This window comes from Rana temporaria, chromosome 13, assembly GCF_905171775.1.
Source record: "Rana temporaria chromosome 13, aRanTem1.1, whole genome shotgun sequence".
NCBI lineage: Eukaryota > Metazoa > Chordata > Amphibia > Anura > Ranidae > Rana > Rana temporaria.
Genome location: NC_053501.1, coordinates 117,495,599 through 117,567,687, shown reverse-complemented (window position 1 = coordinate 117,567,687; position 72,089 = coordinate 117,495,599). Strand labels below are relative to the sequence as shown.

Here is a 72,089-nt window from a genome sequence, read left to right as displayed (position 1 = left end):
CACAATAACAAAAAAGACTAGTGTATTTTTTTTGTTTTTCGTTTTTTTTTAAACATAACAGCGAGGTACGTAACAACGTTATTTAACGAGGCGATCAATGGTCACAGAAGGTTTAAGGCAATGCTGCTTTTTGCAATTGTTCAATAATACTTATTAGACTCACGGGCCTCTTTATATATAAAAAAAAAGTTTATTTTTTTATTATTTATTTATTAAAATTGGAAAAATCGGCTCTTTCACTTTATTTATTTTTTGACAATTTTTTTGGGGGGGTCAACAGGAAGGTGATTTTGTTTACAAATGAAAATGTATAGGATTGTATTTAAAGGAAGGCCAGGTAGGTTTTATTTTTGTTACCATTTTTGTAATTACCATAAAAATATTTTATGGCGTTTAGAATATAAATAAAAATGTATATATCACCATAAAACAAAAATTCATTTTTTTCTCATGGAGATTATAATATAATACAAATCGACCAAAAAAAAAAAAATTTGAGAATGAAGAAAAAGAAAAGAACATAAAAAAAAAGGGTGTATTTTCTTCTTATGGGGATTATATTGTAATATAAACACCATAAAAATGTATTTTAATAAATAAATGTAAATATAACTTTATTTCATTTATAGTTATTAATTCATTTTTTTTTTTTTTATTCCTGGTTTAATAATACTTTGCAGAGTTCCTGTAGCTGCACCCCTCGTTTTGATTGCGATGGGGTTTCCAGCACCCCTGCTTGATTTTTTTACATTTATGTTGTATTACTGAGAATGTAACGTGAGGATCTGGAACACACAAAAGGTGGTGGGGGGTTATAATAGGAATATTATTTTTGAATGGACTCCAATATTTTTATTTATTTTTTCCCACTTTTGGACACAGTAGGTGGAGAGTTGGCACCCCTTTATTGAATGAAACTCATAAGAACTGGAAAACTATATATATATATATATATATATATATATATATATATATATATATATATATATATATATATATATATATATATATATATATATATATATATATATATATATATATATATATATATATATATATAATTTTTTTTGCAGTGTGTGTTTATATATATATATATATATATATATATATATATATAAACACACACACTGCAAAAAAAAAAAAAATTATATAATAAATATATATATATATATATATATATATATATATATATATATATATATATATATATATATATATATATATATATATATATATATATATATAATATTAAAGCGGATGTGCCATGGGAACAAAATATTAAAAGCCAGCAGATACAAATACTGCAGCTGACTTTTAATATTAGGACACTTACCTGTCCTGGAGTCCAGCGCCGATCGCAGCAGAGCACGAGCGATCGCTCGTCACTCTGCTGCTCCCCCGCCATCCACGCTGAGGGAACCAGGAAGTGAAGCGCTGCGGCTTCACTGCCCGGTTCCCTACGGCGCATGCGCGAGTCGCGCTGCGCCCGCCGATTGGCTCACGCTGTGTGCTGGGAGCCGAGTGTTCCCAGCACACAACGGGCGACAGACGGGATGTGACGGAATGCCCGTCTTTTGCCCGTAGCGTGTGGCCGGAAGTGGGTGCAAATACCTGTCTTTAGACAGGTATCTGCACCCCCCTCCCCCTGAAAGGTGTCAAATGTGACACCGGAGGGGGGGAGGGTTCCGATCAGCGGGACTCCACTTTAGGGTGGAGAACCGCTTTAAACATTTTGCAGTTCTTACGCGTTTCATTCAATAAAGACGCGCCAACTCCTCCCCTACTGTGCCCAAAAAAATATTTTTTTTCTGGTCCCTCCCCAATCTGAGGATTGGGATATTTTTTTTGTTAATTCAGTATTTGTTATATGGACAAATTTTTTTTTCAATAATAATTTTTTTTCTTATTATATAAAACAGGCCCCTTTGAATGACATCACAGCCACACGCAACTGCAGCACTCGCAACATTTTGGAAACTTTTTTTTATTTATTTATTTAATTTTATTATTTTAATTATTTATTTAAAAAAAAAAAATGTGAAGCTAGGCCCCATTTTTTTATTTCTTAAAAAAAAAAAAAAAAAAAAAAAAAATGTAATACGGAGGGAGGAAGTTTGATAAGGATTCAATGCTGTTGTGGGTCACATGACCAGTATGGAGAGGAGCAACCTTATAAAAAGGAGAGAAAAAAAATAAAAAAATAAATTGGCGCAGTGATATAAGTGCCGCTGTCCCTACAGGCGTCGTCTTTTTTTTTTTTGTTTGTTTTAATTGGACCGATCGGGCCCGTATACATATATATCTTTACAAGTACATAAATATAGTTATAATATAGGCGCATACTGACAGCATGTCGGGTCGGTCTACTCCTCAAGCAACACAGTGCTTACCTCAAATAGATTTATATATTTCTTTTTTTTTCTCTCCATACTTTTTAGTTGATATATATAAAAAAAAACAAAAAAAAAAAAGTACTGAAAAAAAAACAAAAAAAAAAAAAATTGGTTGTGATGGATCCGTTCACTTTAAGAGCCGCCATATGCCGAGCAGCGCTGTCATTGTAACTCCACCCCTCCCGCAGCCCCACCCCCAAAAAGGGTTCTCTGTTGGCGTCACAGCGTGCTCTGCATCATCAAGTTCCGAAGCAGTTTCTGGCGGCCGATTTCGTAGTCTTCCTCGTCCACGTTGACCAGTAATTTGATGGCCTCGTGGCCCACGGCCTGCTTGAGGGAGTCCGTGATGAAGACGCCCTTCAGCGCCTCCAGCAAAGAGCCGTTGATGTAGTCGCGCCAGAAGGCGTCCAGGTAGGTGAGCTCGGAGAATTTGATGTCGCAGATGATGGAGCCGAGGTCCCGGGACTTTAGGATGGTGTTGGCCTGGTTGAAGCGTTCGAACTGGCGCTCCAGGGGGTCCTGCTTGTTGGAAAAGACGTTGCCTTGTAGTGCCGTTTCGTGCTGGCAGTACTCGGCCCGTACCCGCAGGCGGATATCTGCGACGGGGGCAGGAGAAGAAAGGAAGGAAGAGAGAGAAAAAAAAAAAAAAAGTTAACCACCTGACCAACGGTAAGTCAATTTGTAAAAGTTCTACAGCCACCATAGTTTTACCCAAACATGGTATATCTAAAGCCCTTGGAGAGATTTCCTTTCACTTTCTGGCCTGAAGAAACTGGAGGCAAGAGTCGAAACTCTCCACAATTGTGACATCATAGTGGCACTATAATGGGGGCTCCTCACTGACCACCAAATCTAAGAAGAGATGTTACTGGAGCTCACCATAACTTTGCCTAAACATGGTATATCTAAAGCCCTTGGAGACATTTCCCTTCACTTCCTGGCCTGAAGAAACTGGAGGCAAGAGGGAAACTCTCCAAACAGGAGAACATTTGTGACATCATGGGGGCTCCTCAGTGACCACCAAATCTAAGAGGAGATGTTACTGGAGCTCCTCACTGACCACCAATGTAACAAGAGGTTACTGGAGCTCACCATAGCTTTGCCTAAACATGGTATATCTAAAGCCCTTGGAGAGATTTCCCTTCACTACCTGGCCTGAAGAAACTGGAGGCACAAGGGAAACTCTCCAAAAGGGGAGAACAATTGTGACATCATAGTGGCACTATAATGGGGGCTCCTCACTGACCACCAAATCTAAGAGGAGATGTTACTGGGGCTCCTCACTGACCATCAATGTAAGAGGAGATGTTACTGGGGTTCCTCACTGACCACACATGTAAGAGGAGATGTTATTGGGGCTCCTCACTGACCAATGTAAGAGGAGATGTTATTGGGGTTCCTCACTGACTACCAATGTAAGAGGAGATGTTATTGGGGCTCCTCACTGACCACCAATGTAAGAGGAGATGTTATTGGGGTTCCTCACTGACCACCAATGTAAGAGGAGATGTTACTGGGGCTCCTCACTGACCACCAATGTAAGATGAGATGTTACTGGGGTTCCTCACTGACCACCAATGTAAGAGGAGATGTTACTGGGGCTCCTCACTGACCACCAATGTAAGAGGAGATGTTACTGGAGCTCACCATAGCTTTGCCTAAACATGGTATATCTAAAGCCCTTGGAGAGATTTCCCTTCACTACCTGGCCTGAAGAAACTGGAAGCAAGAGGGAAACTCTCCAAAAGGGGAGACCAATTGTGACATCATAGTGGCACTATAATGGGGCTCCTCACTGACCACCAAATCTAAGAGGAGATGTTACTGGAGCTTCTCACTGACCACCAATGTAACAAGCAAGGTTACTGGAGCTCACCATAGCTTTGCCTAAACATGGTATATCTAAAGCCCTTGGAGAGATTTCCCTTCACTTCCTGGCCTGAAGAAACTGGAGGCAAGAAGGAAACTCTCCAAAAGGGGAGAACAATTGTGACATCATAGTGGCACTATAATGGAGGCTCCTCACTGACCACCAAATCTAAGAGGAGATGTTACTGGGGCTCTTCACTGACCAATGTAAGAGGAGATGTTATTGGGGTTCCTCACTGACCACCAATGTAAGAGGAGATGTTATTGGGGTTCCTCACTGACCACCAATGTAAGAGGAGATGTTATTGGGGTTCCTCACTGACCACCAATGTAAGAGGAGATGTTATTGGGGTTCCTCACTGACCACCAATGTAAGAGGAGAGGTTATTGAGGTTCCTCACTGACCACCAATGTAAGAGGAGATGTTACTGGGGCTCCTCACTGACCCCCAACGTAAGAGGAGATGTTACTGGGGCTCCTCACTGACCCCCAACGTAAGAGGAGATGTTACTGGAGCTCACCATAGCTTTGCCTAAACATGGTATATCTAAAGCCCTTGGAGAGATTTCCCTTCACTTCCTGGCCTGAAGGAACTGGAAGCAAGAGGGAAACTCTCCAAAAGGGGAGACCAATTGTGACATCATAGTGGCACTATAATGGGGGCTCCTCACTGACCACTAAATCTAAGTGGACATGTTACCGTGGCTCCTCACTGACCACCAATGTAAGAGGACATGTTACGGTGGCTCCTCACTGACCACCAATGTAAGAGGCGATGTTACTGGAGCTCACCATTTTACTTGGACTATAGCCATTCTCAACCTCATGTGGTGGTAACAGGTCCTCTTTATTAGCGTCCACCTACCGCACGTTTGCTTCTCCTTGGGGTCCGGTGTGATGGATTTCCTTCTCTTCTTCTGGCTGTTGAGGGGCGGTCTACCCCTTCCTGGCCTCTTAGTGCAGATTTGGGGTCCGGAGGGCGGGGAACACACCATGGGGTTATGGGGTGGGGCTGCCGGTTAGAGAACACAAACAGGAAAATGTTACACTCACATTATCGGGAGCGGAACCCCCATCCCCCCGAAGGATCCCGCCTATGACCATACACGTGGCTCTTACCAGGCGAGCGCATGTGCTCCGTGCTAGACTCTCCGCTGCTGTGCGTTCGCGGCGTCATGTAGTGAATGGAAGTCTCTTCGAGGTATTTGTCTACAAGGTCCGGGCACACTGCGGGCAAAAGGAGAACACGGTGACAACCTGCCCGGTCCACCTGAAGGCGATATTTTATAGGTGGAGTCTGCTGGGCCAAGTCACCTCCAGGCTTCCTTGCATCTGCCAGCTCTGGCCCCGCCCCAGAAGAGCGGGGCACTCTCCTAATAGAAAGACCCACCACAGAAGCACGGAGACATCGCTCCCTTGGTCCACCAATCACCGTTTCCCAGGGATAGACCCCCTCACAACTAGGACTGTATGCAGGAAAGGTGTTCCTGGGAGGCACCTCCAACCCGCCATACTGCTCAAGTGGTACATAAAAAAAAAACTAGGAGTGCAACTAGGAGCACCCTGCGCGCAATTCATGGAACCGCGTGGGCTACACCAGCAAAGCCGTTTTGGTGTGAAGAGTTGTAGCGTGCGCACCGCAGACTTTACACTAACCAACTCCCAAGGATGAGGATGACGGGTTCCCAGTGGATGGCCAAGACAAGCCGCAAAATCTGTAAATTCTGAACCGATCCGTATACTCTGTGTTGCTCCTGACACCCCCCCTCTACGTTTCACGCTTCTGACCCCTGAACTCTGCGCGCTTTATGTTTCTGACCCATGAACCTTTCTCCCTCCTGACCCCAGGGATGATGCTGATGACAAGCCGTAAAATTTGTAACTACTGACCCGATCCGTATACTGTGTTGCTTCTGACCCCTGAACTCTCTGCGCTCTTTGCTCTTGACCCTCCCTCTAAGTTTTGCGCTCCTGAACCCCCGAACCCTGCTAAGTTTCGCTCTCCCAAACCCCTGACCCGCTCCAAGTTTTGCGCTCCTGACCCCCTCTACACTTTGCGCTCCCGACCCCTGTGCGATCCATGTTTCGCTCTCCTGACCCGCTCTACGCTTTGCGCTCCCGACCCTGAGCGCTCCTGACCTGCTCTACGCTTCATGCTCACGATCTCTGTGCGCTTCATGTTTCATGCTCCTGAACCTCTCTAGGTTTCTCCACCCCTGACCTCGGAACTCTCTACCTTTCTCTTTCGACCCCCTGAACTATCTACGTTTCTCGCTCCCCGACCCCTGTGCACTCACGACCCGCTCTACTCTTCGCGCTCCCCGACCCCTGTGCGCTCCATGTTTCGTGCTCCTGAACCCCTCTAGGTTTCTCCACTTCTGACCCGCTCTTCGTTTCGCGCTCCCGACCCCTGAGCGCTCCTGACCCTCTCTATGCTTCGTGCTCTTGAACCCCTCTAGGTTTCCCCCACTTCTGACCCTCTCTACACTTTGCGCTCCCGACCCCTGTGCTCTCCGTACCCGCTCTATGCTTCACGCTCTTAACATCCATCTAGGTTTCCCCACTCCTGACCCTCTACGTTTCGCGCTCCTGACCCCTGCCCTGAACTCTCTACCTTTCTCTCTTGACCCCCTGAACCATCTATGTTTCTCGCTCCCCGACCCCTGTGCGCTCCTGACCCTCTCTACACTTTGCGCTCTCGACCCCTGTGCGCTCCTGATCCGCTCTATGCTTCACGCTCTTAACCCCCATCTAGGTTTCCCCACTCCTGACCCTCCCTACGTTTCGCGCTCCTGACCCCTGCATGGAAACGCTCTACCTTTCTCTCTTGACCCCTTGAACTATGTTTCTCGCTCCCCGACCCCTGTGCGCTCCTGACCCGCTCTACACTTCGCGCTCCCAACCCCTGTGCGCTCAATGTTTCGTGCTTCTGAATCCCTCTAGGTTTCCCCACTTCTGACCCTCTCTACGCTTCGCACTCCTGACCCCTGAACCCCTCTACGTTTCCCGCTCCCCTGGCTTGAACTATGTATGTTTCTCACTCCCCCCCCCTCCCGTCTACTTAATTCTGTGCATTACTTACTCCTGACCCACCAGGTGGCCTTTTGGCTTTCTTACTGAACCACAACACAGGTCTTGATGGGGCCCACCTTCCCCAGCGCACACAAAAAGCTGCACCTCTCTTTTTGTTTTTAATTTCGCAATTTTATTGCCACCTGAATGAACAGCAAACTATCAGATCCCACTTCACTGACGCGTTTCACCCAGCGATCGACCACTATGACCGAGCCCCAGTTAGGGTGAAAGGGATTGGCAGCAGGATTTGTCAGAGTGATGTGCCGGAGTTTGCCGTGGATTTATTTACACGCGGCATTTTCATGAAGCTCTTCTATACCGTCAACCTCAAGATTCCATTAAATCTATAACCACCATTCCAATTCAAGAAGTGACGACACCAGGATATAGAACCTCAGTCAGGCTTTTAGTTATGGTCGGTGTCCACCCTGGGGAGATTTTCCTTTACTTCCTGTCAGAACTGAAACGTCAGGGGAAATCTCTCCAGTGGTGGTGATAAAGAATGCAACAGAGCAATCTTCTCAAATGCAAAGAAGTTCGAGCCGCTGTCCAGTTTAAAAATCGCTGTCTTCTTCCTGCCCCGGTGACAACCATCCCTTTCCCATTCTCGTCATGGTGTCACCAGGACAGGAAGTGAGGTATAATCCCCCCCCCCCCCCCCCCCCACCAACAGGGTCAGCAATAAAAAAACTGGACAGAAGTCTCTACAAATGTACCCAAAATAGTTGAATCTTAAATGCCTCACAAAAGTTTTGTATACTCCGTGTGCGTATCGTCCATTTTACCCGTGTCATCAGGCCACGCCTCTTTTTTTTGATGAACACCAATGACACAGTCGCTCCACACAAGCATGAGAACTCACCGGCCCGCCTCCTCTTCAGGGTCACGTACGGCAGCAGGTCGTGCCGCGTTATAATCCGTAACAGCTGGAGAACCTGGCGAAAGTTTGTCTCGTCGCAGCGGCCCTGCCTCTCCAGGGCCAGCAGAAAGTCCCGCCCCGTGCGGATCATGCCGCGTTCGTAATCGTCTATAACGTCCACAAAAAGGAAGGAGAGGACCCGCACGTCCCGGTGGGTCAGGTGCGTCCCTACGATGTCGAACATCCGGTGCAAGCTGTACAGTCCGTGCTCCTTGTCGCCTGCCTCCTCCGGCCAGGCCTGGTCCCGGCTCCGCTTCTGGTGCGCCATGGCTGGGCGTCGAGGGCCGGACGCTTTCTTCCTTCGCTCCGCCACCGCCGTCCCGCCGTGTTAACACCGCAATGTGGCGACTTGTCTCTGCAGAGGAAGAAAAAAAAGAGCTGCGTTAGAGAAGATCGTAGGGCGATTAACCTGCCGCAGTTCCCACACCCCAATTCCCTTCACCGCTCAGGTCACCCCAATACACAGATCTTCACCCTGATCACCCCAATTCCCGCACCTTCACCCCTCACATCACCCCAATGCCAGCAACTTCACCCTTCAGATCACCCCAATTTCAGAAAATTAATCCCTCAGATCACCCAAATTCCCAGATCTTCACCCCACCGATCACCACAATTCCTGCACCTTCACGACACCCCAAGCCCCGCACCTTCACCCTTTAGCTCACCCCAATTCTGGCAACTTCACCCCTCACCTCAATTCCCGCACCTTCAGATCACCCCTTTCGGCAACTTCACCCCTCACCCCAATTCCCACACCTTCACTCCTCACCCCAATTCTGCCACCTTCATCCGTCTCCCCAATTCTGGCACCTTCACTCCTCACCCCAATTCTGGCGCCTTCATCCATCTCCCCAATTCCCACACCTTCACCCCTCACCCCAATTCCCACACCTTCACCCCTCACCCCAATTCCCACACCTTCCCCCCTCACCCCAATTCCCACACCTTCCCCCCTCACCCCAATTCCCACACCTTCCCCCCTCACCCCAATTCCCACACCTTCACCCCTCACCCCAATTCCCACACCTTCACCCCTCACCCCAATTCCCACACCTTCACCCCTCACCCCAATTCCCACACCTTCACCCCTCACCCCAATTCCAGGCTTCATTCATCACCCCAATTCGCGCACCTTCACCCCTAAACCCAATTCCGGCACCTTCACCCCAATTTCCGGCAACTTCCCGCCTCATGTCATCCCAATTCCCACACCTTCACACGTCACCCCAATTCCTCCATCCCTCACATCACCCCAATTCGCGCACCTTCACCCCTCACAACCCAATTCCGGCAACTTCACCCCTCACGTCACCCCAATTCCGGCACCTTCACCCCTCACCCCAATTCCACCCCTTACATTACCCCAATTCCGTCAACTTCCCGCCTCACGTCATCCCAATTCCCGCACCTTCACACGTCACCCCAATTCCTTCACCCAAATTCCCACACCTTCACCCCCTTTATGCATGTTTTGCCCCGCCAACCTGGGCTAAGCCATAGAGGTCAATCTGAAGACTGAAATATAGAAATCGCTCTGGGAACCACCCCCACCTATAAGTAACAGCCCTGAAGAAGAAACCACCCCCCCCCGATAGGAGTTGGTTCGATGTACGTTGACATTTTCAATAAACGTTTTGTGATCCCTACATCAAGAGTTGCACCTTTTTTGGACACTCCTCCTCACTTAAGTCTTTTTTGCTGCAACAATCACACGGTCATACCAGAGAGGTGGCAGACCAAGCCCTGCAAAGGGTCCATTATAGTTGGGCTCAACCCACTGGAAGGGATTCCTTCCTCACTATCCACAGAGCCACCTACCTACGACTAGTGACCCTTCCAGTCAATCCAGCGCGGTCCCGAAACCAGACCCTCCCCCCATGTGACATTGTTCCTTTCCCCTACCAGACATTGTTCAACCCTAGCAATTGATTGTGTTGTGGGAAGTAGGTCACAGGATCCCCATACTTGGAAGTTCTAGGTATTTTTGAGAGCTCCAGCAGTGGGGAAGCTCTTCAAAAGGTTCATGTGAACCCAACCAAACCAATTAACTGTGTAGTGTTGGTGAGGTAGGGGGTTTCTGAAGCAATGGTAGCAATGTCTTATTGAGGGTCCCTATGACATCAATAGGAGCCGATGGTGACCCAGCCCACCAAGCTTCACCTACACCTTTGGTTGGATTGATCCTTTGCCCCTTGGACTTCCATATTATGGGGCAGTATTCAGCCCTAGAAATTGGATGTGTCAAGGGAAGGTGGTCACATGATCCCTATACTTGGAAGTTCTAGAAATTTTTGAATGCTCCAACTGCGGGGAAGCTCTTCAAAAGGTTCACGTGAACCCAATCAAGTGTGTTGACAGGGTGAGGGAGGGGGTATCTGAAGCAAACCCAGCGACATCTCATTGAGGGTCTCCAAGCCATTAATGTTGACCCAGCCTACCAAGCTTCACCTATAGCTTTGGTTGGACTGACCCTTTGCCCCCTTGGGGTTAAATATTTCGGGGCATGTTCAGCACATCACAATAAGGCTTACACAAGGTTAAAGATCTTCCAGCCTCACCAGCCCTAGCAATTGATTGAGTCGTGGGAAGGTGGCCACGTGATCCCTATACTTGGAAGTTTAGACATTTTGTGTGTTCCAACTGTGGGAAAGCTCTTCAAAGGTTCAAGTGAACCCAACCAAACCCATCAAGTGTAGCGTTGGCAGGGTGACGGAGGGGGCATCTGAAGCAAAGCCAGCAATGTCTCATTGAGGGTCTCCAAGCCGTCAATAAGAGCCAATGGTGACCCAGCCTACCAAGGCTCACCTTTTAGCTTTGGTTGGACTGGCCGTTTTCCCCCTTGCGGTTCCATATTTTGGGGCAGTGTTCAGGCCTATTAATTGGTTGGGTCATGAGAGAAAGGTCATACGTACCCCCATACTTTGAAGTTCTAGATATTTTTGAGAGCTCCAACTGCGGGGAAACTCTTCAAAAGGTGCACGTGAACCCAACCAAACCAATTAAGTATAGTGTTGGTGGGATGAGGGAGGGGGTGTCTGAAGCAAAGTCAACGACATCTCATTGAGGGTCTCCAAGCCATCAACAAGGACCAATGTTGACCCAGCCTACCAAGCTTCACCTATAGCTTTGGTTGGACGAACCCTTTGCCCGTTGGGGTTAAACGTTCAGCACATCCCAATAAGGCTTACACAAGGTTAAAGATCTTCCATCCTCTCCAACCTGACAGTGTCCAGCCTTAACAATTGGTTGAGTCGTGGGAAGGCGTCACATGATCCCTATACTTGGAAGTTTAGACATTTTTGCGTGTAAGTTTAGACATTTTTGCGTGTTCCAACTGTGAGGAAGCTCTTCAAAAGGGTTAACGTGAACCGAACCAAACAACTGTAATGTTGTCAGGGTGAGGGACGGGGTGTCTGACGCAATGCCAGCAACATCTCATTGCTGTCTTAGGGGCCCTCAATAAGAGCCGATGGTGACCCAGCCCACCAAGCTTCACCTTTAGCTGACCGTTTGCCCCCTTGGGGTTCCATAATTTGGGGCAGTGACAATTCCCTGCAGTTGGAGCACTCAGAAATATCTAGAACTTCAAAGTATGGGGTTCATGTGACCTTCCTATGACTCAACCAATTGCTAGGGCTGAACACTGCCCCAACATATGGAACCCCAAGGGGGCAAATGGTCAGTCCAACCAAAGCTAAAAGGTGTTGCTTGGTGGGCTGGGTCACCATCAGCTCTTATTGATGGCTTGGAGACCATCAATGAGACATTGCTGGCTTTGCTTCAGACGCCCCCTCCCTTCTCTGCTAACACTACACTTGATTGGTTTGGTTGGGTTCACTTGAACTATTGAAGAGCGTCCCTGCAATTGGAGCTCTCAAAAATATCTAGAACTTCAAAAGGTTCAAGTGAACCCAATCAAACCAATCAAGTGTAGTGTTGGCAGAGGGCGTCTGAAACAAAGCCAGCAATGTCTCATTGAAGGACTCCAAGCCATCAATAAGAGCTGATGGTGTCCCAGTCACCAAGCTTCACCTACAGCTTTGGTTGGACTGACCGTTTGCCCCCTTGCGGTTCCATATTTCGGGGCAGTGTTCAGCCCTAGCAATTGGTTGGGTCATGGGAAGAAGGTCACATGAACCCCGTACTTGGAAGTTCTAGATATTTTTGAGAGCTCCAACTGCAGGAAAGCTCTTCAAAAGGTTCAAGTGAACCCAACCAAACCAATCAAGTGTAGTGTTGGCAGGGTGGGGGAGGAGGCATCTGAAGCAAAGCCAGCAATGTCTCATTGAGGGTCTCCAAGCCATCAATAAGAGCCAATGGTGACCCAGCCACCAAGCTTCACCTATAGCTTTGGTTGGCAGGATGGGGGAGGAGGCATCTGAAGCAAAGCCAGCAATGTCTCATTGAGGGTCTCCAAGCCATCAATAAGAGCCAATGGTGACCCAGCCCACCAAGCTTCACTTATAGCTTTGGTTGGACGAACCCTTTGGGCTCCATTTTTTGGGGCAGTGTTCAACAATCATAAGGCTTACACAGGGTTAAAGATCTTCCACCCCCCACCCGACAGTGTTCAGCCCTAGCAATTGGTTGTGTCACACGATTCCCATACGCGGAAGTTCTAGATATTTCTAGATATTTTTTTGAGAGCTCCAACAGTAGGGGGGCTCTTTAAAGAATGGAGGGATGGAGGAGCTATCAAGAGAACTTGTCATTGACCCTACTTTTAAAAATGGAGAACCCCATCCAACCGCTTCTGACTCGTGAACTGAACCAATCAGCGGTAGTGTTGACGGGGTGCTCCTGTTCTGGCATTCATCGGAATGTGGTGTTAATGGCCGTGTCTACAAGCATGACACACGATGCATGTGATCGGTCTTCCCCTCCGCAGACAGACAACCCCCCCTCCTCCCCAAGCGTCCATCCGCCATGCAGGCCTCGGCCAGAAGTCGTTTTATTCCCACGCCTGGTTTGCAGCACTTCCCAGAGGACACGACGAGCCTTTCCGAATGTCAGGAAACTGTCATTGAGAGAGAAGAACATCGACTACAACCCAACAGATCTCTCCGTCTTTATATTCCACTTCACTGCAGAACGTTTGAGACTCCCGAGAACAACAACTATTGGGTCCCATATGTGTCCAGCACAGCTTCTGGGGGGTCACCCCGTTCTGGAGACCCTAAAAAGACACTTCTAGAAGCCGAACTCCAGGAGAACTTTTGTTTTTAAAGCTTTCGATGGGGGATGGTGGTTAGACCCGGAGTCACCAATTGTGTCCCCAAAAAACGCCAGTTTACAAACGTTGGCCATCAGCTCGCCATAGACCTGCATTTCCTTCACCCCTCCGATCTCCCCAATTCCTGCACCATCACTCCTTCGATCTCCCCAATTCCTGCACCCCCCATCACTCCGATCTCCCCAATTCCTGCACCCCCCATCACTCCGATCTCCCCAATTCCTGCACCCCCCATCACTCCGATCTCCCCAATTCCTGCACCCCCCATCACTCCGATCTCCCCAATTTCTGCACCCCCCATCACTCCGATCTCCCCAATTCCTGCACCCCCCCCACCATCACTCCGATCTCCCCAATTCCTGCACCACCCCCCCCCATCACTCCGATCTCCCCAATTCCTGCACCCCCATCACTCCGATCTGAGGATTATAGGTGCAGGAATTGGGGAGATCACCCCATTTCCTGAAACTTTAATCCAATTCCCGCACCCCCCGATCTCCCCAATTCCTGCACCTATAACCCTTAAGTCACCCCCAATTCCAGCACCTCCAACCCTTCAATCACCCAAATTCCTACACCTTCACCCCAATTCCTGCGCCGCCAACCCTCAGATCACCCCAATTCCTTCACCCCTTTTGATCACCCCAATTCCTGCACCATCACCCCTTCGATCACTCCAATTCCTGCACCCCCCCATCCCTCCGATCTCCCCAATTCCTGCACCTATAACCCTTCAGTCACCCCCAATTCCCACACCTCCAACCCTTTGATCACCCCAATTCCTATACCTTCACCACAATTCCCGTGCCGCCAACCCTCAGATCACCCCATTTCCTGAACCTTTACCCCAATTCCCGCACCCCGGATCTCCCCAATTCCTGCACCTCCAACCCTTCGATCACCCCAATTCCTGCACCCCCCATCACTCCGATCTCCCCAATTCCCGCACCCCGGATCTCCCCAATTCCTGCACCTATAACCCTTCAGACAACCCAATTCCAGCACCTCCAGCCCTTCAATCACCCAAATTCCTACACCTTCACCCCAATTCCTGCGCCGCCAACCCTCAGGTCACCCCAATTCCTTCACCCCCTCTGATCACCCCAATTCCTGCACCATCACCCCTTCGATTATCCCATTTTCCTGCACCCCCCATCGCTCAGATTTCCCCAATTCCTGCACCTATAACTCTTCAGTCACCCTCAATTCCAGCACCTCCAACCCTTCGATCACCCCAATTCCTGTGCCGCCAACCCTCAGATCACCCCAATTCCTTCACCCCTTTTGATCACCCCAATTCCTGCACCATCACCCCTTTCGATCACTCCAATTCCTGCACCTATAACCCTTCAGTCACCCCCAATTCCCACACCTCCAACCCTTTGATCACCCCAATTCCTACACCTTCACCACAATTCCCGCGCCGCCAACCCTCAGATCACCCCAATTCCTTCACCTATAACCCTCAGATCACCCCAATTCCTTCACCACTTTTGATCACCCCAATTCCTGCACCATCACCCCTTTCGATCACTCCAATTCCTGCACCCCCCCATCCCTCCGATCTCCCCAATTCCTTCACCTATAACCCTCAGATCCCCCCCATTTCTTAAACCTTTACCCCAATTCCCGCACCTTCAACCCTCCGGTCACCCTAATTCCCGCACCTCAAAATCACCGCAATTCCTGCACCCCCATCCCTCCGATCTCCCCAATTCCTGCACCTATAACCCTTCAGTCACCCCCAATTCCCGCACCGCCAACCCTCAGATCACCCCAATTCCTGCACTTCCAGAAATGTTGGGGTGTTACATTCACGCCCACTGCAGCTGGCAGTACCACTAGCGCAGCGGTGGTCAAACTGAAAATTATACAGGACCTCAGGTGTGCCCCCCCCCCCCCCCGTTCCAGAGGGGCGCACAACAGCAGCGAACCTCATCGCTGAAATGTTTCGATCCTGACGCATTTTTGCGGGGTACTGCAACGCACACTAAAGAAGTTGGAGTACAATAACCCCCAGCATTGGCATCAAGGGAAACAACAACAAACATCGGTGTCAGCGAAAGCGACAACCACCCCAAAACATGCAAGTACAATTACAACCCCCCCCAGACAACAATAACCCCCCCCCAGCACTGGTGTCAGAGGATGCAATAACAATCACCCCCAGCACTGCTGTGACAACAATCACCCCCGGCACTGGTGCCAGAGGATGCAATAACAATCACCCCCGGCACTGCTGTGACAACAATCACCCCCGGCACTGGTGCCAGAGGATGCAATAACAATCACCCCCGGCACTGGTGCCAGAGGATGCAATAACAATCACCCCCGGCACTGGTGCCAGAGGATGCAATAACAATCACCCCCGGCACTGGTGCGACAACAATCACCCCCGGCACTGGTGCGACAACAATCACCCCCGGCACTGGTGCGACAACAATCACCCCCAGCACTGGTGTGACAACAATCACCCCCGGCACTGGTGCCAGAGGATGCAATAACAATCACCCCCGGCACTGGTGCGACAACAATCACCCCCGGCACTGGTGCGACAACAATCACCCCCGGCACTGGTGCGACAACAATCACCCCCGGCACTGGTGTAAGTGGATACAATAACAATCACCCCCGGCACTGGTGTCAGTAAATTAACCCCCCCGGCCCCCATTCTTGAGCGCCTCTCTGTATACACGCTCCACAATGCCCCTCCCCCAGCCCCGGGCTGTACTGGGAGGGGAGTGGCTTCAAGCAGCCAGTGAAGTTAGAAGTCCTGACGGCCACACCCCCTCCAGGTCAGCGATTGGCTCATTCCTGAGCCGCCATTTCCAGCACCCGAAATACAGCAAGAGGGAGAGGGGGCAACAGAGGGCTGGTAAGAGAAGGGCAAGGTGGGGGTAACTACAGAAGGGTGTATCTGGGGGGGGGGGGGGGGTATGCATGGAAGGGCAGTTATGGGGGAGGGAATGCATGGAAGGGCAGTTATGCGCAGAGGGGAAGGGGATACTGGGTATCAATGGAGGGGCAGTTAGGAGAGAGGGGTATGTATAGGGGGCAATTATGGGGGAGGAGGGTATATATTGGTGAGAAGTTATGGGGAGGATGGGGGGGCATGTATGGAGGGGTGGTAATGAGGGAAGGGGTATGAATAGGGGTGCAGTTATGTAAGAGGGGCATGTATGGGGTTAGGGGGGTATCCATGGAGGAGCAGTTATATGGGAGGGTGGGGCATGTTTAGGGGGAGGCAGTTCTGCAGGAGGGGCATGTATGGGGTTAGGGGGGTATCCATGGAGGAGCAGTTATATGGGAGGGTGGGGCATGTTTAGGGGGAGGCAGTTCTGCAGGAGGGGATATGTATGGGGTTAGGGGGGTATCCATGGAGGAGCAGTTATAGGGGAGGGTGGGGTATGTTTAGGGGGGGCAGTTCTGTGGGGGGGTATGTATGAGGGAAGGGGGTATCCATGGAGGGGCAGTTATATGGGAGGGTGGGGTATGTTTAGGGGGGGCAGTTCTGCAGGAGGGGGTATGTATGGGGTTAGGGGGTATCCATGGAGGAGCAGTTATATGGGAGGGTGGGGTATGTTTAGGGGGGCAGTTCTGCAGGAGGGAGGTATGTATGGGGTTAGGGGGTATCCATGGAGGGGCAGTTATGAAGGGGGGGGTATATGTTTAGGGGGCAGTAATACAGGAGGGAGGACAGTTGTGGGGGGAGAAGGATGTATATATAGGGGGTAGTTATGGGGGAGGATATTTATAGGGGGGCAGTTATTGGGGGGGGTATAGGGGCAGTGCTGCCAGAGGGGGTATGTTTGGGGGGTAAAGGTGTGTATAGGGGGCAGTTATATAAAAAGGGGGTAACCATGAAGGGGCAGTTATGGGGGGAGGGGGTATGTGTAGGGGGGCAGCAATACAGAAGGGGGACAGTTGTGGGGGAGAAGAATATATATATATATATATATAGGGGGCATTTATGGGGGAGGGTATTTATAGGGGGCAGTAATACAGAAGGAGGGATGGTATATATAGGGGGGCAGCTCTGCAGGAGGGGGTATCCATGGGTGGGGGGGGGTATCCATAGAGGGGCGGTTATGGGGGAGGGGTATATATAGGGGGGGCAGAAATACAGAAGGGGGTATGTATGGGGGAGGGTTAATATAGGGGGGTATCTATGGGGGAGGGGTATTTATAGGGGGGCAGTAATACAGAAGGGGGAGGGTATATATAGGGGGGCAGTAATACAGAAGGGGGCATGTATGGGGGAGGGTTAATATAGGGGGGTATGTATGGGGGAGGGGGTATATATAGGGGGGAAGTTCTGCAGGAGGGGGTATGCATGGGTGGGGGGGGGGTATCCATGGAGGGGCGGTTATGGGGGAGGGGGTAGATATAGGGGGGGGCAGTAATACAGAAGGGGGTATGTATGGGGGAGGGTTAATATAGGGGGTATCTATGGGGGAGGGGTATTTATAGGGGGCAGTAATACAGAAGGGGGGGGGGGACAGTTGTTCTCGGTGACACCAGTAACGTCCGGTTCTCAGGGAGGGGGGGAGGAGACGGGTGGGGGGATGGGGTGTGCCTCTCTTACCCCCGGGGAGGGGGATCTCTCTCTCTCTCACTCGGTCGGTTTGCCTCCACACCCCGTTCAGTTCTCAGGCCGGAGCCGCCATCATGGATCCGTCAGCTTCTCTATAGACGGGAACATCCGGGCACCGGGCCGGGGTGGAGCCGCTGGAAGAGGCGGAGCGATCCCCGGGATTGGCCCTCCCCGCTCGCCGTATCTCCCCCTCCAATTCCCCTATTGGAAACAATGAAGGCCCGGGCGCCATCTTTACTGCGGGCGGCGTCATGTTGTGATGGGAAAGGGCGTGTTCTGCTTCACCGCCAGCTGCTAACATGGCGCCGCCGCCATCTTGGAAGTGGGCAGCCTGGCAAATACAATCAGAAAACAGCTAAAAACACCCACCAATCCACCCCAAAACTATTAATGTTTGAAAACTTTATGAAGAGAAGTCATGTTATTAATACTATGTAAAAATAAAATACAGTCTGTGCCAGGGGAAGGTCACCACACAGCACACTGATCGCCTCTGAGGTGAATGGAGTCGTTTCTCCACCTGGAATATTGTCAGGCCTTGTGTTCTTTTAGTTTCAGATGGAATGTGAAAGAGAAAACATTTCTATCCAGTTTATATTTCTGTCAGTGACAGCACTGAGGAGATTTCCACTCACTTCCTGTCCCTGTGACCCCCATAAAGGAAATGGGTGGAGCGAATTCAAACGTAAAAAGGAAAAGCAATTTTTACTGTCTCTGTCTGAAAGTAAAAATGGTCGGGGTCGCTTTGTGATATCAACATGTGTCATGTGAGGTAAACAGGGCTCCCTGGCCTGTTCACATCATTCTACGACTAATAAAGCTGCACAAGGGACTCCAGCCTAATAAACACGAGGAACAACAAGTCCCAGAAGATGGACTGGTCTCCGACCATCTCCTGTAGTATGTCTGCAGTCTCTGACCATCTCCTGTAGTATGTCTGCAGTCTCTGACCATCTCCTGTAGTATGTCTGCAGTCTCTGACCATCTCCTGTATTATGTCTGCAGTCTCTGACCGTCTCCTGTACTATGTCTGCAGTTTCTGATCATCTCCTGTACTATGTCTGCAGTCTCTGACCATCTCCTGTACTATATCTGCAGTCTCTGACCCTCTCCTGTCCTATGTCTGCAGTCTCTGACCCTCTCCTCTCCTATGTCTGCAGTCTCTGACCATCTCCTGTAGTATGTCTGCAGTCTCTGACCATCTCCTGTATTATGTCTGCAGTCTCTGACCGTCTCCTGTACTATGTCTGCAGTTTCTGATCATCTCCTGTACTATGTCTGCAGTCTCTGACCATCTCCTGTACTATATCTGCAGTCTCTGACCATCTCCTGTACCATGTCTGCAGTCTGTGGCCATCTGCTGTAGTATGTCTGCAGTCTCTGACCATCTCCTGTACTATGTCTGCAGTCTCTGATCATCTTCTGTACTATGTCTGCAGTCTCTGACCATCTCCTGTACTATGTCTGCAGTCTCTGACCATCTCCTGTACTATGTCTGCAGTCTCTGACCATCTCCTGTACTATGTCTGCAGTCTCTGACCATCTCCTGTACCATGTCTGCAGTCTGTGGCCATCTCCTGTACTATGTCTGCAGTCTCTGACCATCTCCTGTACTATGTCTGCAGTCTCTGACCATCTCCTGTACTATGTCTGCAGTCTCTGACCATGAAATGGTATTTTGACCAACCATTATAGAGCTTCCCAAAATCTGAGAAACAAAAAAATAAATAAAAAGAAGGAAATAGAAGAGGAAGAGAGTGAGATGGAAAGGGGTGTGGTGTAAATCTGTATAATGACCACTAGGGGGCACTGGCGCTACATAAAAAATGTTCAGCATTAGATTAAACAGAGCGATGTTCTGCAGATCTCTAGGGAGGTCAGTGATGGGATAATCTGCAGAATATATCAGGAGGGGGAGGGGGAGGGAGCGATGTTCTGCAGATCTTCTAGCAAGAATCGTGTGATTTATAATGAAGCCAATTGACCTGAGATCGCGGCGCAGTTTTTTTTTGGCTGGGGGGGGTGGAGTTGTTTGGCGGGGGGGGGGGGTGAGCTCACTTGCTGGTTGCTGCCTGGCTTACCAGTGCCCATCAATGCTGACCACTAGGGTTGTCCCGATACCTGTATCGGTATCGGGACCGATACTGAGCATTTGCGGGAGTACTTGTACTCCCGCAAATGCCCCCGATGCCAGATCCGATACTAAACTAAGACCCCCCCCCGCCGATGTCGCCGCCGACGCATACTGCAACGCCCCCCTGCGTTCACCTGTCCAATCCCGAGCAAGGGGGAGTGTCTATACGCGGCGCAGCGGGGAACAGACAGCTATTCAAATTAAAGTTGTAATGTTCCCCGCACGCTGATTAACTAGGCATCTAGGTATGGGGAGACATGGCTGCATATGTGGGGGACATGGCTGCATATGTGGGGGACATGGCTGCATATGTGGGGGACATGGCTGCATATGTGGGGGACATGGCTGCATATGGGGGGACATGGCTGCATGTGGGGGGACATAGCTGCATATATGGGGGACATGGCTGCATCTGTGGGGGACATGGCTGCATATGTGGGGGACATGGCTGCATATGTGGGGGGACATGGCTGAATATGTGGGGGACATGGCTGTATATGTGGGGGACATGGCTGCATATGGGGGGGAGATGGCTGCATATGTGGGGGGACATGGCTGCATATGTGGGGGGACATGGCTGCAATATGTGGGGGACATGGCTGCATATGTGGGGGACATGGCTGCATATGTGGGGAGACATGGCTGCATATGTGGGGGACATGGCTGCATATGTGGGGAGACATGGCTGCAAACTGTGGGGGACATGGCTGCATATGTGGGGGGGACTTGGCTGCATATATGGGGGGACATGGCTGCATATGTGGGGGAAATGGCTGCATATGTGGGGGAAATGGCTGCATATGTGGGGGGACATGGCTGCATATGTGGGGGGACATGGCTGCATATGTGGGGGAAATGGCTGCATTTGTGGGGGACATGGCTGCATATGTGGGGGGACATGGCTGCATATGTGGGGGACATGGCTGCATCTGTGGGGGACATGGCTGCATCTGTGGGGGACATGGCTGCATATGTGGGGGGGACTTGGCTGCATATATGGGGGGACATGGCTGCATATGTGGGGGACATGGCTGCATATGTGGGGGACATGGCTGCATATATGGGGAACATGGCTGCATATATGGGGGACATGGCTGCATATATGGGGGACATGGCTGCATATATGGGGGACATGGCTGCATATGTGGGGGACATGGCTGGATATATGTGGGGGGACATGGCTGCATATGTGGGGGACATGGCTGCATATATGGGGGACATGGCTGCATATGTGGGGGACATGGCTGCATATGTGGGGGACATGGCTGCATATGTGGGGGACATGGCTGAATATGTGGGGGACATGGCTGCATATGTGGGGGGGACATGGCTGCATATGTGGGGGACATGGCTGCATATGTAGGGGGGACATGGCTGCATCTGTGGGGGACACTGACCTACCTGACATACACTGACCTACCTGACATACATTGACCTACTTGTAATTCCCGCCTCCTGTAGCCTGCAGTGCCCATGATGAACGTCACACTGACCTACCTGACATAGACTGACCTACCTGACATAATACACTGACCTACCTGACATAATACACTGACCTACCTGATATACACTGACCTACCTGACCTACTTGTAATTCCCGCCTCCTGGAGCCTGCAGTGCCCATGATGAATGTCACGCGTCCCGCGATTGGACCAGTGGGACGTCCATCATAGGCGCTGCAGGCTCCAGAAGACGGGACCTGCAATGTCACTCGGCGGCGCTCGGGATCAGATCAGTCCCCGCTCGGCGGCGGCGTTTCGGGGCTAACAATACAATGGTGCATGCCTGAGACCCGGGGCTTTTCGGGGACCCATTCGGAGCTCCAGCCCCTTCAAGCCCCCCCTCCCGACGCCACTGTTGTCAGCCAATCATGAGAGCTGTTGAACCAGGTCAGAGCTATATACATGTATAATAATAATGTGTAACTGTGGGGGGAGGGGACATTAGAGTGTAAGCTCCTCTGTACAGAGACTGATGTGACTGTGGGGGAGGGGACATTAGAGTGTAAGCTCCTCTGTACAGAGACTGATGTGATGTGGGGGGGAGGGGACATTAGAGTGTAAGCTCCTCTGTACAGAGACTGATGTGACTGTGGGGGGGGAGGGGACATTAGAGTGTAAGCTCCTCTGTACAGAGACTGATGTGACTGTAGGGGGGAGGGGGACATTAGAGTGTAAGCTCCTGTGTACAGAGACTGATGTGATGTGGGGGGGGAGGGGACATTAGAGTGTAAGCTCCTCTGTACAGAGACTGATGTGATGTGGGGGGGAGGGGACATTAGAGTGTAAGCTCCTCTGTACAGAGACTGATGTGACTGTGGGGGGAGGGGACATTAGAGTGTAAGCTCCTCTGTACAGAGACTGATGTGACTGTGGGGGGAGGGGACATTAGAGTGTAAGCTCCTCTGTACAGAGACTGATGTGACTGTGGGGGAGGGGACATTAGAGTGTAAGCTCCTCTGTACAGAGACTGATGTGACTGTAGGGGGGAGGGGGACATTAGAGTGTAAGCTCCTCTGTACAGAGACTGATGTGACTGTGGGGGGGAGGGGACATTAGAGTGTAAGCTCCTCTGTACAGAGACTGATGTGATGTGGGGGAGGAGACATTAGAGTGTAAGCTCCTCTGTACAGAGACTGATGTGATGTGGGGGGGAGGAGACATTAGAGTGTAAGCTCCTCTGTACAGAGACTGATGTGACTGTGGGGGGGGGGGAGGGGACATTAGAGTGTAAGCTCCTCTGTACAGAGACTGATGTGACTGTGGGGGGGGGGACATTAGAGTGTAAGCTCCTCTGTACAGAGACTGATGTGACTGTGGGGGAGGGGACATTAGAGTGTAAGCTCCTCTGTACAGAGACTGATGTGACTGTGGGGGGGGGACATTAGAGTGTAAGCTCCTCTGTACAGAGACTGATGTGACTGTGGGGGGAGGGGACATTAGAGTGTAAGCTCCTCTGTACAGAGACTGATGTGACTGTGGGGGGGGAGGGGACATTAGAGTGTAAGCTTCTCTGTACAGAGACTGATGTGACTGTGGGGGGAGGGGACATTAGAGTGTAAGCTCCTCTGTACAGAGACTGATGTGACTGTGGGGGGGAGGGGACATTAGAGTGTAAGCTCCTCTGTACAGAGACTGATGTGACTGTGGGGGGGAGGGGACATTAGAGTGTAAGCTCCTCTGTACAGAGACTGATGTGATGTGTGGGGGGGAGGGGACATTAGAGTGTAAGCTCCTCTGTACAGAGACTGATGTGATGTGGGGGGGGGGGAGGACATTAGAGTGTAAGCTCCTCTGTACAGAGACTGATGTGACTGTGGGGGGGGGAGGGGACATTAGAGTGTAAGCTCCTCTGTACAGAGACTGATGTGACTGTGGGGGGAGGGGACATTAGAGTGTAAGCTCCTCTGGTACAGAGACTGATGTGATGTGGGGGGGGGACATTAGAGTGTAAGCTCCTCTGGTACAGAGACTGATGTGATGTGGGGGGAGGGGACATTAGAGTGTAAGCTCCTCTGTACAGAGACTGATGTGACTGTGGGGGGAGGGGACATTAGAGTGTAAGCTCCTCTGGTACAGAGACTGATGTGACTGTGGGGGAGGGGACATTAGAGTGTAAGCTCCTCTGTACAGAGACTGATGTGACTGTGGGGGGGGAGGGGACATTAGAGTGTAAGCTCCTCTGTACAGAGACTGATGTGATGTGGGGGGGGGACATTCGAGTGTAAGCTCCTCTGTACAGAGACTGATGTGACTGTGGGGGGGGAGGGGACATTGGAGTGTAAGCTCCTCTGTACAGAGACTGATGTGACTGTGGGGGGAGGGGACATTAGAGTGTAAGCTCCTCTGTACAGAGACTGATGTGACTGTGGGGGGGGAGGGGACATTAGAGTGTAAGCTCCTCTGTACAGAGACTGATGTGACTGTGGGGGGGAGGGGACATTAGAGTGTAAGCTCCTCTGTACAGAGACTGATGTGATTGGCTCAGTGATCTCTGTACAGCGCCGCGGTATATGTCAGTGTCACATGTATAATAATAGTGGATTGGGTGATGATACATTGTTGCGTTGTCTCTCCGTGTTTGGCGTCTCGCGGCGCGTCTTTTCTCGGAAAGCCTCGAGGAGGAAAGAGGAAATGGAAGACGTTTTTGTACATTTTACAGGAAATCTCATATTTTAGAGAAGAGGGCGAGGAGGCGGATCGGCGTGGAATGGAGGAGGCCCCGCCCACACTAACGCAGAGGGAGAACTCTGTGGCAATACGGGACAGCAAAGGTGTAAAATGTTACGGTTCCTTGTAGAGGAAGCCATCACGAGATTCGGGGGGCCCCTTGAACAGATTTAGGCAGGGGCCCCCTGGAGCAGAGAGAAACAGGGTGTAATGCAAAAAAAAAACGGGAGGGGGGCCAACCGGGCCCCTGGGGACCATCGGGCCCCTTACAGGTGTAATGCCTGTACCCCCCTGATGGCGGCCCTGGATCTCTTCGGGGGTATAACCCACAAACCAAACCCTCCAATAACAGCGCAGACATTTTTATTCTTTTTACATATGCTGTCGTTATTTATTATTTTTTTCATTTTTTTTTTTCTATAAAATATTTGGCCCAGATTCTCGTAGATGGGCGTAAAACTGCGGCGGTGTAACGTATGTCATTTACGTTACGCCGCCGCAAGTTTTACGGGCAAGTGCTTGATTCACAAAGCACTTGCCTGTAAAGTTGCGGCGGCGTAGCGTAAATCCCCCCGGCGCAAGCCCGCCTAATTCAAACGAGCCGGGTAGGGGGGCGTGGATCATTTAAATTAGGCGCGTTCCCAGCACCGAACGCACTGCGCATGCGCCGTCCCTAAAATTTCCTGACGTGCATTGCGCTAGGACGTCATTGGTTTCGACGTGAACGTAAATGGCGTCCAGCCCCATTCACGGACGACTTGCGCAAACGACGTAAATTTTAAAATTTTGACGCGGGAACGACGGCCATACTTAACATCGGTCGCCCCTCATATAGCAGGGGCAACGTTACGCGTCGCAAATCTAACGTAAACGTCGTAACTTCACTGCGTCGATCGGGAATTCGCGTATCTAGCTAATTTGCATACTCGACGGGGAAAACGACGGAGGCGACGCCTAGCGGCGAAAAAAAAAATTGCATTTAAGATCCGACGGCGTAAGAGCCTTACGCCTGTCGGATCTAATGGATATCTATGCGTAACCTGATTCTAAGAATTGGGGCGCATAGATACGACGGGTTAGATTAGGACTTACGACGGCGCACATTGCGTTGCGCCGTCGTAAGCCCTTTGAGAATCTGGGCCATTGTGTTAAAAAAAAAAAAGTAGCTGCACTTTGCTGTGAAGTTTGACGTCTTAACATTTCATTTCTACAGCAAGGAAACCTCAGACAGGAAAGAGCGCTTATCGGACACGAGCGAGCGTCCGCAGCTGAGAGAAAAAAAAAAAAGCTGTCCTCTGATGCCGCACAAAATAAACCGAAGCGGCACAAAGTTACCCCCGGCTGCGAATATATGAAGACACAAAGTGAGAGCGGTCCTTAAAAAAAAAAAAAGAACGCAGATTTTTAGTTTAAAATAAAAATCTATTTTTCTTTATATATTTTTTTATTTTTTTAGGTCCTCTATATTAAAAAGAATTAAAAAAAAAAAAAAAAAGCAGACTTTTATCTCAAAACAGAAATACATTTTTTAAAAATGTTTTAGGTCCCTCTGTGTTAAAAAAAAAAAAAAGCAAGCCAATTTAGTTTAAACTTTTAGTTTAAAATAAAAATCAATTTTTCTTTATTTTTTAGGTTCTCTATATTAAAAGTCTTCTTGTGTTTTCTTTTTCTTTTTTAATATAGAGAACCTAAAAATAAAGAAAAATTGATTTTTATTTTAAACTAAAAGTTTAAACTAAGTTGGCTTGGTTTTTTTTTTTTTTTTAACACAGAGGGACCTAAAACATTAAAAAAAAAATGTATTTCTGTGATTTTGAGATAAAAGTCTTCTTGTGTTTTCTTTTTCTTTTTTATCTCAAAAACAGAAATACATTTTTTTTTTAATGTTTTAGGTCCCTCTGTGGTAGTAAAAAAAACAAAAACAAAAAAAAAGCAAGCCAACTTATAGATTTTAAAATGAAAATCCTTTTTTTTTTTTTTTTAGAGCAAATACTACTACTATAAATAATATTATTATTATTCATAATAGAAAAAACAATAATAATAAAAAATAAATGATCATAATAAAAAGGAATCAAATAAACAAGAAAAGATAAAAGAAATACCCAAGCGCAAATGCTACTACTAATAATAATAATATTATTATTATTATTATTATTATTATTATTATTATTATTATTATTATTATTATTATTAAAAATAACAATAATAATAATAACAACAATAGCAGTAGTAGTAATAATAATAATAATAATAGTAGTAGTAGTAATAATAATAATAATAATAATAAAAAAATAACAATAGTACTACTACTACTATATATCTCAATAATAATAATAATAATAATGTATGTACAATAAAAATAATCTTAATAAAGTACATTTCAAAAAGGAATATCCCCAACAACCACAGGTTTAAATAACACTTTTATTGAGGCAAAATGTTTAAAATACAATATTTCCAAAAACAAACATTTGAAATGTTTCAGGCAATTCCAGATAAAACTTACAAAAGCAAGTACTTTAATAATAATAATTAGAATTCTTTTTTAGAGAGCTATATAATTGTTTATATATCGTATACTAGGATGTCTTATTTTTTTCCATAGAAGTGCAGACTTGGCCAAAAAAAAAAAAAAAAGTATATATTTACTAAATAAAAATTGTCTGTAACTTGCAAAAATTACAACACAAGCAATAATGAAAAAAATGTTTGAAAGTAAAAAGTTACATAATTTTCCTGCTCATTAGCTTCGAAATATATATAAAAAAAAATAAGCAAATTTAATATTTAAATATTTTTTTTTTTTTGCAAAATCTACAAAACACAAGCAATAATAATAAAACATTTTAAAGAAAAAGTAACATAATTGTTTTGTTTATTATTGGCTTTGAAACATAAAAAAAGTTAATATTTACTAAATATGATTTGTTTCTATAACTTGCAAAAATTACACAACAAGCAAGAATAATTAAAAAGTTCTAAAGAAAAAATAACATAATTGTTATGTTTATTATTAGCTTTGAAGCATTAAAAAAAAAAACTGTTAATATTTACTAAATGTAATTTTTTCTATAACTTGCAAAAATTATACAAGCAAGAAAAAAAAAGTTTAAAAATCTACAAAACACAAGCAATAATAATAATAAAACATTTTAAAGAAAAAGTAACATAATTATTATGTTTATTATTGGCTTTGAAACATAAAAAAAACAAAAAAAAACAAAGTTAATATTTACTAAATATGATTTGTTTCTATAACTTGCAAAAATGACACAACAAGCAAGAATAATTAAAAAGTTCTAAAGAAAAAGTAAAATAATTGTCATGTTTATTATTAGCTTTGAAGCACTAAAAAAAAAAACTGTTAATATTTACTAAATTTAATTTTTTTTATAACTCGCAAAAATTATACAAGCAAGAAAAAAAATAAGTTTAAAAGAAAAAGTAACAATTTTTTTTTTTTAATGTTTATTATTACAACATTTGAAAAATAAAATAGCAGAAGCGTTTCTCTACAGTGGATACAATGTTTCACTTTTCTTCCGTTTGGATCATTTTTACACCCCGGTACTGTACAGTCACTCAGCTTACAAGAGGTTAAAATTACTGCACACTTATTTTTTTTTTTTTTTTTTTTTAACCTATATACTTTTAGTAGCTTTTCTTTCTTTTTCTTTCTGCAACAATTTCCCACAAGATAACTCGAACTTCCTCTTTTGTGTCACGTTCCCGTCAACGCCCCCAACAGCAGAACACCATGATGTCATCTCATCCTCTGCTGCCGATTGGCTGGATACGTGTCCTGTGAATTTTTCCCTGCTGAGTGGCTGACTTATTAAGATTTTTTTTTTTTTTTAATATAAAACTCATTCAGGGATCACATCCTCAGCAAGAGCCCTACTGTCACACATATTGCTTAAATCTGTTGTTTCCGTATGTGTCAGGTCTGTGTGTGAATATTATTTAGGAGAGGTTATGCAAGATATTTTTGTTTTGGAAGTTAAAATTAAAAAAATATATAAAAAAAAAAAATTAAAATTATATATAATGCCACAACTTTTTTTTTTTTTTTTTTTTTGGATAGGGTAGGGGCTGGTTAAATCCCCTGTATTTTTATATATATATATATATATATATATATATATATATATATATATATATATATATATATATATATATATATATATATATATATATAATATTATTATTATTATTAAGCAATATGTGTGACACCAAGCTGAGATATTATATAATAATAATAATAATAGTATTTTATATATATATATATATATATATATATATATATATATATATATATATATATATATATATATATATATATATATATATATATATAAATAAAATATTATTATTATTATTATTATATAATATCTCAGCTTGGTGTCACACATATTGCTTAATAATAATAATAATATTATATATATATATATATATATATATATATATATATATATATATATATATATATATATATATATATAATATTATTATTATTAAGCAATATGTGTGACACCAAGCTGAGATATTATATAATAATAATAATAATAATATTTTATTTATATATATATATATATATATATATATAATATTATTATTATTATTATTATTATCATTAAGCAATATGTGTGACACCAAGCTGAGATATGTTATAATAATAATATTTTATTTATATATATATATATATATATATATATATATATATATATATATATATATATATATATATATATATATATATATATAATATTATTATTATTATTATTATTATTAAGCAATATGTGTGACACCAAGCTGAGATATTATATAATAATAATAATATTTTATATATATATATATATATATATATATATATATATATATATATATATATATAAAATATTATTATTATTATAAAATATTATAAAATATTATTATTATTATTATATAATGTCTCAGCTTGGTGTCACACATATTGCGTAAATCAAGTCTGATTTTTCTTATGTGTCATGTCTGTGTGTGAATATTATTTAGGTGAGGTTATGCATGATATTTTTGTTTTGGAAATTAAAAATAAAATAAAAATAAAATATAAAAAAAATGTAAATTATATATAAATGTCACAGCTTTTTTTTTTTTTGTATAGGGCCCTTGTAGTTTTTTTAAGACACACCCTATTACAAAAAAAAAAAAAGCAAGAGGTGTCCCTTTGCTTCCTGTCCCATCCAAAAAAAAATATTTCTTTATTAAATATTATATTTATTATACTCATCATTGGGGTTTTGATGGTGCAGTTTGATGAATTTTTTTGTTTTTTTATTTTTTTTGGTAAATGATAAAAATCTCCAAAATTCTGTAACCTCCTGTAGCCGGGTGTACCCGCCACCCTACCAATCCTTATCTACAGATCCAAAGAGTGAAACATGTCAGAGATACGAGAGAATCACACTGAGAGCGAGAAGCACAGGAAACGCAAACCCCCAACCATGTGATCTCTACATGGGGGGGAGGGGGGGAATCATCCGTCATCTTCATCCGTCATCCTCACTTCAACTTCTCCCCCTTTAGAGTCTCATACGTAGCCTTGTCTGTAGGACCGAGACCCTGGAGAGACAAAGGAGGACGTTATACAGGAGTGACATCACCGCTCTCCAGATATAAGATATATTATACAGGAGTGACATCACCGCCCTCCAGATATAAGATATAATATACAGGAGTGACATCACCGCTCTCCAGATATAAGAGATATTATACAGAGTGACATCACCACCCTCCAGATATATTATACAGGAGTGACATCACCGCCCTCCAGATATATTATACAGGAGTGACATCACCGCTCTCCAGATATATTATACAGGAGTGACATCACCGCTCTCCAGATATATTATACAGGAGTGACATCACCGCCCTCCAGATATATTATACAGGAGTGACATCACCTCTCTCCAGATATATTACACAGGAGTGACATCACCGCTCTCCAGATATAAGATATATATACAGGGTGACATCACCGCCCTCCAGATATAAGATATATTATACAGGAGTGACATCACCGCTCTCCAGATATAAGATATATTATACAGGAGTGACATCACCGCTCTCCAGATATAAGATATATTATACAGGAGTGACATCACCGCCCTCCAGATATATTATACAGGAGTGACATCACCTCTCTCCAGATATATTACACAGGAGTGACATCACCGCTCTCCAGATATAAGATATATTATACAGGAGTGACATCACCGCTCTCCAGATATAAGATATATTATACAGGAGTGACATCACCGCTCTCCAGATATAAGATATATTATACAGGAGTGACATCACCACTCTCCAGATATATTATACAGGAGTGACATCACCGCCCTCCAGATATAAGGCCCCGTACTCACGACCAAACATGTCTGCTGAAACTGGTCCGCAGACCAGTTTCAGCAGACATGTTTGGCCGTGTGTTGGCCCGAGCGGACCATTTTGGGACGGATCGGACAGGTTTCCAGCGGACAACTGTTTCCCGGACTTGTTTTAAAACAGTCCGCTGGAAACCTGTCCGCCCGGACATGTACGGTCGTCTGTACAGACCTACCGTACATGTCCTGCCGCCCGCATCCCTCGCATGCGTCGAATGACTTCGACGCATGCGTGGAAGCATTTTTAAGGCGGCCCGCCCACGTCGCCGCGTCATTGTCGCGGCGACACCGCGTCATCGACGCGGCGACACCGCGGACACGGCCCCGCGTAATGTTTACGCGCGGGCTTCTGTTCGATGGTGTGTACAGCCATCGAACAGAAGTCCCCGGGCAGTCCCCGGCCAGACATGTCCGATGGAACGGTCTGCAGACCGTTTTCATCGGAATGTCCTGCCAGTGAGTACTCGGGCCTAAGATATTACACAGGGAGTGACATCACCGCTCTCCAGATATAAGATATATTATACAGGTGTGACATCACCGCTCTCCAGATATATTATACAGGAGTGACATCACCGCTCTCCAGATATAAGATATATTATACAGGAGTGACATCACCGCTCTCCAGATATAAGATATATTATACAGGAGTGACATCACCGCTCTCCTGATATATTATACAGGAGGTGACATCACCGCTCTCCAGATATAAGATATATTATACAGGAGTGACTTCACCGCTCTCCAGATATAAGATATATTATACATGAGTGACATCACGCTCTCCAGATATATTATACTGGAGTGACATCACCGCTCTCCAGATATATGATATATTATACAGGAAGTGACATCACCGCCCTCCAGATATAAGATATATTATACAGGAGTGACATCACGCCCTCCCGATATAAGATATATAAACAGGAGTGACATCACCGCCCTCCATGATATAAGAATATTATACAGGAGTGACATCACCGCCCTCCAGATATAAGATATATTATACAGGAGTGACATCACCGCCCTCCAGATATAAGATATATTATACAGGAGTGACATCACCACCCTCCAGATATAAGATATATAATACAGGAGTGACATCACCACCCTCCAGATATAAGATATATTATACAGGAGTGACATCGTCTGTAGTCGGCTTTTTCCGGCGTATAGTTAAAGCTGGTATTTTGCGACGTATAGATAGACTTGCCATGTTAAGTATGGCCGTCATTCCCGCGTCGAAATTTGAATTATTTTTTTTGCGTAAGTCGTCGTGAATAGGGATGGACGTAAGTCACGTCTAAGTTCAAAAATGACGTCGTTTGCAACGTTCATTTCGCGCAAAGCACGGCGGAAAATTTCAAGACGGAGCATGCGCAGTTCAATCGGCGTGGGGACGCGCTTCATTTAAATGAAAACACGCCCCAACCCGCCCCAATTCGAAATCCGCCGCCAGAAATACACTACGCCGCCCTAACTTAAGGAGCAAACTCACTGAGGATTCGAATATACGCCAGGTAAGGTACGGTGGCGTAGTGTATCTCTGATACGCTGCGCCGATCCAAATGTATGTGGATCTGGCCCATAGTATTTATTATGGAAGTGTGATATACAGTAAATAGTGATTTATACTTACAGCGTAATCACTTTCTCCTCCCTGAAAAGAAAAAAAGAAAATACAAATTTAATAAAGAATTATAAAACATTTTATTTTGTTTGTATAAATATACATATTTTTATTATTATTTATTTATAATTTTTGTATTTTTTATTATTTTAGGAGGTTATACATGTATATGTAACATTGGATGTATTATGTGTGATTCTGGATGGGACTGTATATTATTTTATGATTTTTATTGTAGAATTAGAATAAATTTCTCCTGGCCTCTTATTGAGAGCTTTTGTGTGAGGCGCAGATTAAAAGATCGATTATTATATTATATTAGTGATGGGGAGCCGCGCACTTTAGCGGCACGCTAAAACTGAAACTAGCTTGTAAAGATCTCCATTGTTTATTTTCACAAAAAAAAAAAAAAAGGGAACATAAACCAGAAACAGCAGTCCAAAAAAAAAAAAAAAAGATTAAAAACAACCAAAAAACAACAAAAAGGAAAACACACAAATACAACGAACACCACATGACATAAACCTTGCTACTCTATAAATAATAATATTTTATTTCAAGCGAATTTCACCTACGCAGCTCAGTGAATGAATTTGAAAAGTTTCCGCTTTCACAATCTTTTGATAATCGGTGATCCCACATCAAAAGTAAAACACAAAAAAAAAAACGACATTGGTGGTTTTCTGTAGTTTATGTGAGATAATAAATAAAAGTTACATTTTATTATTATTTTAATATTTATTTTACTAGTTTAATATGTACATATACTAAATAGTAGGTGTGTTTGTAGACATTGGTAATTTTTATGTCGTTTATGCAAGATGTTAAATGTTACATTTTATTATTTTTATATTTTACTAGTTTTATATATACATATTCTGTATAGTAGGGTGTGTGTTTGTATATAAAAAAATAAAAAATAAAAATATATATTTTCTGTAATTTATGCAAGATAATAAAAGTTAAATTGTAATATTATTTTAAAATATTTAATATATATATTTTTTATTTTACTAGTTTAATATATAGATATACTGTATAGTAGGGGTGTGTTTGTATATAAAAAATATAAATATATATTTTCTGTAATTTATGCAAGATAATAAAAGTTAAATTGTAATATTATTTTAAAATATTTAATATATTATGTTTAGATGTTACTAGTTTAATATATAGATACACTGTATAGTAGGGGTGTGTTTGTATATATAAAAAATATATATATATAAATATATATTTTCTGTAACTTATGCAAGATAATAAAAGTTAAATTGTAATATTATTTAAAAATATTTAATATATTGTTTTTATATTTTACTAGTTTAATATATACATATACTGTATAATAGGGGTGTGTTTGTATATAAAAAATAAAAATATAAATATATATTTTCTGTAATTTATGCAAAATAATAAAAGTTAAATTGTAATATTATTTAAAAATATTTAATATATTTTTTTTATATTTTACTAGTTTAATATATACATATACTGTATAATAGGGGTGTGTTTGTATATAAAAAATAAAAATATAAATATATATTTTCTGTAATTTATGCAAGATAATAAAAGTTAAATTGTAATATTATTTTAAAATATTTAATATATTATTTTTAGATGTTACTAGTTTAATATATACATATACTGTATAGTAGGGGTGTGTTTGTATATAAAAAAAAAATAAAAAAAAAAATATATATTTTCTGTAATTTATGCAAGATAATAAAAGTTAAATTGTAATATTATCTTAAAATATTTAATATATTATTTTTAGATGTTACTAGTTTAATATATAGATATACTGTATAATAGGGGTGTGTTTGTATATAAAAAATAAAAATATAAATATATATTTTCTGTAATTTATGCAAGATAATAAAAGTTAAATTGTAATATTATTTTAAAATATATATATATATATATATATATATATAATATATAATATATATATATTATATATATATAAATATATATATATATATATATATATATATATATATATTCAGTAAAACATAAAAAAGAGACATTAGTAGTTTTTGCAAGATATTAAAAGTTACATTTTATTATTTTAATAGTTATATATTTAGATAAAACATGAAAAAGAGGCATTAGTAGTTTCTGTAGTTTAGGTGAGATAATAAATAAAAGTTACATTTTATAATTATTTTAATATTTATTTTACTAGTTTAATATATACATATACTAGTGTTTGTGTATATATAATACAATAAAACATGAAAAAGAGACATTAGTAGTTTTATGTGAGATAATAAAAAAATATTATTATTTTAATATTTATTTTACTAGTTTAATATATACACACACACAAACTTACTATACATCATATGTATATATTAAACTAGTAAAATAAATATTAAAATAATATATTTTTTTAATTATTACCTCACATAAAACTACGAATGTCTCTTTTTCATGTTTTACTGCATATATATAAATATTTTTTTGTGTGTGTATATATATAAACTTTTCAAATTCATTCACTGAGCTGCGTGGGTGAAATTCGCTTGAAATAAAATATTATTATTTATAGAGTAGCAAGGTTTATGTAATGTGGTGTTCGTTGTATTTGTGTGTTTTCCTTTTTGTTGTTTTTTGGTTGTTTTTAATCCTTTTTTTTTTTTTTTTTTGGACTGCTGTTTTTTGGTTTATTTTCCCTTTTTTTTTTTTTTTTCTGTGAAAATAAACAATGGAGATCTTTACAGCCAAAAACCAGTTTCAGTTTGAGCGTGCAGCTAAAGTGCGCGGCTCCCCATCACTTATACGTTTGTGTGTATATATATATATATTCAGTAAAACAGTAAAAAAAGAGACATTAGTAGTTTTTGCAAGATATTAAAAGTTACATTTTATTATTTTAATAGTTTAATAGATATATATATATATATATATATATAGATATAGATATAGATATTTAGATAAAACATGAAAAAGAGGCATTAGTAGTTTCTGTAGTTTAGGTGAGATAATAAATAAAAGTTACATTTTATAATTATTTTAATATTTATTTTACTAGTTTAATATATACATATAAAACACACAAACACACCTACTATTTAGTATATGTAATATGTATATATTAAACTAGTAAAATAAATATTAAAATAATAATAGAATTTAACTTTTATTAATTATCTCACATAAAACTACAGAAAACTACTAAAGTCTCTTTGTCATGTTTTACTGGATATATATTATTCAGTAAAACATGACAAAGAGACATTATTAGTTTATGTGAGATAATGATTTTTTCTTTTTACATTTTATTATTATTTTAATATATATATTATATATATATATATATATATATATATATATATATAGTAAATATATAAATATATATATTATATATATATATATATATATATATATATATATATATATATATATATTAAAATAATAATAAAATGTAAAAAAAAAATCATTATCTCACATAAAACTACTAATGTCTCTTTGTCATGTTTAACTGAATAAATATATATCCAGTAAAACATGAAAAAAGAGACATTAGTAGTTTATTTGAGATAATGATTTTTTTTTTACATTTTATTATTATTTTAATATTTATTTTATATATATATATATATATATATATATATCTCCAGTAAAACATGAAAAAGAGACATTAGTAGTTTTATGTGAGATAATGATTTTTTTTTTACATTATATTATTATTTTTTAATATTTATTTTATATATATATATATATATATATATATTATATATATATAATATATATATACACATATTTATACAGTAAAACATGACAAAGAGACATTAGTAGTTTTATGTGAGATAATTATTTTTTTTTTACATTTTATTATTATTTTAATATTTATTTTATATATATATATATATATATATATATATATCTCCAGTAAAACATGAAAAAGAGACATTAGTCATTTTCTGACCAAATGTAAAATATTAAACAAAAAAAAAAAGTTTTATTTTAATATTTATGTTGACTTTTGTTTTTATTTATACACGGTATATAATGTGTGTGTGACTACATCTAAATATATATATATATATATTTTTTTGGGTGTGTGTTTGCATTATATATATAAATATAAAAAGTAAAACATGAGAAACAGACACGAGACCACATGTGAAATGTTGGAGGTGGTCTGCCCCTCCCCCCCCTCTATATTGTCCATCTCAGAGTAAAACCCGAGAAGAGATATTAGTAATCCTCTGACCACATCCTCCTCCGTGGACCGCCTCACATTCCCCGCTCAGCTCTTTGTCCCCGACACAAATACTTAGAAATATACAAATATATATATATATCTATTATTATTTTATTTATTTTTTATTGTCATTTGTAACCCCCCCCCTCCCCCCACAAGGGCCTGACCCAAAGAGCTTGCAATCTAATCTCAGGGAACTTTGAAGGCCTAGATTGCAGTCTGACAAGTGCTGAGGCGTTGAGGGGGGGGGGGGAAGTGGTCGGAGAGAGGCGCTGGACGCTGTAATAATAATAACAACACTTCTTGTTTCGCTCTGAGACACGAGCAGAGGAGCGGCGGGAGGCTCACAAAACCCCAAAACCTCCGGCCTGAATTTTTTAATTTTTTTTCCGTACATCACATGATGGGTTTCAACTCGAGGGAACTGCCGAGATGACCAAACATGGACAGTTATCATTATTTGATGTCTGTGCCCTTCCCCCCGTTCCCACCTGCTTGCTAGAACAGAGGCAACCATGGCAATGGTAGACACGGATTTCGCCAGAAGTCTGCACAGAACCTCTTTTTAAGGGGGACATCAGCCTATTCTGATACCCTCCCCTCGGGTAGAAACTGCTTGTGACTTTTGCTCCAGAAGGAGCTGGAGCAGCATTTTCTCCAGGAAAAAAAAAAAAAAAAAAGGATGAGCATTTCCCCCCCCCCCCCCCCCATCTACGTATCTACATTAGAAATCAGATATTGCAACACGCACCAAGTTCTCACCTTCATCTCGACCCCTCCTCCTTCTCCCTTCCCGATCTTGTTGTAGATCTGGTTTGAAGGAAAGCTCAGGGGCTGCAAACCAAACACACGTTATTGTGACTACAAGGACCCGCCCCCGAGGAACTTAAAGAAAGAAAAAAAATACAAGGCTGTAGATAAGTGGTGTGTTCCCTTTTAAGAGTCACAAGAGTGGGAGAGTTTGCTCTTTGAAGGGAGGGACTTCGTAAGGGAGAGGGAGATCATGGGGTGGGGGAGGGGGGGTCACCAGTGCTATTAGGAGAAGGCAGGGCAGTGGGTGTGGTCTGTGGAACGGCACGCCCTGAAATGTGTTGTCACCCCATGCAGCCATCTGGGGTGTGCATGCAGCACTCACATATATTTTGGCAATTACTGCATTTTCCATGAAAGTCTGGAGTGACTAAAGTGACCCCGCCCCCAAGGAACTTCAAAAAATAAAATAAGGCTTTAGATCAGTGGTGTGTTCCTTTAGAGATCTTGTTTTGGTGAGAGTTTGAAAGGTGTTTACCCCCACCTAGAGCCACCGGCTCTGACTAGTTTTTGGATGATGCGGGGATGGGTTAGAACCTCTGTCAGCCTTTGTCTTTATCACTTCCTATACTGGTGACAAACCTGGCATGTGCCTAAGAGAGAAGGTGTCACAGGGGTACAGGAAGTGAGGATCTGAGGTTCAAACCCATGCCTGCTCCAGCCAGGACTAAAAAACATATATATAAAAAGTTACAATGTATTGTCAGACATGCAAACAAACTGTGGCAATGCCTTGCAATATATAACATAAAATATAAAAAAAAAAAATTCATGTATTTCACAGCCATGGCAAATAATATATAAAATAATATATATATATATATAAAAGCATAATGTAGACAAAGTTACTTTGTATTTTCAGACATGGCAACTCAAACTCTGTGCATGCCTTGAAATATATATATATATAAAAAACTAACAAAAAATATATAATATAAAGTTACAATGTATTTTCAAACATGAGAAATTAAACTCTGTGCAATGTCTTCCCAAAGATAAAATAAAATAATAAATAATTAAAAACAATTTTTAAAAAGTTATAATGCATATTCAGTACATGGCAAATCGAATTCCGTGCAAAATATAACATAAAATATATAATAATATATAAATTTTTTATATATATATATATATATATATGTATATATATATATATATATATATATATATATATATATATATATATATATATATATATATTAAAAAAATTATAAATGTAAAAAAGTGAGAATGTATATTCAAGACATGGCAAATCAAATTCTGCGCAAAGCCTTGCAATATATAAAATAAAAATACATTAAAATAATATAGACAAAGTTACATATTTAATAAAAAAAATAATAATAAATGTAAAAAAGTGAGATTGTATTTTTTAGACATGGTAACTAAAACTATCTGCAATGCCTTGCAATATATAAAATAAAAATAAATAAAAATAATATAGACAAAGTTACATATTTAAAAAAAAAATAATAATAAACTATCTGCAATGCCTTGCAATATATAAAATAATATAAATGTAAAATAATTAAAGTAATTTAAAAAAAAAAGTGAGTATGTATTGTATATTCAAGACATGGCAAATTAAATTCTGCGCAATGCCTTGCAATATATAAAAAAAGAATAAAAAAAAAAAGAAAGAAAGAAGAAAATAAAAATAATATAGACAAAGTTGCATTGTATTTCCAGACATGGCAAACGCCTTGCAATATATAAAATAATATATAAAAAAATTAATAAAAAAAAGAAGTGAGAACCTATATTCAACAAATCAAATTCTGCACAATAACTTTCAATATATAACCTATAAAAAAAATAAAAAAAATAATAAACATAATGTAGACAAAGTTACATTGTATTTTCAGACATGGCAACTCAAACTCTGTGCATGCCTTGAAAAATAAATAAATTATATAAATATATATATATATATATATATATATATATATATATATATATATATATATTATATATATATAACTAACAAAAAATATATAATATAAAGGTACAAATAAATAAATATAATAATAATAAAGATAAAATAAAATTATAAATAATTAAAAACAATTTTTAAAAAGTTATAATGCATATTCAGTTTATTCAAGCAAATCAAACTCTGTGCAATGCCTTGCAATAGAGAGAATAATAATAAAACTGACTATGTAACTGTTGGGTATATGGGATTGTAGGATATTTTTTATTTTATTTATTTTTATGGTTGGACTGCATGGACTTGTGTCTTTTTTCAGCCTGACTAACTATGTAACTATGTAAAAATAATAATAATAATGATAATAAAAAAAAAAAAATTTTTAAAAAAATGTCAATGTATATTCAAGACATAGCAAAATCAAACTCCATGCAATGCCTTGTAATATATAAAATCTAAAAAATAAAATTAAAATAATTTAAAAAGGTACATTGTATTTCAGACACGGCAAATCAAAATCTGTGCAATGCCTTGCAATAATATCAAATAATGAAAAAATAAATTAAAAAATGAAATAAAAAGAATATCAAAAAGTCACATTGCTTTTTCAGACATGGCAAATTAAACTCTGCGCAGCGCCTTGAAATATAAAAAATTTAATTAAATAATATTAAAAAAGTTAGAATGTATTTTCAGACATCAAAATCTGTGCAATGCCTGTTGCAATACATAAATTAATAATAATAATATACAAATGTACAATGTATTCTCAGACATGACAAATTAAACTCTGTGCAATGTCTTCCAAAAGATAAAATAATAATAAAAACTATTTTTAAAAAGTTATAATGCATATTCAAGAAATGGCAAATCGAACTCTGTGCAATGCCTCGCAATAGAGAGAATAATATTAAAATAATAATAATTATAATAATAAAAAATAATAATTTAAAAAAATGTAAATGTATATTCATGACAAAGCAAATCAAACTCAATGTAATGCCTTGCAATATATAAAAAAATAAAAAAAAAAATTATTTAAAAAGTTACATTGTATTTCAGACACCAACATCTGTGCAATGCCTTTCAATAATATCAAATAATGAAAAAAAATATGAAATAAAAAGAATATCAAAATGTCACATTGTATTGAAAGGCATTGCACAGATTTTGATTTGCCGTGTCTGAAATACAATGTAACTTTTTAAATAATTTTTTATTTAATTTTTTATTTATTTTTTATATATTGCAAGACATTGCATGGAGTTTCATTTGCTTTGTCTTGAATATGCATTTACATTTTTTTAAATATTATTTTTTATTATCATAATTATTATTATTTTTTTAATATTATTCTCTCTATTGCAAGGCATTGCACAGAGTTTGATTTTCCATGTCCTGAATAAGTAGTCACCTCGCTCCCTGCCTTCGTTCTCTCGAAAAAAAAGTGATATAGCTTTTTAATTTTTTAGGTTTTTATAGAGAGAATAATATTAAAATAATAATAATAAAAAATAACATTTAAAAAAAATTTCAATGTAAATTCAAGACATAGCAAATCAAACTCCATGCAATGCCTTGCAATATATAAAATCTAAAAAATAAAATAAAAATAATTTAAAAAGCTATATTGTATTTCAGAAATGGCAAATTAAACTCCATGTAATGCCTTGCAATATATAAAATTATTTAAAATAGAAAATAAAAAGAATATCAAAAAGTGACATTGTATTTTCAGACATGGCGAATTAAAATCTGTGCATTGCCTTGCGATACATAAAATAATAATAAATATAAAAAGTTACAATGTATTTTCAGACATGACAAATTAAACTCTTAAAAAAAAAAATATATATATAAAATAAAAAATAATTAAAAAAAAAAGTTATAATGCATATTCAAGATATGGCGAATCAAACTCTATGCAATGCCTTGCAATATATAAAATCTAAAAAGATTAAATAAAAATAATTTAAAAAAGCTATATTGTATTTCAGAAATGGCAAATTAAACTCTGTGCAATGCCTTGCAAAATAAAATAAATAAATACAATAATAATATCAAAAACGTTACAAGACATGGCGAATCAAAATCTGTGTAATGCCTTGCAATACATAAAAAAATTATAATATAAAAAGTTACCATGTATTTTCAGACATGACAAATGAAACTCTGTGCAATGTCTTCCAAAAGGTAAAATAATATAATAATTAAAAACTATTTTTAAAAAGTTATAATGCATATTCAAGAAATGGCAAATCAAACTCTGTGCAATGCCTTGCAATAGTTAAAATAATAATAATAATAATAATAATAATAATAATAATAATAATAATAAATATTATCATTGTAAATTCAAGACATGGCAAATTAAACTCCATGCAATATATAAAATTATCTAAAATATAAAATAAAAAGAATATCAAAAAGTGACATTGTATTTTCAGACATGGCGAATTAAAATCTGTGCAATGCCTTGCGATACATAAAATAATAATAATATCAAAAGTTACAATGTATTTTCAGACATGACAAATTAAACTCCATGCAATGTCTTAAAAAATAAAAATATAAAATAATAATAGTTATAAAAAAAAAAAGTTATAATGCATATTCAAGATATGGCAAATTAAACTCTATGCAATGCCTATATATATATATATATATATATATATATATATATATATATATATATATATATATATATATATATATATATAATGTTACTATTAAAAAAGTTATAATGTATTTTCGGACATGGTGATTCAAAATCTGTGCAATGCCTTTCAATATAAAAAATAAAATAATAATAATATAAAAAGTTACAATGTACTTTCAGACATGACAAATCAAACTCTGGTGCAATGTCTTCCAAAAGATAATAAAATAATATTAAAAACTATTTAAAAAAAGTTATTATGCATATTCAAGGCATGACAAATCAAAATCTGTGTAATGCTTTTGCAATATAAAAAATAAAATAATAATAATAATAATATAAAAGTTACAATGTACTTTTAGACATGACAAATTAAACTCCATGCAATGTCTTAAAAATAATAATAAAAAAATAAAATAATTAATAATAAAAAAATAAAAAAAAGTTATTATGCATATTCAGGACATGACAAATCAAACTCTGAGCAATGCCTTGCAATACATAAAATAATAATAATAATAATAATAATAATATAAAAGTTACATTGTATTTTCAGACACGACAACTCAATCTTTGAGCAATGCCTTGCAATAGATAAAATAATAATTTTTATATATTTGAATAATCAGGTCACTTTTCCCCTTTAAACCCTATCAGCAGTGAGTGAGAAGTTGGAGGAGACTGGTTGGGGGGAGGGGGGGGGGGGTCTGAGCACTTCCTCCTGCTGGAGGAACTTCCTGTTCTCGCTATTAATACAAATGAGGATTAGAAAATAAGAAGTTCGTACCTCGTACAGAGCGGGCGTCGGGTTCTTCTTCTTCTCCCTGGATGTCTTAATCTGAAAAAGAAATTCAAGAGATGTCATTGGCAGGAGACCAGAATCTCGGGATCCCCCCCCCCACCAAAGATCCGTGGGTTTCATGAAGCCTGCCTGATGAAGGGGCCCTGCGTGGCTCCGAAACCTTTCCGGGTGTGTCCCGCCGTGACCATGTCAATAAAGCTTTGGACCCTTCTGAGGAATACCGTTGACATTTCTCCACCTCGCAAAGCGGTCTCACTGAAATCTGCGGGAGTGTTCTTGTGCTAGGGTGACCACGTGTCCCGGATTGCCCGGGACAGTCCCGCATTGCCCGGGACAGTCCCGCATTGCTCGGGACAGTCCCGAATTTTGCGGGTCTGTCCCGGGCACATTCATTCCAGGACAATACAGTGTCCCGGAATGAAACTAACACAGTTACCCCCCCCCCCCCCCGGGTCAATCTGATGCCCCCAAAAAAGGCCGCCACATCACCGACGGTACTTGTCCTGGCCGGGAATGCCTGGAGGAGCACAATCCCGCCCCCCCCACTTGTGATTGGAGAAATCATAAATCCCGCCTCTTGTGTCCAATCACTGTCAAGCTGATTTTTGGGGAAGGGAGGGTAGTTTGGAAATGTGGTCACCCTATCTTGTGCCGCCCATCAAACAGGATTGTGGCCCACGAAGGTGTAGATACACAATACGGGTAGGAGAAATATGGTGCAGCAAATGTGCAAAAAAAATACAAAAAAAGCCCCAACAGCACAACCAATATCTGCCATTTCCCCCCCCCCTTGCTGTAGGGAACTGCCCTTACCTTCAGGTGGCAGTAGAGAGCGGTGAGAACTATTCCATAGACAAACAGAATGGCGTCCAGGATGTAGCAGACTTCGGGCTCGTTCATCTTGGCGGCTACAGCTGAAAAAAAAAAGAAAGAAAAAAGACGAATTTGAGGTCTATAAGGACCGCGTCTAATACTGGAGGAGGCAAAAAACATAAAAAAAATATCTTTATATCACTAGAGGGGTCTTCATCAGGAGGAAGGAGGTCCTGATTCCTCTGTATAGATCTTTATATCACTAGAAGGGGCTTCATCAGGGGGAAGGAGATCCTGATTCCTCTATATAGATTTGTATATCACTAGAGGGGTCTTCATTAGGAGGAAGGAGGTGCTGATTCCTCTGTATAGATCTTTATATCACTAGAAGGGGCTTCATCAGGGGGAAGGAGATCCTAACCCCTCTATATCTTTATATCACTAGAGGGGTCTTCATCAGGAGGAAGGAGGTCCTGATTCCTCTATATAGATCTTTATATCACTAGAGGGGTCTTCATCAGGGGGAAGGAGGTCCTGATTCCTCTATATAGATCTTTATATCACTAGAGGGGTCTTCATTAGGAGGAAGGAGGTCCTGATTCCTCTATATAGATCTTTATATCACTAGAAGGGGCTTCATCAGGGGGAAGGAGGTCCTGATTCCTCTATATAGATCTTTATGTCACTAGAGGGGGCTTCATCAGGAGAAAGGAGGTCCTGATTCCTCTATAGAGATCATATATCACTAGAGGGGTCTTCATCAGGAGGAAGGAGGTCCTGAATCCTCTATATAGATCTTTATATCACTAGAGGGGTCTTCATCGGGGGGAAGGAGGTCCTGATTCCTCTATATAGATCTTTATATCACTAGAAGGGGCTTCATCAGGGGGAAGGAGATCCTGATTCCTCTATATAGATTTGTATATCACTAGAGGGGTCTTCATCAGGAGGAAGGAGGTCCTGATTCCTCTGTATAGATCTTTATATCACTAGAAAGGGGCTTCATCAGGAGAAGAGGCTTCCTTTCCTCTATATAAACTTATATCACTAGAGGGGTCCTTCAATCAGGAGGTAGGAGGTCCTGATTCTCTATATAGATCTTTAATTTCACTAGAGGGGTCTTCATCAGGAGGAAGGAGGTCCTGATTCCTCTGTATAGATCTTTATATCACTAGAGGGGTCACCAGCAGGAGGAAGGAGGTCTGTTTTTTTCTGCTGTCACTCTTCTATGTTTCCATGTTTTACGAAATAAAGTAAAAGTAAAATCCTTCATTTTAGAGAAGAAAAATAAAAAATAGATACAAATAAAGTATTCATACCCCTTAAATTCCCCACATTCTCTCAGGTTACAACCAAAAACTTAAATGTATTTTATTGGAATTTTATGTGATGGACCAACACAAAGCGTCACATAATTGTGAAGTGAAAGACATTTTTTTTTTGTTATATATATATTTATTATTTTATTATTTAAAAATAAATCTGTGAAAAGTGTGTGGGGGAGGGGGGGGCATTTGTATGGCGCCCCCTTTACTCTGATAACTAAAATCTAGAGGAACCAATCGCCTTCAGAAGTCTCCTAATTAGTAAATAGAGCCCACCTGCGTGTCGTTTCATCTCAGTATAAATACAGCTGTTCTGTGAAGCCCTCAGAGGTTTGTTAGAGAACCTTAGTGAACAAACAGCATCATGAAGGCCGAGGAACACACCAGACAGGTCAGGGATAAAGTTGTGGAGAAGTATAAAGCAGGGTTGGGTTATAAAAAAAATCTCCCAAGCTTTGAAGATCTCACGGAGCTTCTGTTCAATCCATCATCGGAGAATGGAAAGAGTACGGCACAACTGCAAACCTACCGAGACATGGCCGTCCTCCTAAACTGACCAGGCCGGGCAAGGAGAGCATTCATCAGAGAAGAGGCCAAGAGGTCCATGGTAACTCTGGAGGAGCTGCACAGCTCAGGGGGGAGAATCTGTCCACAGAACAACTATTAGTGGTCTCTCCACAAATCTGCCCTTTATGGAAGAGTGACAAGAAGAAAGACATTGGAGAAAGAAAGACATAAGAAGTCCCGTTTGTAGTTTGTGAGAAGCCATGTGGGGGAGGGGACACATCAAACATGTGGGGGAGGGGACACAGCAAACTTGTGGAAGAAGGGGCTCTGGTCACATGACACCAAAATTTAACTGTGTGGGGGGGAAACTAACACCGCACATCACCCTGAACACTCCAACCCCCTTCGTGAAACATGGTGGTGGCAGCTTCATGTGGTGGGGATGGTTTTCTTCAGCAGGGACAGGGAAGCTGGTCAGAGTTGATGGGAAGATGGATGGAGACAAATACAGGACAATCTTAGAAGAAAACCTGCAAAAGACTTGAGACCGGGGGGAGGAGGTTCACCTTCCAGCAGGACAACGACCCTAAAGTACAGCCAGAGCTACAATGGAATGGTTTTAGATCAAAGTATATTCATGTGTTAGAATGGCCCAGTCACAGTCCAGACCTAAATCCCATTGAGAATCTGTGGCAAGACCTGAAAATTGCTGATCACAGACGCTCTCCATCCAATCTGACAGAACTTGAGATATTTTACAGAGAAGAAGAATGGAGGAGAAATGTCCCTCTCTAGATGTGCAAAGCTGGTAGAGACACCCCCAAAAAGACTTGTAGAGAAAGGGGAGTGACTCCGGGGGGCGCCATACAAATGCCCCTCCCCCCCACACTTTTCACATATTTATTTGTATCCTTTTCCTTCCACTTCACAATTATGTGACACTTTGTGTCTCTCACAGAAAATCCCAATAAAATACATTTACGTTTTTTGGGTGTAACGTGAGAAGATGCGGGGAATTCCGAGGGGTATGAATACTTTTTCAGGGTACTGTATATAGAGGGGTGTGAATACTTTTAGAACTTCTGTAGATTGAAACATAAAATCAAGGATCTGATACAATCTCGTAATTCCAGCCCATACATGACACAATATATTCACTACACTAATTTTCACCCAACACGTTTCTCTGGGAAAAAAACACTTCTTCAGGGATGTGATGAAAAAAAAAAAATCTCATGTAGGATTAGAGAAGACTTTTCAGCAAACACGTCCCGTGGGCATGAATAGAATATCAAGAGAAACCATGCAGTATGGAGGGCGGGTGCCACGTGTCAGAGAGGAGATCCATCAAAGATAGGTCACTTAGCTCGCTGTGCCCCATTATGAGGGGTTCCCACCATCCCTGTGCTGAGTTCCCGGGTCTGTACACCCGCTGTGCCCATTATGAGGGGTTCCCACCATCCCTGTGCCGAGTTCCCGTCTCTGTACACCCGCTGTGCCCATTATGAGGGGTTCCCACCATCCCTGTGCTGAGTTCCCGGTTCTGTACACCCCCTGTGCCCATTATGAAGGGTTCCCACCATCCCTGTGCTGAGTTCCCGGGTCTGTACACCCGCTGTGCCCATTATGAGGGGTTCCCACCATCCCTGTGCTGAGTTCCCGGGTCTGTACACCCGCTGTGCCCATTATGAGGGGTTCCCACCATCCCTGTGCTGAGTCCCGGGTCTGTACACCCGCTGTGCCCATTATGAGGGGTTCCCACCATCCCTGTGCTGAGTTCCCGGGTCTGTACACCCGCTGTGCCCATTATGAGGGGTTCCCACCATCCCTGTGCTGAGTTCCCTCTCAGGTGGATTGTCCCTTTTAGTAACATTGTATCTCTTACTAATAAATCAACCTAAAAAGGTCTGAAATTGAGGGAATGAAGTGGAGTTACTCACGTCGGGTGGAGAGAATCGGATTCTGGGGTTGGAGGTGGAAGGTCCGGAGTCGCTCTGAAGAGACTGAAGCTGAGACACTGACCAGAAGCCGCACAGGAAACGCACCTCACCTCCTCTGCACACGACCAGCCCCGCTGCAAGCTGACCGACCTTCTTTCTCTTCTGGTTCCTGTAAACGTGTTTTACTCAAGAAAAATTCTGACGCAGCTCAGGAAGTTGGAGCTTCCCTAATTCACACTATAAACCCGACCAATCCCGAGAGAGCCCCAAATACCATAGAGGGGGGCAAGAGCCTTATCAGTTACAGGAGCCCGTGTAGATGAGGGGTTCTCACCACCACTGTGCTGAGTTCCCGGGTCTGTACACCCGCTGTGCCCATTATGAGGGGTTCCCACCATCCCTGTGCTGAGTTCCCGGGTCTGTACACCCGCTGTGCCCATTATGAGGGGTTCCCACCATTCCTGTGCTGAGTTCCCTGGTCTGTACACCCGCTGTGCCCATTATGAGGGGTTCCCACCATCCCTGTGCTGAGTTCCCGGGTCTGTACACCCGCTGTGCCCATTATGAGGGGTTCCCACCATCCCTGTGCTGAGTTCCCGGGTCTGTACACCTGCTGTGCCCATTATGAGGGGTTCCCACCATCCCTGTGCTGAGTTCCCGGGTCTGTACACCCGCTGTGCCCATTATGAGGGGTTCTCACCATCCCTGTGCTGAGTTCCGGGTCTGTACACCCGCTGTGCCCATTATGAGGGGTTCTCACCATCCCTGTGCTGAGTTCCCGGGTCTGTACACCCGCGTGTGGCCCATTATGAGGAGTTCCCACCATCCCTGTGCTGAGTTCCCCGGGTCTGTACACCCGCTGTGCCCATTATGAGGAGTTCCCACCATCCTGTGCTGAGTTCCCGGGTCTGTACACCCGCTGTGCCCATTATGAGGGGTTCCCACCATCCCTGTGCTGAGTTCCCGGGTCTGTACACCCGCTGTGCCCATTATGAGGGGTTCCCACCATTCCTGTGCTGAGTTCCCGGGTCTGTACACCCGCTGTGCCCATTATGAGGGGTTCCCACCATCCCTGTGCCGAGTTCCGGGGTCTGTACACCCGCTGTGCCCATTATGAGGGGTTCCCACCATCCCTGTGCTGAGTTCCCAGGTCTGTACACCCCGCTGTGCCCATTATGAGGGGGTTCCCACCATCCCTGTGCTGAGTTCCGGGGTCTGTACAACCCGCTGTGCCCATTAGAGAAGTTCCCACCATCCCTGTTGCTGAGTTCCTAGGTCTGTACACCCGCTGTGCCCATTATGAAGGGTTCCCACCATCCCTGTGCTGATTCCCTGGTCTGTACACCCGCTGTGCCCATTATGAGGGGTTCCCACCATCCCTGTGCTGAGTTCCCAGGTCTGTACACCCGCTGTGCCCCATTGAGGGGGTTCCCACCATCCCTGTGCTGAGTTCCCGGGTCTGTACACCCGCTGTGCCCATTTATGAGGGTTCCCACCATCCGGTGCGATTCCCGGGTCTGTACACCCGCTGTGCCCATTATGAGGGGTTCCCACCATCCCTGTGCTGAGTTCCGGGGTCTGTACACCCGCTGTGCCCATTATGAGGGGTTCCCACCATCCCTGTGCTGAGTTCCCGGGTCTGTACACCCGATGTGCCCATTATGAGGGGTTCCCACCATCCCTGTGCTGAGTTCCCAGGTCTGTACACCCGCTGTGCCCATTATGAGGGGTTCCCACCATCCCTGTGCTGAGTTCCTGGGTCTGTACCCCCGCTGTGCCCCATTATGAGGGGTTCCCACCATCCCTATGCAGACATAGTACAGGAGACGGTCAGAGACTACAGACATAGTACAGATGCAGTCTATAATCACCCCCCAACTTCTGTTTCTGCACATCTTTCTGTTATATAGAATAACACTTTGCCCCTTCCCCCACTGCTACATAAAAGGATATGTAAGGAGGTGAGGGGCTAAGGAGCTGGGCCAGCACAGACATTAATTAAACACTCCCAGAAGAGAAGAGGGCTATGGGCATGCAAAAAGGAGGAAATGTGTCCCATCCCTTGGGTCAGTGGGAGGAATAGTGTCCCATCATTGGTGTCAGTGGGAGGAATAGTGTCCCATCTTGGTGTCAGTGGGAGGAATAGTGTCCCATCCTTGGCGTCAGTGGGAGGAATAGTGTCCATCATTGGTATCAGTGGGAGGAAATAGTGACCCATCATTGGTGTCAGTGGGGGGAATAGTGTCCCATCATTGGTGTCAGTGGGGGAATAGTGACCCATCATTGGTGTCAGTGGGGGAAAAGTGACCCATCATTGGTGTCAGTGGGGGAAAAGTGACCCATCATTGGTGTCAGTGGGAGAAACAGTGACCCATCCTTGGTATCAGTGGAATAGTGACCCATCATTGGTGTCAGTGGGAGGAATAGTGACCCATCATTGGTGTCAGTGGGGGGAATAGTGTCCCATCATTGGTGTCAGTGGGGGGAATAGTGTCCCATCATTGGTGTCAGTGGGAGGAATAGTGACCCATCCTTGGTGTCAGTGGGAGCAATAGTGACCCATCATTGTGTCAGCGGGAAGGAATAGTGTCCCATCCTTGGTGTCAGTGGAAGGAATAGTGACCCATCCTTGGTGTCAGTGGGAAGGAATATGTCCCATCCTTGGTGTCAGTGGGAAGAATAGTGACCCATCCTTGGTGTCAGTGGAATAGTGACCCATCCTTGGTGTCAGTGGGAGGAATAGTGACCCATCCTTGGTGTCGGTGGGAGGAATTGTACACCATGGGCCTGATAAATGCAAGTCAAAGAGCACTCTTGGGACAGGTGACACCATCCTAACTCAGTAGACAGAATTTCACCACCCACTTTCTGCAGAAGCTTCTTAGGTAGTCCGAATTTCCAAACCGCTTCCTCAGCCGACCACTAAAACCAGGACGGTGTTCTCGTGGTGTGCCCGTTAAAGGGGCAGCGCACCAGCCACGTTCTTCTACCTATCGGTAGGTGTCCTCAGACCTGCACCGAGGCCGAGCGGTTTGACTGCAATATACATTTCCCGTTGAGGTTGTTGTCGAAGTCATCAAGGTAAAAAAAGGACAGCTGGGAAATTCTGCTACAGGGCCGTGGGTAGGAAAATATTTCCCCCCGTCCGCAACGCAACCTTCATTTTATGCCTTCAAGTGGACCCGTCGTCATGTAAATATTTTCAATTTACGTACATCGTACTACATTACAGAGGAGCGCCCCCGTACGGCCATTAAGGCATCGGTCAGCCCTTCCCCTGCGTCGAAGACTTTGACCAGAGCCTCCAGCTCCTGGAAATTACTCCCCCCCCCCCCCCCGTGGTTATGGCCCCCGCATCATCCGGTTAAACAGGAACAAAGCCAGGCCACAAACCATACACAGCTTCTATACGAGTCCCCCCGCCTAAAAGTGGCCTACAGAGCATGCACCCAGGCTAGGAACCCACGCTACCTCCAGATATGGCCTTCAATGAGGCACAGAAGGAGAAAGGCAACCAAGCCGTCTCCTCCCCGTACCCAGAAGGTGTCCTGGGAGGGCAACCTAGCAGAGAACCCATCCAGCTGCTCTCAGGGGTGCGGGAAAAGAAAAAAAAGTATAGCAGGCAAAGAAGTTTTAGGGTTGGAAAGGCATAGACCAGAATGTATTGATCTCATGGGCCCACCACCATGTTCTTCTTCTAGAACAGGGGGTGTCACTAACTTTCATCACCACCCACATTAGCGTTACGGTTGCCCTCAAAAGAGCTGGTTGTATCTACAAGACTATGTATCACTCTCAGGGTTCAGGAGTAGGCTGGCGTACAGGGTTCAGGAGCAGGCGGCGTACAGGGCGCAGGGTTCAGGAGTAGGCGGGTGTACAGTTCACAGGGTTCAGGAGCAGGCGACGTACAGGGCACAGGAGCAGGCGACGTACAGGGCACAGGAGCAGGCGACGTACAGGGCACAGGAGCAGGCGACGTACAGGGCACAGGAGCAGGCGACGTACAGGGCACAGGGTTCAGGAGCAGGCGACGTACAGGGCACAGGGTTCAGGAGCAGGCGACGCACAGGGTTCAGGAGCAGGCGACGTACAGGGTTCAGGAGCAGGCGACGTACAGGGTTCAGGAGCAGGCGACGTACAGGGTTCAGGAGCAGGCGACGTACAGGGCACAGGGTTCAGGAGCAGGCGACGTACAGGGCACAGGGTTTAGGAGCAGGCGACGTACAGGGCACAGGGTTTAGGAGCAGGCGACGTACAGGGCACAGGGTTTAGGAGCAGGCGGGCGTACAGGGCGCAGGGTTCAGGAGTAGGCGGGCGTACAGGGCGCAGGAGTAGGCAGGCATACAGGGCGCAGGGTTCAGGAGTAGGCGGGCGTACAGGGCGCAGGGTTCAGGAGCAGGCGGCGTACAGGGCACAGGAGCAGGCGACGTACAGGGCACAGGGTTCAGGAGCAGGCGGCGTACGGGGCACAGGGTTCAGGAGCAGGCGGCGTACGGGGCACAGGGTTCAGGAGCAGGCGGCGTACGGGGCACAGGGTTCAGGAGCAGGCGGCGTACGGGGCACAGGAGCAGGCGGCATACAGGGCGCAGGGTTCAGGAGCAGGCGGCGTACAGGGCACAGGGTTCAGGAGCAGGCGACGTACAGGGCGCAGGGTTCAGGAGCAGGCGGGCGTACAGGGCGCAGGGTTCAGGAGTCGGCGGGCGTACAGGGCGCAGGGCTCAAGATGGGGGTGTGTCCTGACAGGACAGAGGCGGGGATAAAGAACATACGCTTTTGTTTGATAGGAAACCAATTTTTTATTTTATTTCCAGAACAAGCTTTACAAGCACAATGATTAAATAAACAGACGTCTTTCCTCCAGGTCTGGTGGTGGAGAAGCCACAGGAAAAACATGGAGGCCGTTTCGAACCGCGGCCCAGAATCCTTTTCACGCCAAAGCAGCAGATTACCGATCCACCTCTCCAAAGACAATATCCTGAGTTCCTGTTGGGGGAGGGGAAGGGAAGAAATTTGGGGTCAGCTGTTGGCAATGAAACAAAAAAGGTGCAACAATGTAAGTCTGGATAATGGGACGCTTACCGATAATCGCTACGACATCGGCCAGCATGTGGCCCTGGGACATCTTATCCAAACCGGCCTATGAGGAGAGAGAAATCACGTCATTACATGGTCCAGAAAAAGGGGTCAGTGATTATGTAGCAACAACAAAGGAGGGGGGTAGATAAAGTAGCTTAAAGGACTTAGGGGTTCGCAGCATACAGAGTGCAGGGCTCAAGAGTGCGCCATGTACAGAGTGCAGGGCTCAAGAGTGCGCCATGTACAGAGTGCAGGGCTCAAGAGTGCGCCATGTACAGAGTGCAGGGCTCAAGAGTGCGCCATGTACAGAGTGCAGGGCTCAAGAGTGCGCCATGTACAGAGTGCAGGGCTCAAGAGTGCGCCATGTACAGAGTGCAGGGCTCAAGAGCGCGCCATGTACAGAGGGCAGGGCTCAAGAGCGCGCCATGTACAGAGTGCAGGGCTCAAGAGTGCACTCTTGCCCCCTGCACATGGCGCACTCATGAACCCTGCACTCTGTACATGGCGCACTCTTGAACCCTGCACTCTGTACATGGCGCACTCTTGAACCCTGCACATGGCGCACTCTTGAACCCTGCACATGGCGCACTCTTGAACCCTGCACATGGCGCACTCTTGAACCCTGCACTCTGTACATGGCACACTCTTGAACCCTGCACTCTGTACATGGCGCACTCTTGAACCCTGCACTCTGTACATGGCGCACTCTTGAACCCTGCACTCTGTACATGGCGCACTCTTGAACCCTGCACTCTGTACATGGCGCCCTCTTGAACCCTGCACTCTGTACATGGCGCACTCTTGCCCCCTGCACTCTGTACATGGCGCACTCTTGAACCCTGCACTCTGTACATGGCGCACTCTTGAACCCTGCACATGGCGCACTCTTGAACCCTGCACTCTGTACATGGCGCACTCTTGAACCCTGCACTCTGTACATGGCGCACTCTTGAACCCTGCACATGGCGCCCTCTTGAACCCTGCACTCTGTACATGGCGCCCCTCTTGAACCCTGCACTCTGTACATGGCGCCCCTCTTGAACCCTGCACTCTGTACATGGCGCCCCTCTTGAACCCTGCACTCTGTACATGGCGCCCCTCTTGAACCCTGCACTCTGTACATGGCGCCCCTCTTGAACCCTGCACTCTGTACATGGCGCCCCTCTTGAACCCTGCACTCTGTACATGGCGCCCCTCTTGAACCCTGCACTCTGTACATGGCGCCCCTCTTGAACCCTGCACTCTGTACATGGCGCCCTCTTGAACCCTGCACTCTGTACATGGCGCCCTCTTGAACCCTGCACTCTGTACATGGCACACTCTTGAACAGGTAGTGAACCCCTTAGTCCTTTAAGTTACTTACAAAAGGAGTGGCTCAAGAAGAAGCACATTAAAGTCATGGAGTGGCCTAGCCGGTCTCCAGACCTTAATCTTATAGAAAACGTATGGAGGAGCTGAGACTTCGAGTTGCCAAAAAAACTCCATGTTACCCTTTACGCTCTTATGTCAGATACTAAAACCAAAAAGCGTTGAGCGGATAAACTTACCAAATGGGCGAATCCCGGGGCTTTGATCTTACAGCGATACGGGCGGCTCGTTCCATCGGACACGAGGTAGACGCCAAACTCTCCCTGCCAACAAAAAACAAAAAAGGATTAGCCGTTTCCTAGAGAGACAATTCAAGGTGAAATTATAATAATATGCGCCAACGCCGAGCGCTCGCCATCCTTTCCTCTACCACCTCCTTACTGGTCCATCACAAATGCACAGGCCTTTAACTACGGGGCCCTCCAGCTGTTGTGGAACTACATGTCCCATGAGGCATCGGTTAAACTGACGTTCACAGGCATGATGGGAATTGTAGTTCCTGTGGTCTGAAGCCACTAGATGGCGCTGTGATCAGGACGATGATAATATTAAAAGGAAAACGGTCTAAAGCCACCCCCCTTTGGCCATTTTCTCACCTTGGGGGCCTCAATGGCCGTGTACGTGGCTCCTGGGGGGACCTGGTACCCCTCTGTGTACAGCTTGAAGTGGTGAATCAAGGACTCCATCGAACGCTTTATGAAAAAAGGCAAAAATCCAGTATTAGCCAAACAAGAAAAAGAATGCAGTGCCGTGCTATAGGGTGGCGTAGTACAAGGAAGGGTCCGACTTTGGGCCCCGCCTCCCCTCTGGACTCATACACCCCATCCCCCCCCCTCCCATCAAAGACCACGGGATATAACACCTAAGGCCACTGGTTAGTGCAAACAGCAATGTAAGGATGGGGGGCCCTTCTCCCACTGGCCAGCAATGTAAGGATGGGGGGCCCTTCTCCCACTGGCCAGCAATGTAAGGCTGGGGGGCCCTTCTCCCACTGGCCAGCAATGTAAGGATGGGGGGCCCTTCTCCCACTGGCCAGCAATGTAAGGATGGGGGGCCCTTCTCCCACTGGCCAGCAAAGTACAGTAGGGTGCCCTTCTCCCACTGGCCAGCAATGTAAGGCTGGGGGGGCCCTTCTCCCACTGGCCAGCAATGTAAGGCTGGGGGGCCCTTCTCCCACTGGCCAGCAATGCAAGGCGGGGGGGCCCTTCTCCCACTGGCCAGCAATGTAAGGATGGGGGGCCCTTCTCTCCCACTGGCCAGCATGTAAGGCTTTGGGGGCCCTTCTTCCCACTGGCCAGCAATGCAAGGATGGTGGGACACTTCTCCCACTGGCCAGCAATGTAAGGATGGGGGGCCCTTCTCCCACTGGCCAGCAATGCAAGGATGGTGGGACACTTCTCCCACTGGCCAGCAATGTAAGGATGGGGGGCCCTTCTCTCACTGGCCAGCAAAGTAAGGCTGGGGGGCCCTTCTCCCATTGGCCAGCAATGTAAGGCTGGGGGGGCCCTTCTCCCACTGGCCAGCAATGTAAGGATGGGCGGCCCGTCTCCCACTGGCCAGCAATGTAAGGCTGGGGGGCCCTTCTCCCACTGGCCAGCAATGTAAGGCTGGGGGGCCCTTCTCCCACTGGCCAGCAATGTAAGGCTGGGGGGGGCCCTTCTCCCACTGGCCAGCAATGTAAGGCTGGGGGGCCGTTCTCCCACTGGCCAGCAATGTATGGTAGGGGGGCCGTTCTCCCACTGGCCAGCAATGTACGGTAGGGGCCCCTTTTCATAGACACCCACCTTCATCTCAGATCTCTTTGGGGGAGACACTTTGGCATCATCCACCTTGATCTCTCCCTCTGGCATCTTGTTGAGGCATTGAAGGATAATCCTCAGGGACTGTCGCATCTCCTCCACGCGGCACAGGTACCTGGGCAGGAGAGACGAGAGGGGTGTCATGGTGCAAGGCAATAAGGGCCCCCGGGTTCACATCTGTGCATTTTAGATACATTCCCTCTCACCCCCCTCTCTTTCACCACCCTCTCTCTTTCAACCCCCTACCTCTTCTCTCCCTCCCTCTCACCACCCCACCTCTTCTCTCTCTCTCACCCCCTCTCTTTCAACCCCCCTACCTTTTCTCTCCCTCCCTCTCACCCCCCTACATCTTCTCTCTCACCCCCCTCTCTTTCAACCCCCTACCTCTTCTCTCCCTCCCTCTCACCCCCCTCTCCTTCACCACCCTACCTCTTCTCTCTCTCTCTCACCCCCCTCTCTTTCAACCCCCTACCTCTTCTCCCCCCCCCCCTCTCACCCCCCTACCTCTTCTCTCTCTCTCTCACCCCCTCTCTTTCAACCCCCTACCTCTTCTCCCCCCCCCCTCTCACCACCCTATCTCTTCTCTCTCACCCCCCTCTCTTTCAATCCCCCTACCTCTTCTCTCCCTCCCTCCCACCACCCCACCTCTTTCAACCCCCCTACCTCTTTTCTCCCACCCTCTCACCCCCCTACATCTTCTCTCTCACCCCCCTCTCTTTCAACCCCCCTACCTCTTCTCTCCCTCCCTCTCACCCCCCTCTCACCCCCCTCTCCTTCACCACCCTACCTCTTCTCTCTCTCTCACCCCCCTCTCTTTCAACCCCCCTACCTCTTCTCTCCCTCTCTTTCAACCCCCCACCTCTTCTCTACCTCTCTTTCACCCCCCTCTCTCTCTCTCTCTCTCACCGCCCTCTCAAACCCCCCTACCTCTTCTGCCCCGCTCTCACACCCCCCCTTTCTCCCCACTTCTAAAGAGGCAGAGCACCAATAGGATGAGGTGGAGCCTAAAGAGGAAGGGGTGAAGTTTACAGATGAAAGGGGGGGGGGGTTGGATCCGAAACAGGAAGGGGTGGGGCACCCAATTTTATGCCTAGATTCAGTTACGTTGCCGCAACTTTGCGGCGGCGTAGCTTAAGGCATTTAAGTTACGCCGCCGTAAGTTAGCGAGGCAAGTACATGATTCACAATGTACTTGCCTGCTATGTTACGGCGGCGTAGCCTAAAGCGGGCGGGCGTAAGGGCGCCAAATTCAAATGTGTGTAAGGGGAGCGTGTTTTATATTACTAAGGCTTGACCTTACGTTTTTGACGTTTTTTTTTTTACTGCGCATCCCCCGTTGCGCCATCTTCCCCTCTCACCTGTCATAACAGTCTCCTCTACTGCCGATGGGGACGTCAAACTCCACCTGGTCGTAAACGTCGTACGGCTGAGACTTCCTCAGATCCCAATGGATGCCGGAACCTCGGAGCATCACGCCGCTGAAGGAGGGAAACAAGAGTTAGAGAAGGAGCGCGGGGTTGGGGGAGGGGGGGGGGGTACCATGTACTGACATTGGGTCACCAGATCCCCACCACACATCATCAATATACACTTACTGAAATTTTGGCCAAAATTTATGAAGAAATTCGATTTAATGTGTTTTATAGCAGAACGTTTCTTTTTTTTTCAAAATTTTCGGTCTTTGTTCGTTTATAGTGCAAAAAAAAAAAAAAAAACAGTGGGGTAGATTCAGGTTCAGCTGCGCGCTCCTTACGGAGGCGCAGTGTACCCTTTTTACCTTGCGCCTACGCAAATTATTTGCGCTACGCTTCATTCATGAAGCAGTAGCCACGTAATTTGCGTGGGCGCTCCTCAAAAATGCCCTGCGTAAGGGCGCCTAATGTAAATGATCCCGTAGGGGGGCGGGAATCATTTAAATTAGGCGCATTCCCGCGCCGAGCGTAGAGTGCATGCTCCGTCGGGAAACTTTCCCGACGTGCATTGCGGTAAATGACGTCGCAAGGACGTCATTTGCTTTAACGTGAACGTAAATGGCGTCCAGCACCATTCACGATTCACTTACGCAAACGACGTCATTTTCAAACCTCGCGACGCGGGAACGACGGGTATACTTAGCATTGGCTGCCCCTGCTAATAGCAGGAGCAGCCTTACGCGGAACCCGACGAACGTAAACGGCGTAAACTGCGTATGCAGGGCGCGCGTACGGTTGTGAATCGGCGTTAGTATGCAATTTGCATACTCTACGCTGACCACTACGGGAACGCCACCTAGCGGCCATCGTAAGAATGCAGCCTACAATACGACGGCATAAGGAGGCTTATGCCACGCAGATCTTAGGCTGCAGTCGGCGTAACGAGGTTCCTGAATCAGGAGCATTCGTAACGCCGGCGCAACTAAGCAATTGCGCTGCGTATCTAAGGATACGCAGACGCAATTGCTTACTGAATCTACCCCAGTGGTCATAACATACCACCAAAAAAAAAAAAAAAAAGAAACCCACACACACACAAGCCTCTATTTTTCTATAAATTTCATTTGGGTACAGCGCTGCATGACTGCGCAATTACCAGTTAAAATGGCGCAATGCTAAACCGCAAAAAAAATGGTCTGGTCATGAAACTGCAGCTCCTCCCAAAAGGGGGAAGCTCTGTTTGTTTGCCCCGCCTCCTCTGCAACATATGCCACTTGGGGGAGGGGGGGGGGGTACCAGGATCGGATGCTCACTACAACAGCAAATTGTAAGTTCAGCTTTAAAATGAAGTACAGGGGCCCCGAGCAGACGAATAAACAGGCCAGGAAAGCATCAAAAAGGAGTTTCCAAAGGATGGAAATATCCAAAGATCAAATGCTGAGCCTTTTTCCGTCACACAGCCGGCCTTCTGTCAGAAAACAGTTCGCACTTCCGCGTTGTACATCGCCAACCGTTTGCGATGGCACCATACCTAAAACCGTAGTTCAGTGCGTCCTCTGCGGTGACGACTCCGATGTCCACCGTCCTGTTCTTCCAGATTCTGTTGTTGGTCAGCATCTGTAGGTCATGTGATCAGGAGGAATGAAGAACGATACAAAGTCTACAGCTCTCTACCCTTCAATCATCATATAAAGAGTCCAGTACACCCGCTGTGCCCATTATGAGGGGTTCCCACCATCCCTGTGCTGAGTTCCCGGGTCTGTACACCCGCTGTGCCCATTATGAGGGGTTCCCACCATCCCTGTGCTGAGTTCCCGTGTCTGTACACCCGCTGTGCCCATTATGAGGGGTTCCCACCATCCCTGTGCTGAGTTCCCGTGTCTGTACACCCGCTGTGCCCCATTATAAGGAGTTCCCACCATCCCTGTGCTGAGTTCCCGAGTCTGTACACCCGCTGTGCCCATTATGAGGGGTTCCCACCATCCCTGTGCTGAGTTCCCGGGTCTGTACACCCGCTGTGCCCATTATGAGGGGTTCCCACCATCCCTGTGCTGAGTTCCCGGGTCTGTACACCCGCTGTGCCCATTATGAGGAGTTCCCACCATCCCTGTGCTGAGTTCCCAGGTCTGTACACCCGCTGTGCCCATTATGAGGAGTTCCCACCATCCCTGTGCTGAGTTCCCGGGTCTGTACACACGCTGTGCCCATTATGAGGGGTTCCCACCATCCCTGTGCTGAGTTCCCGGGTCTGTACACACGCTGTGCCCATTATGAGGGGTTCCCACCATCCCTGTGCTGAGTTCCCGTGTCTGTACCCCCGCTGTGCCCCATTATAAGGAGTTCCCACCATCCCTGTGCTGAGTTCCCGAGTCTGTACACCCGATGTGCCCATTGTGAGAGGTTCCCACCATCCCTGTGCTGAGTTCCCGGGTCTGTACACCCGCTGTGCCCATTATGAGGGGTTCCCACCATCCCTGTGCTGAGTTCCCGGGTCTGTACACCCGCTGTGCCCATTATGAGGAGTTGCCACCATCCCTGTGCTGAGTTCCTGGGTCTGTACCCCCGCTGTGCCCATTATGAGGAGTTGCCACCATCCCTGTGCTGAGTTCCCGGGTCTGTACACACGCTGTGCCCATTATGAGGGGTTCCCACCATCCCTGTGCTGAGTTCTCGGGTCTGTACACCCGCTGTGCCCATTATGAGGAGTTGCCACCATCCCTGTGCCGAGTTCCCGGGTCTGTACACCCGCTGTGCCCCATTATGAGGGGTTCCCACCATCCCTGTGCTGAGTTCCCGGGTCTGTACATCCGCTGTGCCCATTATGAGGGGTTCCCACCATCCCTGTGCCGAGTTCCCGGGTCTGTACACCCGCTGTGCCCATTATGAGGAGTTCCCACCATCCCTGTGCTGAGTTCCCGGGTCTCTACACCCGCTGTGCCCCATTATGAGGAGTTCCCACCATCCCTGTGCTGAGTTCCCGGGTCTGTACACCCGCTGTGCCCATTATGAGGGGTTCCCACCATCCCTGTGCTGAGTTCCCGGGTCTGTACACCCGCTGTGCCCATTATGAGGGGTTCCCACCATCCCTGTGCTGAGTTCCCGGGTCTGTACATCCGCTGTGCCCATTATGAGGGGTTCCCACCATCCCTGTGCTGAGTTCTCGGGTCTGTACACCCGCTGTGCCCATTTCTCACTGGCTCGCCCACCCCTGGTACTCACCTCCTCCAACTCATCCAGACGGATGGAGAAGTTCTTTATGAACTCGTAGATGTCGTCCATCAGACCGAGCGGCATGTCCTAGGAAACAAGAACGGACCGTCAGGCTCTCGGGTTATACCGCAGCGGCAGTTCAGGTGTGCCGGACCTGAGCCCGCCCATCCCTCTCACCTGGTGTACTCCCCCCGGGCGGACGTAAGCAGCGTGCATCCTCGCACCGGAAACTCGCTCGTAGAATTCGAACATCTGACAGGGGGAGGGGACAAGAAAAGAAAATAAGTCCCACAGCCAGGAGGACCGCGCATGGTCAAGGCTACCCCGGAAAAGCCGTTTGTTTTGTGTCACGTTACCTTTTCTCGCTCTTCAAACAGCCAGAAAAATGGCGTCATGGCCCCGACGTCCAGGGCGTGACAGCCCACCGCCATGACGTGATTCATAATACGAGTGATTTCCCCGAACAGGACTGTGACGGGGGGGGAAAAAAACAACCGATTAATGGATAAGGGTGATTCTTTACACCTCAATACTTAAAGGGTTAGTTCCCCTCTTTAACCCCTTCCCGCCCGGCCTACTGCAACATGAAGGCTGGGGGGGGGGGGGGGGGGGGCATCATGTGACGTCCTCCCAGGATTAGACCGCAGTCCGGCGCGATCCGTTACCCGCCGGACACAGCGGATGAAACACCCGCCATGCCAGTCCCGGGTCCATGTGGCAATTACAGGGGGTGTATGGAAGCAATGCAGGTCTATGTATAAAATGTTTGTTGTATGGAAGTGACAAATATCCGCACATCCAGGATGATAATCCACATTCTTCCTCTATTATGTGCGATTCCTAGATGAGCAGTGCCACCTAGTGGCCAATGTATGTATAGATTTCATCTCGCTCAGTCTGTCATATTCTCGCTCTGTCCCCCCCCCCCCCCCCCCCCCCCCCCCCCCCGCTCTCTCACTCTTTTTCCTCCTTCTCTCCCCCTCTCGTTCCTTCTCTCCCCCTCTCGTTCCTTCTCTCCCCCTCTCACTTCCCCCCCATTCTCCCTCTCAATTTCCTTCTCTATCTTCCCCCCTATGTATCCATCTCGCACTCTCTCAGCCCACCCCCTTTCCTTCCATCTCTCCCTTCCCCCCCCTTTCCCTCTCTCTCTCTTTCCTCCTTTCTCCCCCCCTCTTCTCTCCATCCATATCTCTCCCCCCCTCTCAACTTTTCTCCCACCTCTCCTCTCTTTTTCCTCTCTCAGTTTCCTTCTCTCTCTTTTCTTTCCGCCCCCCTCCCAATCTTTTCCTCTGTTTTATTCTCTCTCCCCCTCTCATTCCTTCTCTCTCCCCCCTCTCATTCCTTCTCTCTCTCTCTCTGTGTGTCCATCTCACGCACTCTCTCCTCTCACTTTCCTTCTCTCTCCCCCCTCTCACTTTTTTCGCTCTTACCTTCTCTTTCCTCCTCCCTCTCCATTTCCTGCTCTCTTACCGTCCATCTCTCTCTGTCCCCTCTCACTTTATTCCCTCTCCCACCCACCCTCCCTTTCCTTCTTCTTCTTTCCTTCTCTCTCTCTCTCTCCACCTTTCCATTCTTTCCTCCTCTCTCTCCCCCTCTTCTTTCCTCCTCTCTCTCCCCCCCCTCTTCTTTCCTCCTCTCTATCCCCCTCTTCTTTCCTCCTCTCTCTCCCCCTCTTCTTTCCTCCTCTCTCTCCCCCTCTTCTTTCCTCCTCTCTCTCCCCCTCTTCTTTCCTCCTCTCTCTCCCCCTCTTCTTTCCTCCTCTCTCTCCCCTTCTTCTTTCCTCCTCTCTCTCTCTCTCCCCTTCTTCTTTCCTTCTCTCTCTCTCTCCACCTTTCCATTCTTTCCTCCTCTCTCTCCCCCTCTTCTTTCCTCCTCTCTCTCCCCCTCTTCTTTCCTTCTCCCTCTCCCCCCTCTTCTTTCCTTCTCCCTCTCCCCCTCTTCTTTCCTTCTCTATCCACCCCTTCTTTCCTTCTCTGTCCACCCCTTCTTTCCTTCTCTCTCTCTCTCTCTTATTTCCTTCTCTCTCTCCCCATCTTCTTTCCTTCTCTCTTTCCCCCTCTTTCCTTCTCTCTCTCCCCCTCTTCTTTCCTTCTCTCTCTCCCCCTCTTCTTTCCTTCTCTTTCTCCCCCTCTTCTTATTTCCTTCCCTTCTCTCTCCTTCTCCCCCCTCTTTCCTTCTCTCTCTTCCCCTCTTCTTATTTCCTTCTCTCTCTCCCCCTCTTCTTTCCTTCTCTCTCTCCCCCTCTTCTTCTTTCCTTCTCTCTCTCCCCCCCTCTTCTTCTTTCCTTCTCTCTCCCCCCCTCTTCTTCTTTGCTTCTCTCTCCCCCCCTCTTCTTCTTTCCTTCTCTCTTCTCCCCTTCTTCTTTCCTTCTCTCTCCCCCTCTTCTTCTTTCCTTCTCTCTCCCCCTCTTCTTCTTTCCTTCTCTCCCCCCCTCTTCTTCTTTCCTTCTCTCCCCCCCTCTTCTTCTTTCCTTCTCTCCCCCCCTCTTCTTCTTTCCTTCTCTCTCCCCCTCTTCTTCTTTCCTTCTCTCTCCCCCCTCTTCTTCTTTCCTTCTCTCTCTCTCTCCCCCCCTCTTCTTCTTTCCTTCTCTCCCCCCCTCTTCTTCTTTCCTTCTCTCTCCCCCTCTTCTTCTTTCCTTCTCTCTCCCCCTCTTCTTATTTCCTTCTCTCTCTCTCTCCCCCCCTCTTCTTCTTTCCTTCTCTCCCCCCCTCTTCTTCTTTCCTTCTCTCTCCCCCTCTTCTTCTTTCCTTCTCTCCCCCCCTCTTCTTCTTTCCTTCTCTCTCCCCCTCTTCTTCTTTCCTTCTCTCCCCCCCTCTTCTTCTTTCCTTCTCTCTCCCCCTCTTCTTCTTTCCTTCTCTCTTTCTCCCCTTCTTCTTTCCCTCTCTCCCCCTCTTCTTCTTTCCTTCTCTCCCCCCCTCTTCTTCTTTCCTTCTCTCTTTCTCCCCTTCTTCTTTCCCTCTCTCCCCCTCTTCTTCTTTCCTTCTCTCCCCCCCCTCTTCTTCTTTCCTTCTCTCCCCCCCTCTTCTTCTTTCCTTCTCTCCCCCCCCTCTTCTTCTTTCCTTCTCTCTCCCCCTCTTCTTCTTTCCTTCTCTCTCCCCCTCTTCTTCTTTCCTTCTCTCTCCCCCCCTCTTCTTCTTTCCTTCTCTCTCCCCCCCCCCCCCCCTCTCTTTCCTTTCTGTCCATCTCACTCTCTTCCCGTCTCCTCTCTCTCCCCCCACGCACAGTATTATATAAATATATTTTTTCAGATTGATATGAAATAAACCCCCATTCAGGCCCCTCAGTGGCTGACAATTTGGGGAAGACACACATTGGAGAAACTGCGGCAATTTTCCTCCCGATTGCGGGAAGGTCCGTCATACAATATCCCCACAGCCAACATTTTATACAATCGTCCCCATAGTGTCCCCCCCCCCCCGCTGCTGCGTCCCGCACCCCTCCCCCGGCACACCTACCTCTGATCCACTTGGCTCTGATGGGCGGCTCGATGTTCAGAAGCTTCTCTACAGCCAGAGAGTAGCACTGCTCGTTACACATCATGGAGACGTAGTCCAGGCGGTCGAAGTACGGCAAGGCCTGCAACGCCAAACAAGAGCCCGGTTATGCCTTGGGTGGGCGGGGTCAGTCTGGAAGAGTGGGCGGTCCTAGGCAGGCTGTATTTGCATAAATAACGCCCCCTAGAGACCTAGCACTTTACCTGCAGGTAGGTCTTGTATTCGATGAGCTTCTCGGTGCCGCGGTGCAGAAGTCCTATGTGGGGGTCGCACTTCTTCACCGACTCGCCGCTCAGCTCCATGACCAGGCGCAGCACGCCGTGAGCCGCGGGGTGCTGGGGCCCGAAGTTGATGGTCAGGGTGGACACGTCCTTCTGTGCCGGGGGGTCCTTGTCTGCCCAAAGGAAAAACACATTCATTATAAAACGAGCCGAGGCGGAGAGGATGGCATCAGTCTGCTGCAGACAGGAGGAGGCATTTCCTCAGTCTCCCCCCAGTGATCAGACTGTACATTGTAACACAAAGTCACCTCCAGATCACAGCCCAAAGATGGCGGCTAGGACCACTCACCATGCCAGGGGGAGGGCGGCATCTTCAACTCGGCCTCAGTAGTTGGGTAGAGGACGGCGCGGCTGTACGGCTCCATCCACTCCGTGTCCGGCTGCCATTGCTTCCCTCTGCAGAAGGGGGACGATAGATCCTTAATACAGGACAACGGGGTCCCCCCCCGTATATAATGTGCCCCCCCCCCGTATATAATGTGCCCTCTACATTGGGGAGTCAGTCCCCTCCCCCACATCTTACTGTATATACAATGCTCATTGGGGTGTCTGACCCCTCCCCTATACACAATATCCTCCTCCTTACAGACTCCTCCCACCTTAGTGACACCCCATTTCCTACACACTCCACCCCCTTACAGACTCAGCCCCTGTCAATCCCCCTATACACACACTCCTCCCCCCTGTCACTCCCCCTATACACACACTCCTCCCCTTAGTCACTCCCCCTATACACACACTCCTCCCCCCTGTCACTCCCCCTATACACACACTCCTCCCCCCTGTCACTCTCCCTATACACACACTCCTCCCCCTGTCACTCCCCCTATACACACACTCCTCCCCCTGTCACTCCCCCTACACACACACTCCTCCCCCCTGTCACTCTCCCTACACACACACTCCTCCCCCCTGTCACTCTCCCTATACACACACTCCTCCCCCCTGTCACTCCCCCTATACACACACTCCTCCCCCCCTGTCACTCCCTCTATACACACTCCTCCCCTTAGTCACTCCCCCTATACACACACTCCTCCCCCCTGTCACTCCCCCTATACACACACTCCTCCCCCCTGTCACTCCCTCTATACACACTCCTCCCCTTAGTCACTCCCCCTATACACACACTCCTCCCCCCTGTCACTCTCCCTATACACACACTCCTCCCCCCTGTCACTCTCCCTACACACACACTCCTCCCCCTGTCACTCTCCCTATACACACACTCCTCCCCCCTGTCACTCTCCCTACACACACACTCCTCCCCCCTGTCACTCCCCCTATACACACACTCCTCCCCCCTGTCACTCTCCCTACACACACACTCCTCCCCCCTGTCACTCTCCCTACACACACACTCCTCCCCCCTGTCACTCTCCCTATACACACACTCCTCCCCCCTGTCACTCTCCCTACACACACACTCCTCCCCCATGTCACTCTCCCTATACACACACTCCTCCCCCCTGTCACTCCCCCCTATACACACACTCCTCCCCCCTGTCACTCTCCCTATACACACACTCCTCCCCCCTGTCACTCTCCCTATACACACACTCCTCCCCCCTGTCACTCCCCCTATACACACACTCCTCCCCCATGTCACTCTCCCTATACACACACTCCTCCCCCCTGTCACTCCCCCTATACACACACTCCTCCCCCCTGTCACTCTCCCTATACACACACTCCTCCCCCCTGTCACTCCCCCTATACACACACCCCTCCCCCCTGTCACTCCCCCTATACACACACACTCCTCCCCCTGTCACTCCCCCTATACACACACTCCTCCCCCCCTGTCACTCTCCCTATACACACACTCCTCCCCCCTGTCACTCCCCCTATACACACACTCCTCCCCTTAGTCACTCCCCCTATACACAGACTCCTCCCCTTAGTCACTCCCCCTATACACACACTCCTCCCCCCTGTCACCCCCCCTACACACACTCCGCCCCCTGTCACCCCCCCCCCCCTATACACACACTCCTCCCCCCCTATACACACACACACTCCGCCCCCTGTCATTCCTCCCCCATGTCCCCCTCTTCCTATATTGGGGTGTCACTCCTCCTTCCCCCTCCTCGGATCCTCACCTGACCGACTGGCTCGCCCGCAGCCACCTCCCGGCCAGAAGCTCTGAAGGTGCCCGCAGTCTCCCCAAAGCCCTGAGCGCCGCCATCTTCCTCCACCGCGCACTGCCTGCTGGGAACTTCCGCTCCCAGCGCCTGGGCTTCAGTGAAGGCGGAATGATGTCACTTCCGTGTGTCACAGCGCTCGGGCGGCCATCTTTGTTGTGGTTTCAGTTTATCTATTAGCATTAGTCATTCGAATGAACTTGGGTTCTTTTTCCAGAAAGGAGGAGAGGGGGAGGAGTTATCATGGGGAATATAAGAGGTCTAAAATGTTGGGTAATGGGGGGGGGGGCCCTGAGAGTTTAATGCCCCCCCAAATAATTGCCCCCCTATATGTGACCTCGGCGCAGACAGTCATACCAACAGACGCTCAGATTTTGGCAAATTGGGGTTTTTGGCAGAAGACCGTACATGTGCGATGGTGCGTTGACTCTGGGACATGTAGTCCATAATTATTAATTTATGAATTGTTTTATTATATTTATGATTAATTATTAATAATGTATTAATTTATTAGAATTATTATTATTGTATTTTTTTATTAATAATTCATTTATTATGTTTATTATTGATCATTAATTTATTTATTATATATATATATATGTTTACTCATTATTATTATTATTGTTGTTGTTGTTATTATTATTATTGTGTTATTTATTATATTTATTTTTATCTATTGTGAATTATTTTATTTATTAATTATCTTATAATAAGTTAAGAATTTTAAACATTTATATTTTATTAAAATTATTATGATGTATTATTTTTTTTGTTAATTACTTAAATTTTTTGTATTTTTATAATTATTAATAAGTAAACTCTTATATTGAATATTAGTTTTTTTTTTTTATTTATTATGGTGTATATTCATTATTTATGTGTTATTAACTATTATTTTTTTATTTATTTTTAATTAATTTATTATAAATGATACATTTTAATAATTTATAATAATAATTATAATAATAATAATACATAAATAAAGAATATATCCAAAATAATCATCATAATAATAAATATATTATATCAATTAATATTTAATAAAATAAATTATGATTTATTCTTATTATTACTATTGTGCTGATGATGATGATGATGATTATTATTATTATTATTATTATTATTAATAATAATAATAATAATAATACAAATAATAATAATTACAATTAATTTATTATATTAAATGTTTGCTTATATTTTTTATTTACTATGATGATGATTATTTTGGTTTGTTCATTATTTATTTATTATTCATTATTTTATTTATTCTTAATAATTTATTATACATTATTAATTGTATTAATTTAAAATAATAATAACTATTATTATTATTTAAAATTCATTACAATTATTATTGTATATTATTTATTTGTTTATTGTTAATTAAATTATTATTATTTTTATTAAGAATAATTAAAATGATAATAATAATTACAATTGTTTTAATATATTGAATATTCTTTTATATTTTGTATTTATTATGATGATGATTATTTTGGTTTATTCATTATTTATTTATTATTTTTTATTTTATATATTCTTAATAATTTATTATACATTATTAATTTAAAATAATAATAATAACAACATTAATAATAATAGTAATAACTATTATTGTTATTATTTTAAATGTATTACAATTATTAATGTATATTATTTATTTGTTTATTGTTAATTAAATTATTATTTATATTATTATTATTATTATTATTATTATTATTATTATTATTAATAATGAATACATTTATATTGAATACTTATTTATATATTATATTTATTATGATGATTATATATATATATTTTTTTATTATATTCATTATTTATTTATTATGAATTATTATTATTATGAATTATTTTGTCTATTTAAAAAAATGTATTTATTATATTTTATATTGCAGGAAGAACGGCGTGGGGCAAGGCGCATAACCCAGGTTTTTTAATGCAACGCACTACCGCTGTGGCGCACTACAATGCGAATGCGTTGAGGTGCCACTCAGACGGGATTGGCGCTGCGTTGCACGAACGCAGGTAACGCGCATTGGCGCATATTTGCGGTATCGCAGGAGGTGCAACTCTGTCACACGAATGACCTTTTCATAGGACATTTGGGGGTCATCCCAGCAGATCCAACTTCTACAGGAGAGGTCAGTACTGGCAATGACCACCGGGGGGCGCCGTCTGATCGGGTATTACTGTACATGGAGTGCAGAATTGTCTCCTGGTACAGCGCCCTGAAAAAGTATTCACACCCCTCTATAGACAGCGCCCTGAAAAAGTATTCATACCCCTCTATATACAGCGCCCTGAAAAAGTATTCATACCCATTGAAATTCCCCAATCTCAGCGGGATAGAACTTCTATGGGATAGGGCGGAACATTTCTCACAATGACCACCAGGGGGCGCCGTGTGATCAGGTATTAGTGCCGGGCACACCGGCTGTTCCCGGTATAGAGGGAGCAATTCAAGTATAACTGAGGACAACATTCACTAGTTCACTTTGAAGAGATTCCCTCTCACTTCCTGTTGTGGCGATGGGACAGGAAGTGAAGGGAAATCCCCCCCAATGGACGGCTACAGCGCAGGGCCTAAATTCCACGTACGTCCTCAGTGCCACCTATCAGTGCCTGTTCTGGGACCCCCAAGTGTCAGGGTGTCATTGTTCTGGGACCCCCAAGTGTCAGGGTGTCATTGTTCTGGGACCCCCAAGTGTCAGGGTGTCATTGTTCTGGACCCCCAAGTGTCAGTGTGTCATTGTTCTGGACCCCCAAGTGTCAGGGTGTCATTGTTCTGGGGCCCGAGTGTCAGGGTGTCATTGTTCTGGACCCCCAAGTGTCAGGGTGTCATTGTTCTGGGATCCCCAAGTGTCAGGGTGTCATTGTTCTGGGATCCCCAAGTGTCAGTGTGTCATTGTTCTGGGGCCCGAGTGTCAGGGTGTCATTGTTCTGGACCCCCAAGTGTCAGGGTGTCATTGTTCTGGGGACCCCCAAGTGTCAGGGTGTCATTGTTCTGGACCCCCAAGTGTCAGGGTGTCATTGTTCTGGGGACCCCCAAGTGTCAGGGTGTCATTGTTCTAGGACCCCCAAGTGTCAGGGTGTCATTGTTCTGGGACCCCTGGAGTCGGTGTGTCATTGTTCTGGGACCCCAAGTGTCAGGGGGTCATTGTTCTGGACCCCCAAGTGTCAGGGTGTCATTGTTCTGGACCCCCAAGTGTCAGGGTGTCATTGTTCTGGGACCCCAAGTGTCAGGGTGTCATTGTTCTGGACCCCCAAGTGTCAGGGTGTCATTGTTCTGGGACCCCAAGTGTCAGGGTGTCATTGTTCTGGGACCCCAAGTGTCAGGGTGTCATTGTTCTGGACCCCCAAGTGTCAGGGTGTCATTGTTCTGGGACCCCAAGTGTCAGGGTGTCATTGTTCTGGGACCCCCAAGTGTCAGGGTGTCATTGTTCTGGGCCCCCAAGTGTCAGGGTGTCATTGTTCTGGGACCCCCAAGTGTCAGGGTGTCATTGTTCTGGGACCCCCAAGTGTCAGGGTGTCATTGTTCTGGATCCCCAAGTGTCAGGGTGTCATTGTTCTGGGCCCCCAAGTGTCAGGGTGTCATTGTTCTGGACCCCCAAGTGTCAGGGTGTCATTGTTCTGGGACCCCCAAGTGTCAGGGTGTCATTGTTCTGGGACCCCCAAGTGTCAGGGTGTCATTGTTCTGGACCCCCAAGTGTCAGTGTGTCATTGTTCTGGACCCCAAGTGTCAGGGTGTCATTGTTCTGGGACCCCCAAGTGTCAGGGTGTCATTGTTCTGGGACCCCAAGTGTCAGGGTGTCATTGTTCTGGACCCCCAAGTGTCAGGGTGTCATTGTTCTGGGACCCCAAGTGTCAGGGTGTCATTGTTCTGGGACCCCCAAGTGTCAGGGTGTCATTGTTCTGGGACCCCCAAGTGTCAGGGTGTCATTGTTCTGGGACCCCCAAGTGTCAGGGTGTCATTGTTCTGGGACCCCCAAGTGTCAGGGTGTCATTGTTCTGGATCCCCAAGTGTCAGGGTGTCATTGTTCTGGGCCCCCAAGTGTCAGGGTGTCATTGTTCTGGACCCCCAAGTGTCAGGGTGTCATTGTTCTGGGACCCCCAAGTGTCAGGGTGTCATTGTTCTGGGACCCCCAAGTGTCAGGGTGTCATTGTTCTGGGACCCCCAAGTGTCAGTGTGTCATTGTTCTGGACCCCCAAGTGTCAGTGTGTCATTGTTCTGGACCCCCAAGTGTCAGGGTGTCATTGTTCTGGGACCCCCAAGTGTCAGGGTGTCATTGTTCTGGAACCCCAAGTGTCAGGGTGTCATTGTTCTGGGACCCCCAAGTGTCAGGGTGTCATTGTTCTGGGACCCCCAAGTGTCAGGGTGTCATTGTTCTGGGGCCCCCAAGTGTCAGGGTGTCATTGTTCTGGACCCCCAAGTGTCAGGGTGTCATTGTTCTGGGACCCCCAAGTGTCAGGGTGTCATTGTTCTGGACCCCCAAGTGTCAGGGTGTCATTGTTCTGGGACCCCCAAGTGTCAGGGTGTCATTGTTCTGGGACCCCAAGTGTCAGTGTGTCATTGTTCTGGGACCCCCAAGTGTCAGTGTGTCATTGTTCTGGGCCCCCAAGTGTCAGGGTGTCATTGTTCTGGGACCCCAAGTGTCAGTGTGTCATTGTTCTGGATCCCCCAAGTGTCAGGGTGTCATTGTTCTGGGACCCCCAAGTGTCAGTGTGTCATTGTTCTGGGACCCCCAAGTGTCAGGGTGTCATTGTTCTGGGACCCCCAAGTGTCAGGGTGTCATTGTTCTGGGACCCCCAAGTGTCAGGGTGTCATTGTTCTGGACCCCAAGTGTCAGGGTGTCATTGTTCTGGACCCCCAAGTGTCAGGGTGTCATTGTTCTGGATCCCCCAAGTGTCAGTGTGTCATTGTTCTGGACCCCCAAGTGTCAGGGTGTCATGGTTCTGGGACCCCCAAGTGTCAGGGTGTCATTGTTCTGGGACCCCCAAGTGTCAGGGTGTCATTGTTCTGGACCCCAAGTGTCAGGGTGTCATTGTTCTGCACCCCCAAGTATCAGGGTGTCATTGTTCTGCACCCCCAAGTGTCAGGGTGTCATTGTTCTGGGACCCCCAAGTGTCAGGGTGTCATGGTTCTGGGACCCCCAAGTGTCAGGGTGTCATTGTTCTGGATCCCCCAAGTGTCAGGGTGTCATTGTTCTGGGACCCCAAGTGTCAGGGTGTCATTGTTCTGGATCCCCCAAGTATCAGGGTGTCATTGTTCTGCACCCCCAAGTGTCAGGGTGTCATTGTTCTGGGGCCCCTGGAGTCGGTGTTGTATTGGTGGTCGGAGCTCCTCGGAGTCTCGGAGGGGTTAATGTTCCTCGGTCCGGGTCTCCGGCACACGAAACACGTGGCACTTTTATTCCTGGAATTGCCTGGGAAGACGTCTTTCCACACAACGAGGAGCTATCAGCTCCGTCCCCCAGAGAGACCGGCGCCCGCCGACAAGATTCGCCCACTCACAGCCAACCCTTCTAATTCTTACCAACTTTCCTTTCCTATCCCTGAGGATTAAATGTCAGCTGTGCGCACAGTGCACCTCACAGCAGCCTCAGGAAAGCCCAGGGGAGGGACATTAGAGTGTAAGCTCCTCTGTACAGAGACTGATGTGACTGTGGGGGGGGAGGGGATATTAGAGTGTAAGCTCCTCTGTGCAGAGACTGATGTGACTGTGGGGGGAGGGGACATTAGAGTGTAAGCTCCTCTGTACAGAGACTGATGTGACTGTGGGGGGGGGGACATTAGAGTGTAAGCTCCTCTGTACAGAGACTGATGTGACTGTGGGGGGAGGGGACATTAGAGTGTAAGCTCCTC

The 72,089-nt window shown here is 45.2% G+C and overlaps 3 protein-coding genes across 4 annotated transcripts; all 3 read right to left on the bottom strand.

Annotated features, from left to right (window-relative positions):
* Positions 1 to 2,076: 2,076 nt before the first annotated feature.
* On the bottom strand, positions 2,077 to 18,249 carry DEDD (death effector domain containing). 2 transcript variants are annotated; one of them, XM_040332540.1, is made up of 5 exons: positions 18,078 to 18,248; positions 8,200 to 8,611; positions 5,382 to 5,489; positions 5,128 to 5,274; positions 2,077 to 2,989 (listed from the first exon to the last, which is right to left on the bottom strand). In XM_040332540.1, the coding sequence occupies exons 2-5, from the start codon at positions 8,522 to 8,524 to the stop codon at positions 2,613 to 2,615; spliced, it is 957 nt and encodes a 318-aa protein (XP_040188474.1). In that variant the 5' UTR covers positions 8,525 to 8,611; positions 18,078 to 18,248; the 3' UTR covers positions 2,077 to 2,612. The 2 variants fall into 2 exon arrangements, with proteins under 2 accessions (XP_040188474.1, XP_040188475.1); XM_040332541.1 differs by lacking the exon at positions 5,382 to 5,489 and having other exon boundaries at positions 18,078 to 18,249.
* An 11,401-nt stretch (positions 18,250 to 29,650) lies between these two features.
* Positions 29,651 to 47,543, bottom strand: FCER1G (Fc fragment of IgE receptor Ig; the record flags this gene model as incomplete). The annotated part of the gene is made up of 6 exons (XM_040332054.1): positions 29,651 to 29,993; positions 32,454 to 32,474; positions 37,417 to 37,488; positions 42,841 to 42,891; positions 43,669 to 43,769; positions 47,441 to 47,543. Coding segments are annotated over 6 exons (408 nt in total), but the record flags the coding sequence as incomplete, so codon positions are not given.
* Positions 47,544 to 52,221: 4,678 nt separating this feature from the next.
* NDUFS2 (NADH:ubiquinone oxidoreductase core subunit S2) lies at positions 52,222 to 66,307 on the bottom strand. The gene is made up of 14 exons (XM_040332191.1): positions 66,183 to 66,307; positions 64,370 to 64,476; positions 64,003 to 64,193; positions 63,761 to 63,881; positions 60,662 to 60,774; positions 60,483 to 60,557; positions 60,315 to 60,392; positions 58,627 to 58,712; positions 57,042 to 57,161; positions 55,669 to 55,798; positions 54,481 to 54,576; positions 54,064 to 54,147; positions 52,520 to 52,577; positions 52,222 to 52,423 (listed from the first exon to the last, which is right to left on the bottom strand). Exons 1-14 carry the CDS (start codon positions 66,266 to 66,268, stop codon positions 52,386 to 52,388), a joined length of 1,383 nt encoding a protein of 460 aa, XP_040188125.1. The 5' UTR covers positions 66,269 to 66,307; the 3' UTR covers positions 52,222 to 52,385.
* Between the last annotated feature and the right edge of the window lie 5,782 nt (positions 66,308 to 72,089).

Bases quoted from the DNA above. Each gene is read 5' to 3' on its own strand.
- DEDD (XM_040332540.1), bottom strand. From the start codon at position 8,524: ATGGCGCACCAGAAGCGGAGCCGGGACCAGGCCTGGCCGGAGGAGGCA. The intron at 5,490-8,199 runs GTGAGTTCTCAT...TTTTGCCCGCAG, and splicing joins CCTGAAGAGGAGGCGGGCCG to TGTGCCCGGACCTTGTAGAC. The intron at 5,275-5,381 runs GTAAGAGCCACG...TCTAACCGGCAG, and splicing joins GGAGCACATGCGCTCGCCTG to CCCCACCCCATAACCCCATG.
- NDUFS2 (XM_040332191.1), bottom strand. From the start codon at position 66,268: ATGGCGGCGCTCAGGGCTTTGGGGAGACTGCGGGCACCTTCAGAGCTT. The intron at 55,799-57,041 runs GTGAGAGGGGAA...TCTCCTGCCCAG, and splicing joins AGAGGAGACTGTTATGACAG to GTACCTGTGCCGCGTGGAGG. The intron at 54,148-54,480 runs GTGAGAAAATGG...TTTTGTTGGCAG, and splicing joins CGGCCATTGAGGCCCCCAAG to GGAGAGTTTGGCGTCTACCT.